The sequence below is a fragment of the Urtica dioica genome, chromosome 2 (assembly GCF_054948205.1).
Source record: "Urtica dioica subsp. dioica isolate 48M chromosome 2, U.dioica_male_clone48M_v1_H2, whole genome shotgun sequence".
Lineage (NCBI taxonomy): Eukaryota > Viridiplantae > Streptophyta > Magnoliopsida > Rosales > Urticaceae > Urtica > Urtica dioica.
In genome coordinates, this window is record NC_142757.1 from 38,077,883 (window position 1) to 38,149,971 (window position 72,089).

At 40.2% G+C, this 72,089-nt stretch overlaps 3 protein-coding genes across 3 annotated transcripts; 2 read left to right on the plus strand and 1 right to left on the minus strand.

Annotated features, from left to right (window-relative positions):
- Positions 1–27,855: 27,855 nt before the first annotated feature.
- Positions 27,856–29,067, plus strand: LOC149404623 (uncharacterized). Its single transcript, XM_089607610.1, has 4 exons — positions 27,856–28,139; positions 28,424–28,524; positions 28,622–28,789; positions 28,928–29,067. The coding sequence occupies exons 1-4, from the start codon at positions 27,856–27,858 to the stop codon at positions 29,065–29,067; spliced, it is 693 nt and encodes a 230-aa protein (XP_089463736.1).
- A 5,983-nt stretch (positions 29,068–35,050) lies between these two features.
- On the plus strand, positions 35,051–37,929 carry LOC149404624 (Tetratricopeptide repeat (TPR)-like superfamily protein). The gene is made up of 2 exons (XM_089606445.1): positions 35,051–36,270; positions 36,782–37,929. The coding sequence occupies exons 1-2, from the start codon at positions 35,111–35,113 to the stop codon at positions 37,335–37,337; spliced, it is 1,716 nt and encodes a 571-aa protein (XP_089462571.1). The 5' UTR covers positions 35,051–35,110; the 3' UTR covers positions 37,338–37,929.
- Positions 37,930–56,887: 18,958 nt separating this feature from the next.
- RAB1C (RAB GTPase homolog 1C) lies at positions 56,888–59,441 on the minus strand. Its single transcript, XM_089604486.1, has 8 exons — positions 59,223–59,441; positions 58,465–58,537; positions 58,149–58,196; positions 58,008–58,055; positions 57,826–57,897; positions 57,574–57,729; positions 57,393–57,496; positions 56,888–57,286 (listed from the first exon to the last, which is right to left on the minus strand). Exons 1-8 carry the CDS (start codon positions 59,234–59,236, stop codon positions 57,193–57,195), a joined length of 609 nt encoding a protein of 202 aa, XP_089460612.1. The 5' UTR covers positions 59,237–59,441; the 3' UTR covers positions 56,888–57,192.
- Between the last annotated feature and the right edge of the window lie 12,648 nt (positions 59,442–72,089).

A 72,089-nucleotide genomic window follows, 5' to 3' on the forward strand; every position in this document is an offset into this window, starting at 1 on the left:
CCTAAAATGGTTTTTATGAGAAAAGGAACAAATGAAAGACACAATATCATCTGGTAGGTATAGCGTAGCCTTAACCTCGGATATATGGACTGGTCAATCTAAGATGGATTTCATGAGCGTTGTAGTGCACAATATAGACGACGATTGGAACCTGAACAAACGTATCATAGCCTTTAGGAGGATAGAAGGTTCTCACACTGGTGAAAACATCTTAGAAATCATAGTTAGTGTTATAGCTGAGTGGGGTTTGACCGATAGGATTATATCTGTAATCTTAGATAATGCCACAAGCAACAACGCCATGATTAGGGAGTTAAAGGAGAAACTTAACGTTGACGATACCCTTTTGCATCAACGTTGTGCTACCCATATCATAAACCTCATAGTTCAAACCGGAGCCACTAGTTATGACCCTTCGATCAACAAGATTAGGAATTACATTAGTTGGATAAATAGTTCAACCTCTAGAGTAGATGAGCTTAAGAGACGCCTTAGACTAAACGGTCTCCAAGAACGCACCTTTCACCTAGATAACAAAATTAGGTGGAATTCTACCTTTCTCATGTTGACCAACTTCTTATCCGAGCATTACGTCAATGTTATTGTTTCTTACATTAACAGCGAACATGGCGAAAATGCTATATCCGAATATGATATTAGGATGGCTGAATCATTTGTTTCTTTTCTCGACATTTTTTACAAAGAAACTTGTTATCTCTCTGCTGTTTACACTCCTACTTCTTTTCTCGGTCTTCATACTATGACCGCAATTGCTGTGCATCTTGATAAATATAAAAACGAAACAATTTTTCAAGATTCTATTCAAGCAATGACAGCCAAGTTTTTAAAATATTGGAGGGCTGGAAAGGTTCCATTATTATACGGTTTTGTAGCCATTCTAGACGTCCGATGTAAAATTGGTGGTTTAAAAAAATTTCTGAAGTACATTAGAAACCATTCCGTGGACCAAGATTACGTTGCACTTGATCTCGCGAGGATCGTGCAAGCTTTTTTTTCTTTTTTTTTTTATATTTTCAAGGTATACGAGGCGAAACTCCTACCGCAATATCGAGCACAACCATCTCAATCACAGACGCAGTATCCGAGAAGACACCAATACACGAATGTCTTCGTCAACGCGCCCGCTTACAGCCCATCGCCTCAACAACAAGAAACTGGGACAAGTCAGACGAGGTCGAGCGCAACCGACGCACGGTCCCATCCGGAGTTCCAAGAGTACGATCGGAACGATTGGGTCAGGTCAGATGACGAAGCCATCGACCTCTTGGTTTGGTGGAGACAGAATGCGAGGAGGTTCCCGATCTTGTCATCTATGGCACAAGACATCCTCACTATCCCTGTTTCAACCGTGTCATCTGAGGCGGCTTTTAGTAGCGCGGGCCGCATCATCGACGATAGAAGATGTAGCTTGAAACCGGAGATGGTCGAAGCATTGACGTGTGGTAAGGATTGGATTCAACATAGAAATCGAGCACAAGAAACATTCATGTGCTTCGATATTCTTGATGATTTTGAAGTTGATTTCGCAAATGTGAACATCAATGGTTAGACTACCTTGTATACCTAAGGGATATCCCGGCCCTTGTCACTACTACAAAATTGATTTTCTGATGCGCAAGACTATCAGATGCGACTAGTCGCATCTAAAAGTCGCATCTAAATAACTTTCAGGTGCGACTAGTCGCATCTGATAGTCAATCAGAAGCCGAAAAAATTCGCTCAAATTGTCTTTTGATTTTGACAATCCGATGCGACTAGTCGCACCTGAAAATATGTTGAAACTTTCAGGTGCGACTATGTCGCATCAGATAGTTTGAAATTTTTGAGCGGGCCTCATCTCCCCCTCTTTTATTTCATTAATTTGACGTGGCGAATGAAATTTTTATTTTTTATTTTTATAATCAGGTGCGACTAGTCGCACCTGAAGAATAATCAGGTGCGATTCTGTCGCACCTGATTATTAGGGTTTTGTTTAAAAACCCAGGTCGCGATCCTTTCTTCTCCAGCCGCTCAAACTCTCTGCACTTAAAAAAAAAAGCCCTGCACTTAAAAAAAAAACCCTCTCTCTCTCTCTGACCTCCGCCGCGCTCCGCCCTTTCCACCACCTCCGCCGCGTCTCTCTCTCTCTGCCTCATCTGCGACACCAGCCACGCTCCGCCGGCAGCAGCTCCTCCGTCAAGTCGAGCTTCGATCGGCGGCCAGCAGCTCCTCCGCCAAGCCGCGCGCGCCACCACTCTCCGGCTCTCTCTCTGCCTCATTCTCTCCGGCTCTCTCTCTGCCTCACTCTCTCCGGCTCCCACACTCCGGCTCTCTCTCTGCCTCACTCTCTCTCTCCGGCTCTCTCTCTCTGCCTCACTCTCTCCGGCTCTCTCTCTGCCTCAGTCTCACTCTCTCCGACCTCTCACTCCCCGGCTCTCTCTCTGCCTCACCTCTCACTCTCCGGCTCACTCTCTCCGACCTCGACAGCCTCGGCGTCTCTGCCCCGACAGCCCCGCTGCCTCGACGCGTGCTCAGCCTCGGTGTCACTGCAATCCCGGTAAGCTATCTCTCACTGCCTCTCTCTCTCTCTCTCTCTCTCTCTCTTATTTTCCCTTTGACTGAACTGATGCGTTGTCCCGTGCTCAGCCTCGTCAAGCTGCTGTCCCGAGCTGCCTCGCGCGTCCCTGCTGTTTCGACGAGTCCCTGTCCTCGACGAGTCTCTCTCCCCGCTGCACCGAACCGTCGCTGCCTCGATCCCTCCTCCGCCGTTTCACCGAGCCGTCCCCTGTTGTCCCGAGCTGTCCAAGTAAGTCTAGCCTTTTTTAAAAAAAAAAATTGTTTGTGTTGTTCGTTTAGTTAATTAGGTTAGTTGATATAAAATGTTAGTTAGTTAGTTAATTAGTATGTAAATGTTAGTTAATTAAATAGATATGTTAGTAAGTAATTATTTAGAATGTTAAGTGTTAGTATGTAAATGTAAATGTTAGTTAATATAATTGTAGTTAATCATTGTAAATTTTAATTACATAGTTAGTAATATGTTTAGGTTCTTTAATTTAATTTTGATTAGTATGTTAATTGTAATTGTAAAGAAATTGTAATTAATTACAATGTTTTGTGACATGTTTTGATGTTTTGTGACATGTTTAATATAAAATGAAGTTTAGGTTAAAATTAAGTTAATGAATTTGTGATTAGTTTTAGTTTATTTAACATGAAATGAAATTGTAAGTTTAAATAAGAAATTAGTATGTAAATGTTAGTTAATTAAATAGATATGTTAGTAAGTAATTATTTAGAATGTTAAGTGTTAGTATGTAAATGTAAATGTTAGTTAATATAATTGTAGTTAATCATTGTAAATTTTAATTACATATATAGTTAGTAATATGTTTAGGTTCTTTAATTTAATTTTGATTAGTATGTTAATTGTAATTGTAAAGAAATTGTAATTAATTACAATGTTTTGTGACATGTTTTGATGTTTTGTGACATGTTTAATATAAAATGAAGTTTAGGTTAAAATTAAGTTAATGAATTTGTGATTAGTTTTAGTTTGTTTAACATGAAATGAAATTGTAAGTTTAAATAAGAAAAATAGTTTGTGACATGTTTTGCTAGTTTGTGATATTTTGTTTATTTCGATTTTTCATTTATAAATGTTGTGATCGAACCACGGAGGTTCGGTTTAGGGCTGAGCTAATTTATAGGATAGTTCTGGATGGTTATGTATGTTTTTAAATAATTTTGCTGGTTTTTGGTTTGTCAGTATAATAGGGGAAACTCTGCCGAAATTTCGGTAGAGTTTCGAATTAAGTAGTTTAAAAACTCCCAACTTATTCAATCTGAGCTCAAAATAACATAGAATTCATAATCTCTCTTTCATTGTGTTCTCCGTCGTCCTTTATCAATAACTCTTCCAAACTTTCATTTCTCGCTCTCATTCAGCGAAATGTCCAATCCAAGTAGAGATTGGATCACGGAGAATAATCGGGTGACATTGCAGTACAAAACCAGTGTTAACGAGTTTATTCGCGCTGCAAGAAGATTCCCTAACGAAATTGGCAAATATCGGTGTCCTTGCAAACCTTGCAACAACGTGAGATGGCACGACATTGGGGTTGTCAGGAATCATTTGCTGAACAAGGGGTTTACCCCAGGCTACACAAAATGGTATCATCACGGCGAGCTCGAGCGTGTCGTCCTTCCTCATGAAGAAGATTCCATCGGAGGAACAGATCAGAGAGGAATAGGAGGATTGCACGGTGCTGTGGAGGATATCAGGGATCACGAGGATTTTGACGATGCTACGGAGCCGACCCAGAGCGAGGTGCGTGCAGAGGAGCAAGTGGAAGACCTCTTCGCCGAGTTGGAAGCAGAATTGTACCCTGGATGCAAAGAGTTTTCTTCTTTGTCGTTCTTGGTTTCGTTGATGCACCTCAAAGTCACGAACCATTGGACGAACAAGTCTTTTACAGAACTCTTGCAGCTCTTGAAGAAGTCTCATCCAGCTGGTAATCGAATTCCGGAGAAGCATTACGAGGCAAAGGCGAAGTTGAAGCGTTTTGGCATGGGATACGAGATGATCGATGCGTGTATTAACGATTGTGTCCTATTTCGAAAAGATCTCGCGGAAGTCGACGTGTGCCCAGTATGCAACGAGAGCAGATGGAAGCCAACTGGGAAAATGATACCGCAAAAGATTTTGCGATATTTTCCCCTGAAAGATCGATTGAAGCGGTTGTACGCGTCTCGACACACGTCGCTTTTGATGCAGTGGCACGAAAGAGATCGCGTCAGGGAAGTTGGTGTTCTACGACATCCTGCGGATGGTACGACGTGGAAAAACCTGGACGAGAGATACCCAGACTTTGCTGCAGAGCCTCGAAACGTGCGGCTTGGACTAGCTGCGGATGGATTCAATCCGTTCGGAGAAATGAGTTTATCGTACAGCATGTGGCCTGTGGTACTAACTGCGTACAACTTGTCGCCTTGGTTATGCATGAAGAAAGAGTACTTGATGCTGACGCTTTTGATCCCGGGGTCTCACTCACCAGGAAAGGACATGGACGTGTTTTTGCAGCCAATTGTCGAAGAGCTGAAAGAACTGTGGGAGATCGGATTCCGCGTTCGAGATGGCGCCAACGATGAAGTGTTTCGATTGCGTGTCACGCTACTTTGGACGATTAACGATTTTCCAGCTCGATCCTATTTATCGGGATGGAGTGGCCAAGGGTATCTCGCTTGCTCGACGTGCAACCTTGACACGCCGTCTTTGAAAGTCAGAAACAGGATCGTCTACTACGACCATCGTCGATTCTTGCGTATGCGTCACCGATTGAGAAAAAGCACCGATCACTACAAGGATCGCCACGAGAAACGCAGTAAACCCGAGAAGTTGACTCCGCAAGACATACTCGCTCAGTTGGCTAGTGTCTCTTGCACGACAACTGGCAAACATGCTGGCTCCGTGGGCAGAAAACGAAAGCGAGCCGAGTGCGAACTAAATTGGGCCAAGAAAAGCATCTTTTACGAGTTGCCGTACTGGTCAGATTTGGAGTTGAAGCATAACATGGACTTCATGCACATAGAGAAGAACGTGTGCGAGAATCTTCTCGGAACCTTGCTCAGCTTAGAAAAGAAGAACTACGACACAGATAAGGCGAGGTTTGATTTGATGGACTTGGGCATCAAGACCGCTCTCCACTTGAAAAAACAAGGGGATTCGTGGTACAAACCGCGAGCATCGTACACCTTAACCCTTGTTCAGAGGCAGCGATTTACCGAGTTCCTCCAATCTGTCAAATTTCCAGATGGGGTCGCTGGGAATTTGAAGAAAAATGTGACTGCTGATGGAAAACTCACAGGTTTGAAGTCGCATGATTGCCACGTGATCTTGCAGAGGTTGTTGGTTGTTGGTATTCGTCCTTTTGTGCCAAAAGAAATACATCAGACGATCTCCGAGCTTTGCAACTTTTTCAAGTTGATAAGTTCGAGAACCTTGAGAGTAGAAGATCTTGAAAATGCGCAAGAGTCTATCATCGAGATCTTGTGTAAGCTTGAGATGATATTTCCACCAGCTTTTTTCACGATCATGATTCACGTGGCGATTCATCTACCAGAGGAAGCGTTGTATGGCGGCCCGGTGCATATGCGGTGGATGTACCCATTTGAGAGATATCTTGGGACGTTAAAACATTTTGTCAAAAATAGAGCTAGACCAGAAGGCTCTATTGCGGAAGCTTATGTTGTAGAAGAAGCTCTAACGTTCGTTGCAAGGTATCTTGAAGATAAAAAAAGTGTAGATGAAGTTCAAGTGCGAGAGCTCTCTTTTTTTCGATCCGAGATGTGTGTACCTTATGGGATGATGAAATCGATAGTATTAGACGATGAACAGAAAGAGAACGCGGAGTGGTACATCTATACCAATTGTCCTGAAGTGGATCCATATTTGACGTAAGTTATCGTTGGGAATGTGTTTCAATTCATTCTTTTTTATATATTGCTACGGAAGTAATGTTTTTAATAACAGCGAGCATTTGGATCTCTTGAGCGAATCTGGAGTTCGCGATATTGAAGCGGAGCATAGAAAGAGGTTCAAAATTTGGTTTGAGAAGAAGGTAATAACACAATATCAATGCAATTTTTTGATAAACGCACAAGTGCTAATCAATGCTTTCTTTCGTAATCAGATTTTTGATATGAAAGCTAGTGGTTCTGACGTGTCTGACGAGCTCTATTCGCTTTCTATCGGTTCCCTTCAAGTCGCCTATCAATATCCGAGCTGCTTTGTAAATGGCGTGAAGTTCATCACTCGTCGTCGCGATAATCAACGAGTCACTCAAAATAGCGGTGTATGTGTACTTGTGGATGATTTCACTTACTATGGTCGAATGGAAGACGTTATCGTCGTGAACTATAGGCATAACTGTAGTGTTGTATTGTTCAAATGCATTTGGTACGGTGACAAGTATCATGCAAACCGACTAGTGCACACCGATAAGACTACTGGAGAAACGAGTGCTTATACTGCGAAACAGTGGTTTAAAGAGGAGCCGTACGTACTCGCGACTCAAGTGAAACAAGTTTTTTACATCGAAGATCTTATTAAAGGCGGCGACTGGGAAATCGTCCAGGAATGCAATCATCGAGGGAGTTGGGACATTCCTGAAGTTGACCCCTCCAACTCAGCCTCGATCCCATTGACTATAGAGTTGTCAAACATCGAGCGTTTGAATCATCGACACGAAATCGATGAAGCTGAGTTAGTGACTGTCGTTGACGATGATGAAGAAGACGATGATGAAAATGAGAGACATGTCGTTTTTGAGGGAGAAGATGTTGATGTCGATATAGAAGATGATATTAACATTATAGGCATAGATGATGATGAATGATTAATATCTTTTTTGTATGTTTATTTACTATATAATGTAACCACGGTTTTCCTCCGCCATATGTGAGGTTTGTTAATAATAAAATCCGTGGTGCCGTCCACGTTTTTTTAAACAGAAAACTAATATTTATTTACTAATATTGTTCACATCTTACAGGATGTCAGATGCAGGTGGAGCAGGTGGTGATGAGTCTCCGCTAGAGACACCGGGTTCCCAAGGTCCTAAGAAAACAAGGGGACCAACAACCGGGTCTACTTCGGCAAAAGCAGCGCATGGGGTACCCGGTGCGAAAGTTGTTAGGTACGACCCAATCAACCAAACTTTCTACCAGGACGTAAGAAAAACAATAAAAAAGGTAGGAGTATTCAACAACCGCGTCGGCGCTTTGGTGAAAGTTCATATCCCGGTCACACTTCGTGATTGGAACGAAGTGACGCCCCAGATGTTGGGCAATATTCTGAGCGCACTTCATTCCGAGTACACTTTCGTGTACAAGGATGATGAGACCGAGGAGCTGCTTCCGACGGATTGCTATCGTCATCAGATTGACCAGACTATCATTCGCGATGCAAAGCGTATGAGGCGCAACCAAAAGTCTAGATTATCAGGGACTTTCTTAGGAAAATGTTGTGGGCAAATGAATGTCGCCAAGAAAGAAATCCCAAAAGGATATCAAAAAGACGATTGGGAGAAAGTGATAGAGGAGTTCGCAACTGGCGATTGGAAGGTAATGTATAATTCAAAAAATTATGTTATCTTCTATGAAATCGAATTATGACGCAATTTAATATGTGCAGAAAAAGTCTACTCGCAACAGAGACAATTCAAAGAACAAGAAAACGAAGTCCACACAAGGGTCGATTTCTTTTTTGGCTCATCGACATTTGAACGTAAGTTTATTCTAATTTTGTAATATGTTTTTTGCAATAAATACATTACTCATATTTTCATAAGAACTGCAGAGTAGGGAAGATGGGACTTTGGCCTCGGCGTTAAACACGTGGGAGAAAAAACATCAAGATGATCAAGGCAATTGGACGACAGCTTGGGCGCAACAAGCATTTGTAAGTTACTTGTGTTAATTACTTAATAATCAAGTTTCGATAATCTTAATAATTTTTTTAACATATGTTTGAAGGCGCGAATTATGACTCAAGTCGAGGATATGCAGCGACAAGCAGCGGAGTCAGGCCAAATGTTTGACATAGACCAGGCGGAGCAGTACGCGATGGATACTGTTCTCGGGCAACGTCGAGATTTGTATGTCGGGATAGGTCCCTCGATCCCGAGATCCTCGTATCTCTTGGCTCAGGCTCAGGACGACAGCTCGTCCTCAGGTTCTTCATCGACGCGCGTTCCAGATCCAGTGATTAGCGAGCTACAAGCAGCGTTGGCCGCACAACAAGCTCAGATGGAGGCGTTTCAGCGACAATTCTTTGCCTACACACAGCAGCATCCGTCTCCCATGCAGACATCCCCCGCGATGATGCACCCTGGGACGACGCCGCCATCAGCTTCAATGCCGAATGTTCAGACGCCGGCATCCGCTTCAATGCCGAATGTTCAGACGCCGCCATCCGCTTCAATGCCAAATGCTGATCAGACGCCAGGTTCGGTAGAATTTCAGCGACATCGTTCGAGCGGCAGCGCATCAGGCCGCCAAGGCGCACGAGCAAGATCTGGCGGAAGAGGAGGCCGTGCATTCCAGAATTGGCAGACTTCGAATGAAAAAGGGAAACAAAAAGAATAAATTGTAATTTTTTTAATTTATTGAATGTAAATTATCAAATTTTATGAATTTAATATTAGAATTTCTATTAAATTATTTATATAATTATTCTAATTAATATTATTCAAATTATTTATTTAATTTAACAAAAAAATTCTTTAATTAATTTTTTAAATTATAATTTTTATATATTTAATAGGCTGATTCTATTAGAATCAGCATTTTTAAAAAAATAACTACAGACAATCAGATGCGACTAGTCGCATCTAATACTTTCGCGGGAAGAGTATCAGATGCGACTAGTCGCATCTGATTGTACTAACACCCGCCAAATATTTCGCGGGGAATTACTATCAGATGCGACTAGTCGCATCTGATACTCTTCCCGCGAAAGTATCAGATGCGACTAGTCGCATCTGATACTATAATTCACGCTTTAATTTCTTATTTTGAGGGATATTTAGGTGCGACGTTTGGTGCGACTTGTCGCACTTAAAATGTCGCACCTGATAGTGATGACTTTCAGGTGCGACAAGTCGCACCTAAAATCATCAGGTGCGCACTTTCAGATGCGACTTTGTCGCATCTAAAGTCGCACCTGATGATACTTTCAGGTGCGACATTGATGCTTTCAGGTGCGACTTTTGTCGCACCTGATGCTATTAATTGTACTAGTGTGTCCGGGATAAATTTTCAAATAATTAACGAGGAAATGGGTGCTCTTTTTCCTCGCCGTCGCACCTTTTTAGGGGTCGGTGAGGTTTTTTAGGAGGCATATTTTTAATTTCACATTCTTCTTTATTATTTTTTCTACCCATTTACTTTAAAATCTTTTCAATTAAGTCCTTTTATATAATTATATAAATTCATTTAAATTATTTTTTTATTATTTTTTTTTTTTACGCCTAACGGGGTCCGAATCCCGTTAGGCGGTAGTCCCGCTACCGTCCCGTTCATTAACGGGACGGGACTCCCGTTTGCCCAAGTAACGGGAGTCCGGGCTTGGCGGGAGCGGGAGTCGCGGTAACTCCCGCCAAGCCAGGTTTAAGCAGAAGAAAAGAAATGAAGAGGGAAATGAGAGGACTTTGGGGGTTTTTAATCTGACTCCCATGTTCACAAGAGAGGGGGAAGACAAAAGAAAAGTCATGACTCTCTCCTCTCTAGAGGTCTCACGGCAACACAAAGAGGGAAAGGAGGTCATTTTCTCCATATTCACAAAAAACTCCAAAAAAGGAAAAAGAGAAGCTACTCTTCAACACCACACGCACACACATAAAAATCATCTCATATTTCCTTCTTCACAATAGATGACAACCAAGAAAAACAAATTACACACCATGACACAACCAAGAAAAAAAAGGTGGAGAAGAAGATGACGCGATGACAACGACGATATGAAATCAAGACGTGGTCGGCGAGCACCGCGAAGACGTGGTCGAAGACCACCGTGAAAGTGTGGTCAGAGAGCACCGTGAAGACTTGGTCGGAGGCCACCGGTCGACGAGTACCGCGAGCATGTGACCAACAAGGACCGCGTGTTCAAGGCCGGCGAGTCACCGACGAGTCGGAGAATGACGAGCCCCGCGAAGCATGTGGCCGGCGAGCCACCGCGAGTCCGTGGCCAGCAAACCGGCGCGAGTCCGAGATCGGCGAGCCTCTGCGAAGACGTGGCCGAAGAGCCGGGTGAAGATCCGTGTCGACAAGCACCCCGGAAACCACCGCGAAGACGTGGTCGGCGAGCACCTCGAAGACGTGGTCGGCGAGCACCGCGAAGGCATGTACGGAGACCACCGCGATTCCGTGGCCGGCGAACCGGCGCGAGTCCGAGATCGACGAGCCCCCGCGAAGGTGTGGTCGGCGAGCCACCGCGAGTCCGTGGCCAGCAAACCGGCGCGAGTCCGAGATCGGCGAGCCTCCGCCAAGACGTGGCCGAAGAGCCGGGTGAAGATCCGTGTCGACAAGCACCCCGGAAACCACCGCGAAGACGTGGTCGGCGAGCACCTCGAAGACGTGGTCGGCGAGCACCGCGAAGGCGTGTACGGAGACCACCGCGATTCCGTGGCCGGCGAACCGGCGCGAGTCCGAGATCGACGAGCCCCCGCGAAGGTGTGGTCGGAGACCACCGCGATACCATGGCCGACGAACCGGCGCGAGTCCGAGATCGACGAGCCCCCGTGAAGGCGTGGTCGGAGACCACTGCGATACCATGGCCGACGAACCGGCGCGAGTTCGAGATCGGCGAGCACCACGAAGATGTGGTCGGAGACCACCGCGAAGACGTGGTCGGCGAGCACCCCGAAGACCGGTCCGGAGAGCCGAGCGAAGACCCGTGGCGGCGAGCATCGCGAAGATACGGTTGGCGAGTACCGCAAAGACGTGGTCGGCGAGCACTCGAAACACCGATCCGAAGAGCCACGAGATAGCGTCACCGACAGACCACTCGACGAGGCGACGAGCCATGAGATAGCGTCCCCGACGGACCACTCGGCGAGGCGACGAGCCACGAGATAGCGTCTCCGACGGACCACTCGGCGAGGCGAAGAGCCACGAGATGGCGCCCCCGACGGACCACTCGGTGAGGCGAAGAGCCACGAGATGGCGTCCCCGATGAACCACTCGGCGAGGCAAAGAGCAACGAGATAGCGTCCCCGACGGACCACTCGGCGAAGAACCACGAGATGGCGCCCCCGACGGATCACTCGGCGAGGCGACAAGCCACGAGATAGCATCCCCGACGGACCACTCGACGAGGCGACAAGCCATGAGATAGCCTCCCCGACGGACCACTCGACGAGGCGACGAGCCACGAGATAGCGTCCCCGAGGACCACTCGGCGAGACGACGAGCCACGAGATAGCGTCCCGACGGACCACTCGACGAGGCGACGAGCCACGAGATAGCGTCCCCGACGAGGCGACGAGCCACGAGACCGAGTCTCTGACGGACTCGTCATCGAGACAAAGAGAACTATAATAAGGCTACCACATACAATATCACCCAAAAGAAGAGAAAATGATAAAGCAAAACACAAAAGAAGAATAATCTACTTTCATTCTCTGTAAAATGGGAGAATAAATATTTATTCTCCCAAACACATTATCTCAAAAACCAAGGTTAATCAAGCCAAATTAAATATACCTCTCTAAAAGTGTCAAGAGCTTGAGTAATCGATTCTCATGCTCTTCACTTAATATGAGGAATATTCCAGCACCACACTCAAATTTTACTCGAATCCTCATCCCGAATCACGACTCAAAGATTCCTATGAAGCTCCGGGACGCTTTGGGCTTTGTCCTAAACTTCCTTGAGCCCCTTGGGATCTCGAAGAGTGATTTTGGACCTATCCAATACTAGGCACGTGACTATTCCAGGCACATCACGTGTTCTTAAATGTTAAATCCAAAAAACGGCTTAACAATTAGTAATCAAGCGAATAATTTTATAAAGGAGCTAGGTGGATGAGCTAATTAGAATTCAATTGTTTTCGATATCTTCTCCAAAATTCCGCAATATGGATTGAGAAATTTAAGCACAAAAGCATGTAAAATCTCAGAAAACACACAAACGGCGTGTTTATTTTTTACGACGCGAGAGAAGCAAAAATGAGCGAAAACAGAAACTATGAGAGTATTATTGAGTGGGTTATTTTCATCTTAGTGAGTAAATATGTATATAATTTTCTTATTTTAAAGATGGTATATATATATTTTGACAGCTGTAGTTGTTTTTTTTTTTTTTTTTTTTTTTTTAAGTTGGTAAACGTAAATTCTGACAAAAAGCAGAAAAGTTTACTATACATGAATTTGCTAAGTTAAAATCCAACGGATTTCCTATCTTATCTTATTTTCAAGGTGGTAGTGAAGCGAGCCCTAATTATTTTTCTTCTGCATTATTTTCCCGTCATAATGCTTTTCAAGGGTCGGTACAATCATTTAATAGGTAGGGTAACAAGTGTTTTCATTCACCTCAATCCAGCACTATAAATAGAGCTGCCATATGCTAGTCATATAGCACTACAACACGAACTAATAAAGACATCAATATTCCATATATTTCTATCAATACAAAGCGATGAAGATGAGCAGGGGTACAGTGGTCATTTTGGCGGTGCTGATGATGGCGTTGGTGGGTTCATCGGCGGCGGGGAACGATGAGAAGACGATCGATGACGGTCTCGTCTTCAGTGGAAACAGGAAGCTGGTGATCATGATGCTGCCACGTCAGCAGCCAAACTGCGGGTCTAAGTACGATAATTGCGGGCCTTGGTATCCTCGCTGCTGCGCTGGCCTCGACTGCATAGGAGCTGGAAGATCCGGAGTTTGCTATTAATAAATTGATCATTATGTCATTATGATATCACCTAAATAACATGCTTGGTTACTATGTATGTTGGCGCTATAGCCATATGATATCAATATTATGTACTTGTATGCTTCGATATTTCATCATGGTATGTGTTCGATATATTCCTCAAAAATGCAGTGAGGGAAAATATTAGAGAATGAATTAAAAAATAATACTAGTAACTATGGCCTCTTTATGTTTGTACACGTTAACCTGCTGAAGAAGATCGACCGTGTAAGTTTTGGGAAAGAAAAAACAAATACAAAAAAGAAAAATAAAAGGGATATTAACATGAAATTCTCTCCGTACAAGTGATTCTCTGAAATCCACTTCCTTTCTTTCCGGTCACCGGAAATTCTGTTCCTAGGAGTGGCTACCCCCCTTGCTAGGAACTCTCCTCTGCGTTCCTTTTTAAAGGATAGTTGGAGCTTTCGCCTCATCCCCGTTCTCCGGCGAACGATGGATGACTTGTGCGAACGGTGGTCAGAACTGGGAGTGGACGACGAAGATGACGAAAACGTGGTGGTCTTCGACGATGATGACCTCTCGGCTGCGAACCCAGACCTCTCTACCTGTCTTTATGGTAAGCTGTTGCGATCAAAATCTTTCAACAGAGGAGCCTTCCGGGCTGTCTTGACCAAAGTTTGGAAACCAAAGGGTTCTCTCTCGATATCGGAGGATAGCAACGGAACCTTTACCTTCAGATTTGGCAAGGCTTCGGATAAGAAAAGAGTGCTTGACGCAAGTCCCTGGAACTTCGACCGATCCCTGCTGGCTTTGCGTGACCCGGTGACTGAGACCAACCCGGTAGACTTCTTCCGATTCGTCCATTTTTGGGTCCAACTTCATGGTCTTCCTGAAAGTAATAGGTCAGTCAAAATGGGTGAGGTCCTGGGAAATAAAATAGGAAGAGTGACCTCCGTCGAGAAAGATAAAGACGGGTTCATCAACGGCGATTTTATCAGAGTTCGTGTCATCTTCGACCTCAGCAAACCATTGAAGACTGGCATTTTGGTCCAGCTCGGTTCTGGCGCCCCAAAAACTTGGGTGGGTTTTAAGTACGAAAAGCTTCAGGACTTTTGCTATGTCTGTGGCAAGATCGGTCATGGCGAGCCTGAATGCTCGGGAGAACGCCCAAAGGAAGGAGAGAAGCAAAGGTTCGGGGCTTGGCTCAGGGGTGTGCCTCCTAACAGACTGGTTGACTCTGTATGGACGTTCAAAGGCTTCGATGCCTCATTGCCAAAAGGTTGGAGAGGGCCAGACCCTCAGAAAAATAAGGTTCGTGACAAAGCTCCCGGGCACCCAGCACAACCTGATCCTCAAGCTACGCATCCGGCGAGTACCCCGACTGCTACCCACGCTCAGCCTCACGACCAACCTGCGGTGAATACTCCGACAGCCACGAGACACCCGACCGCTTCGAGACCTCCGGCGTCGGAATCTGCATCGGAGCCGACCCACATGGCGGTGGAAACCCATGCGATTGTAAAGACCCATAAGAGATGCGTTACCTCGGAATTGGGGACGTCATCCCATTCTTCGGCGAAGTCTGACCCGCCAGCGAGATCTCCAGATCTGTCGGCGGTTTCTTCTCCGGCGATCCCGATAGCCCCCCTCCCCACCGTCAACAAAGGCGCTCCTGGTGCTTCGAGCCCGCGTCGCTCCTCTCCTCCGTCCCCGGCTACCCAGGCGCCGAGCCCGCGTCGCTCCTCTCCTCCGTCCCCGGCTACCCAGGCGCCGGCTGTCATCTCCTCGCCGGAGAGGAAGGTTCCTAAGGACGCGAGGCCCGACGTTAACCCAACGGCTCCTGACACTGCGTCTGGCCGACGTCCTGCCCGAAAACCGAAAACCAGGAGCCAGAAGGTTAGTCGCGTCAGAGCCGCGCGCCGAACTAGCGTCGATCCAACCTACCTTTCACCTGCTCCTGGTTCTGCCTCCCCTATTTCGGGAAATGCTGTCTCTGTCCCTTCGGCCGCTACCCACTTTAAGGGTTTGGGGGCACCTCATGCTCTTAACCCTAATATCGGCCCAAGCCCATCTCCTGCTTCACATATCTCTAGCGATCTGGGCCAGGCCATCCAATTGGCTCCTCCTCCTCAATCCCTCTCGGCTGGGCTTCAGGAAAACTGCCTGGTGGGCCTGGACTCTGTGGGCCTTGGACCTTGCACTCAGATCATTCCCGCTGGGCCTCATAAAACCCAGGAAGGGAAACCTCTTGATGATCTCCCCTCTCTCGGGCCGGTTAGGCAATTGGGCAAGAGAAAGCTCCCCACTCTTGATAAGGGGACAGCGATGAGTTTGCTTTTAGCGGGCCCAGGTGGAGAGGATCACGTCGGATTGGTAGAGTGCGATCGTGGCAGAACGGGAAACCTGAAGAAAATGGCGCGCCTCTCTGGGAGTCTACCTCCTAAGAGCCTCACCCTCGACGCCTCGACGGACTCTCAGGTATGTCCATCTATCACCTCTCATACCCTTTCTCAGTCTGTTCTAGGACATAGAGACTTATTTCCAGCTACACTAGCCTTAGAGGACAGAGATTCCTTCTCGGACACACATGATCTAGGGGATAGAGATTTACTTTCTGCCACACATGACCTAGGTAGGAGAGATTTTACTCGTACTTTGGAAGTTTCTAGTCCTCTAGATTCGACCTTAGTAGTTACTGTTGAGAGAGCGGCGCCCCTCGAGAGTGAGGGCCGCCGAACGCGATGATAGGTGTTATTTGGAACGTCCAGGGGTTGGGTAACCCCGGGACGAGGTCAGCCCTCCTTACTCATGTCCGTGATCATAGCCCCGATTTTATTTTTCTTTCGGAGACCAGATTACGGCGAGAGGGGGCTGAAAGAGTGAGAGTGTTGTTAGGTTTCGATGGTTGTATGACGGTGGACAGTCTTGGTAGGAGTGGAGGCTTGATGTTACTTTGGAGAGAGCCTGTGAGATTCCTACTTGGGACGTTTTCGAGATATCACATTGAGGGAGATCTGGTTAGTGAGCTAGGTGAGAGATGGAGATTTGTGGGGATCTACGGAGACCCAATGAGCACCCAGAGGAGGCATACTTGGGAGCTTCTTCGACGCCTCCGGAGCTCTTCCTCGGGTCCTTGGTTAGTTGGAGGCGATATGAACGAAGTTGCCTCTAACTCAGGGATTAGAGGAGGTAGTGACAGAAGCCCCGGCCAGCTCTTAGCTTTCAGAGACATGATTTTAGATTGCGACATCCATGACTTAGGTTTCGAGGGTGACCCTTTCACCTGGCGCAGAGGAGGTATTGAGGAACGTCTGGACAGATGCCTTGCGAGTCACGAGTGGTGCGACCTCTTCCCTTCGGCAAAAGTTCGACACTTGAGGTTTTGGAGATCGGATCATAGACCTCTACTTCTGCTTACAGCTGGTTTCAGAGACCGCAGGCGGAATAGAAGGCCGAGGAGATTCTTCTTTGAGGAGTCTTGGATAGGTGAGCCAGAGTGTGACGAGCGGATCCGTAGAGCTTGGGGGATGGGTCAAAGTGGTGATCCGAGCCAGAGTCCGAGCTTAGCTGATGCGCTCAGACAGTGTAGCCAGAGCCTCTCCCGCTGGGGCGGGGAGAGGAACAGAGATATCAGAATTAGGATTGAGATGCAGAAGAAGATGGTGGAGATTGCGGGACGATCGGGCCCGAATTTCTGTATGGAGACTTTCAGACGGGAGGAGAGACAGCTTGACGCCTTAGTAGAGAGGGAGGAGCAATACTGGAGACAGAGGAGCAGAGTGTCCTGGATGCGGTGCGGGGATAAGAATACGAAACTTTTTCACCGCAAGGCTTCTGCTAGGAGGAAGAAGAACGCCATCAAAGGTTTGGAGGACGAGCACGGGGATTGGCACAGCGGAGACTCTGAGATAGAGAGGATCGTCTCTGGCTACTTTGGTGATATTTTCTCTTCAGCGAGGCCTTCTCCACAGTGTATTGAGCTTGTTTCTGCGGGCGTACAGCCTAGGATCTCGGAGGCAATGAACGCCGAGTTGGAACGCCCTTTTGAGCCAGGGGAGGTGAGAAATGCGCTTTTCTCGATGGATGCGATCAAGGCCCCGGGAAGTGACGGTTTTCCCGCGATTTTCTACCAGAAATATTGGGACATTGTTGGCTCGTCGGTCCTGAAGACCTGCCTTGGGATTCTTAACGACGGGGATGAGGTGGCCACCATTAATGATACTGTGATTACCCTTATCCCCAAAGTAGAGGACCCGAGACGAGTCAGTGACTTCAGACCGATAAGCCTGTGCAATGTGATCTATAAGATAGTGGCCAAGTGTTTGGTCAACCGTCTTAAGAGCACTATGCACGATGCTATTTCTGAGTCCCAAAGCGCTTTTGTTGGTGGTAGGCTGATCTTCGACAATGTCATGGTCGGTTTCGAGGCTCTCCATACGATGAAGCGGAAACGCTTCGGAAATGGAAGATGCGCGTCTCTCAAGCTTGACATGGCTAAGGCTTTTGACAGGGTCGAGTGGGTCTACCTAGAGTCGATGATGTTGAGACTGGGTTACAGCACGCAGTGGGTGCACCTCATCATGAGATGCGTTACCTCAGTCAGGTTTGCTTTCAACATCAACGGCTCCACCCGAGGCAGTGTGACTCCCTTCAGAGGCCTCCGCCAGGGGGACCCTCTCTCCCCTTTCTTATTCCTCTTCTACTCTGAGGGTCTCTCGAGCCTCCTTCGAGCGAGCGAGGATGCTGGGGCGATATCAGGAGTCCGTTTCCGGGACCTTCACGTGTCTCACCTCCTCTTCGCGGATGATAGCATGGTTTTCTGTCGAGCGATACCTGATGAGTGCGAGAGGGTCACAGACATTTTACGGACTTATTCAGAGGCCTCGGGCCAGATGGTGAACTTTCAAAAGTCCGATGTTTGTTTCGGTACGGAGGTTAGCGATGAGGAGGGCGAGGTTCTGGCTCAGATCCTAGGTGTTAGGAAGACGGACTGCCATAAGCGGTACCTGGGTCTTCCCGCGTTCAGTGGCCGGAGGAAGGCGGAGCTTTTTTGGTTTGTGAGAGACCGTGTCTGGGCTAAGATTAAGAGCTGGAACGGTCTCTCCCTCTCGCAGGCTGGAAGAGAGGTCCTCATCAAATCCGTCCTTCAGTCGATCCCTAGCTACGTGGCCTCGTGCCATAAGATCCCTCTGCGCCTGATTAGAGACATCCATTAGGCGATCGCCAGATTCTGGTGGGGGGGTGGAATGGCAACGAAGAAGATCCACTGGTGCAAGTGGGAGGACCTCACGCGTCACAAGTCAGAAGGCGGGATGGGCTTCAGAGATCTGGAGAAGTCCAACCAGGCCCTTCTGGCTAAGTGTGTCTGGAGGCTCCTCAGGAGACCGGATAGTCTGGTAGGACGAGTCTATAGACAGAGCTACTTCTCATACGGTGATATTATGACGGCCCTCCCTGGCTCGTGTAGCTCTTCTATTTGGCGCAGTCTTCTTTGAGGTCGTGAGATCATTCAGTCTGGTTCGAGATGGCGGATCGGGGACGGGGAGTCTGTGTTGGTCATAGGCGACAGTTGAGTTCCGAGGGACAGACCGGCCACCTGGATTGATCCCCCTTGGATCCCCCCCGATATGCGTGTAGCTGAGCTTATGCGTGTCGACGGTAGCTGGGACGTCGATCTTATTTCAGCGATGTTCGGGGAGGAGGACGCTGCGGCGATCCTGAGCATTCCGTGTGGTGGTGAGGGTACTCCTGATGTGCGTCGCTGGCATTTCACGGAGAACGGAGAGTACTCCGTCAAGAGCGGCTACCGCGTCGCGATGGGGATGGCCAGTACTCCGGTCGCCAGCTCTTCAGATCCGACGGCAATGGAGAAGTGGTGGACGAAGTTCTGGCAGCTGAGAGTCCCTCCTAAGGTGAAACTCTTCTGCTGGCGAGTCTGTTTAGGCCAGATCCCGGCCAGAGCAGTCTTAGCCAAGAAGAGGATCACCTCTGACGACAACTGTCCTGTCTGTCAAGAGGCGAGAGAGACTATTTTCCACGCGTTTTGGGGTTGCAGGTGGAGTAGGAGAGTCTGGAAAGAGGTGGGCTTCAGCCACATTCTTCCGCCTTTCAGGGACGGCGATGCTTTCGACGCTATCCTCAGAGCGACGGAGACCCTTGAGGTTCGTTTTCATGAGCTTTTCATTACCATTATTTGGGAACTTTGGATCCACAGGAACAATGTCTTGGCCGGGAGATCAGCTTGGAGCCAGCCACAGCTAGTCCAGTGGACGGTGAGCTTCCTCGAAGAGTACAGAGCGGCTACGGTTGTGGAGACTCCGACGAGTACGAGGGTGACTACGACCCCCAGATGGACCCCTCCTAGCGACGGGACCCTCTCGATTAATGTCGACGCGGCACTCGCTCGCGACCGTGGAGGCTTCGGTGTCGGTTGTATTGTCCGAAACCACACCGGAGAGGTGATCGCCTCGCATACGCTTTTCCTGGCTAGGGGGTTCTCCCCCCAGCTTGCGGAAGCGTATGCTGTCCTCCAGGGCATAGAGCTAGTTCGCAGCGTCGGTGGCAGGAGAGCGGAGATCCAGTCTGACTGCTTGGGGGTGGTGAGCTTGATCGACGAGGGCGTGACACCGGCGACAGAGCTTGGGACGATCCTGCACCGCATCTACAGAGAGGTGAGGGAGCTTGAGGTTTTTCGCATTATGCATATTTCTCGTCTTTGTAATGTTGCTGCGCATAATCTAGCGCGCTATGCGGTTAACCATCACTCGTCCTCGACCTGACTGGGTTTAGTCCCGCCTTGTTCGGAAGAGGCCATTAGAGCCGATGATCGCGAGTTGAGGTCCCGCGCGGCCTCCTAGGGCCTTGTTTGTTTGAGTTTATTTATGTCTTTTCCGTTGGTTCTGTTTCACTCTTATCTTTGTAACCACGGTTTTCCTCCGCCATACGTGAGGGCTTTTATGATATTTCGTGGCACCGACCACGTTTCCTCAAAAAAAAAAAAAGTTTTGGGAAAGAAAAAAAAAATACAAATAGAGTATTGAACCATGAATTGGCTTAAGTAGGTGTGTGTCTAAATCATTTGTATCATCTATTACAAGTGCTAATGGGAACAAACATGAACACAATACCTTAAATAAAAACGAATAAAGTGCACCGGCCTGAATTTTGACCTAAGTTCTATTACAGGGTTTCTAAGCCCACGTGTCTAGTTACTGCGAACCTATGTTTTCCCCAACATTTTATGGGAATTTTCATATGAAACTTCATGTCATATTTTATGCCTGTACGTATCTTTTTATTTTTTATTTTTTATTTTTTTATGGCAATGCCTTCGGTGTCTTGACACGTTATTGTTCACATACATCTATTTGAAAAATACTAGAAAATTTACCCTAAAAATATCGCTTAAGTCGTACACTTGGTATTTCGTTCGCTAAAAAAAAGACTCTAAAAGTGTCATGGAGACCACCTCCAAAATCCTTTAACATTCAAATAAAAAAAATAGTGGACAGTCTTCCTTGGTTGGGGTCTTGATATCTTCTTGCTGGCTATATATCATAAATAGAGAAACAAAAACAAATAACGAGTCGCTGCTATATATCATAAATAGAAAGGAAAAGAAATGAAAATAATAGTATAGAAATATTGTTTTTAGTCTAGATTATAAGGAAAAGCGCCAAAATGTACTGAAGCTGGGACAAGGGGGTTCCTGTGTATATCGTTCATATATACTAGTTAATTTGGCCATGCCCCAGCATGACCAATTATTTTATTTAACATAAAAATAAATAAATATTTTATACCTTAAATTATATGAATTTTGTTGGATTAAAATTCTTAATTAATTATCTTTTTTACGATCACATTTAAAAAAATACTTTAAATGGTACTTACATTCTCAATTTAAAAAATATATATAGTTGAGCTATAATATATTACTATGGGAAAATCTTCAAATGGTGTTGAAGAGAAATATATATATATATATATATATATATATATATATATATATATAAATCAAAGAGTTTATCTTTAGATTCACATATATAATTGTAACTATTATTCATTGAAAACCTGTTAAAAGAACTATAAACATGTATAAAACCAATATTTATAAATCATCATAAAGCCAAATCATGAATTGATAAAACTAGGAAGTGGAATTAATACAATGGATTCAAAAGCAAGAAAAAAAGAAGGTAGAAGACTCAACTTGTTTTTATTTTGTATACAAATATTCTTATGGTTGGAATTTATAGTTGTGTTTCCATATTTGAATTATTGAATTTTGAATATTTGTGTTTCCATATAGTTGTATTTATAAAAATGAAGAGAAAATTGAATTATTGAATTTTATTCTAAAAGAACGAATCTATAATTTTGTTTCCATATTTGAATAGAGAGAAAATTGAAATGAAATTATTGTTATGTTTTTTTGTATTAATTAATCAGGATAGATCTAACGTAGCTAATTAATAAATTTTATTCTAAAAGAATGAATCTATAGTTGTATTTCCAGATGATGTATATACTTCCAAGTGCCATGGTATATTTTTCGTATAATATATTACTACAAAACATATAATATATGTATGTGTATATATATATATATATATATATATATGTTTTTTTTCTATCGAATGTGTGTGTATATATATATATATATATAATATATGTATGTGATGATAATTATGTTTCTGTTTGCGTGTGAGAGAAGAATTGGGGAGAGAAGGAATCGAGATCAACTAATACCTCTTTATGTAGTCTCTTTCTCCCAAATGAATAAAACAAGATAAATGAGAAGAAAGCAAAAAAAATAAAGCATGCACTGCCTCAACTGTTTCTCTTTTAGGGAAGTGCCTCTTCCATTCTATTTCGTAATAGTGTGACACTTGTTAAGCATGTTTCCTACGCAAGAAAGAGAAATACTGAAAGGAAAAAAAAAAAAAAAAAAAAAAAAAAGGAATCATATTGTGTCACGTGGGGTTTCCTTACCTCTTGTGAGTTGTGACACGCTCTTTTAATTAGACGACATATCTATCTGAAATATTTGAACAAAATTGTGATCAAATTATCATTTAGAACAAAATTTATAAAATAACATTAAAATTATATAATACGAATTATCTATATGAAAATGGGAGGCTGCTTGGATGGAAGGCAAAGACACTGTCGTTTTTTTTTTGGTATAGATATGAAAAAATAATGGGCCCCCGGTTAAACAACAGATGACTGATGACCTACTGAGTAAAAAGCTTCAAATGATATCCATCAATTTAATAAGTTGTTGGCAATAGTAAATGTGTGAAACACATGTAATATGTGTAAACTGTAAAGTAATCTGAAAGTTATAACTTATAACTATTTTTTTTTATTATAATTATTTTATCAAAGTTAAAGTGAGTTGTCCCTTTCGTACCCGTTCTATCATTTCATGTATGTACAGCTCTTTCGTCCAGATCCAATTTTTTTATGAAATGAAAAACTATGGTACTTTTAAGTTTTAACTCGTTGCAATAAAGCAAAATGACGCCAAGTCCAACCACGTATTTTGGCCAGAATATTAAAAGTCAAGCCTCGGACTCGTTATGGCTTGGCCTTAATTTAGCTAGGGAAGTCCAGTTTGAGACGTCTAACTCGTGGTATTCGAAACGTCTTTTGGCGTTTTTATTTTTAATTGTCGACGTGCTTCACTGTGTCCCTCATTTCATTCGATGATGTTCTTCAATTAAAATATCCAAATTAAGAAATTAATAATTTATAATTTAATTAGATCCCTATATATTAGAAATAGCCAAATATTTACTTTTACTCTTCAAATAATAAAATAGTTAAATCCGTCTCTATAAAAAAGGCGGATTCGTCTTGTTTTGGATTAAACTATTTTCTTAATATTTTTCATAATAGTTCGGCAATAATATTAATTTAGGAGCTTAAATGAGCCACATGTCTACCTCCTGTATATTAATATGTATTTTTGTGTAGCTGATTGCATAAAATCTACTATTAATTTTAAGAGTGAATCAATTTCAAACATACTGGATGTCAGCCATTAGGAGATAATAAGATACACTCTTAACAGTGTTCTTTTTCAAACTTTACAAACGGCAAAATTTTAGTAATAATTATGGACTGGGAAATTGGCTGTCAAATTGGGACTGGACAATACTGACTACTGAGATATAGCAATTGCACCATTAAAAGCATGAGGACAAATAGAAGAAGAAGAAGAAGAAGAAGAAGAAGAAGAAGAAAAAAGCGTTCATGAGAGCAAATAAATAATAATTTTGGTAGGGAAACTCATAATGTCAATTCCTTGTTTAGTTCCTTCCTCGACAGTCATAAAAGGCTGAAAGTACCACTATAATAAAAATTAAACCCGAATAATCTACACAAAATTTATTATTTAGAAAAAAAATATATAATCTTCGGTGTGTTAGATTTATAAAGTATTGGCAGATTCAAGAACACTACATTGACAGTGTTATTGATAAACACGTTTTCTGCGAACTAATCACCTATGTAGGAACACGAATTGTTGCAAGTTTTTTATTTTTTTTTTAAGGTATACGTAGTCATATTTACACTTTTACATTGTTATATAGCTAACTTTTCATAAATATTAGATAAATGATCACGTCCATGTATTTACAAGCGTAAATTGACGTAAATATCACTATTTTATTTCAATGAAATGACGAACCAGGAATGTCACATCATGTTTGTGACCATTTACTTAGTATTTACGAAATGATGGCTATATAACAATATGAAAATATAAATATGGCTAGTTACCTAATTATTTGTTTTTAATAGTTTTTTGTGTGCTTATGGTGATTTACAAGTTTGAGAGAGTATTTTAATGCCGTTATTGAGTCACTTGATACTTCTGAGCAACGGGAGGTCAAAACAAGTCAGAAGGGAGTGCTAAGGCCATTTTCAGCATAGAGACGAGAATTTCAAGGCAACCAACCGCCCACAGCTCGGATCAACCTCGTGCGCGCGCTCAGATATATAAATTAATGGTGGATTCAAGAATATTATACTGTAATGTAGTAAAATTTTGGTGTGTATGAATTATTGATTATAATATTATGACATTGCTTTCACATGGTACAAAGATCCTCTAAAATAGCCTACAAGAACATTGCGCAATTCTCGGATATATTGGGCCCTACATCGACCCTCACGTAATCTGAGCACCATGGCAAGAGTCTTTGGTAGCTCAGGTCCACGGCGATGAGAGTCTTCCATTTAAACTCAAATTAACACTAGCACGAGTCTTCGGCCACCAAGAGTATCAAAGAGAGTCTTCGGCCTTATTAGCTTCGGTTTGCGGCAAAGAGCTTCCCGACCATTTAGGTCTGCCGCAAGATGAAGCTCCAAGTCCTCGGCAAGATTCTTCGACCTAGCTTGGGTTCATGTCGAGAAGAGTCTTCGTCATTTGTTAAGGCCTAGTTTGATGTGGCATTTTCTTTCTTTATTATTTGCTTATCTTTAATTGATTTAATGTATAGTCCTACGTGACTTAGTCACTTTACCTTTTAATGTTTCATTGCTCAGAGTGTAAGATCTATACTCTATACTCATATTCATTCACTTCCGTCAATATACCAAACACTATTGAGCTCACTTTCTCTCTAGATCTCAATATGTATCAGAGCCCTCCGACATCGGAAAAGGAAAGTCTGATCATGGCCTACGGCATCGATTAGCTCAATTGAAGACATAACAAGATCTTCACCTGCGAGATTTAATCCAATCGTTTTCAACAATTCAATTGGAATGAAGCTGAATCTCAACAACTTTCTCGTTTGGAGAAATCAAGTTCTCTCTACTACAAGAGGACATGATCTACAAGACTTTCTTCTCAACACAAGTGCGTCACCGGCGAAATACGAAGAACTTGGATATGAAGAACTTGAGAAGATCAATCTAGTGTATCGATTGTAGGAGAGACAAGACCAAATGTTTTTGTCTTGGCTACTATCATAAATGACAGAAGGATGTTCTATCGCGAATGGTGAACTTTGACACAGCTGCACAGACCTGAAAAACGCTTGAAGTTTACTACGCACAACAAATTCGTGCTAAGATCTCTCAATTCAAAACTCAACTTTCTAGGACCAAGAAAGTTGATATCTCGATGAATGAATATATTTTAATGATCATGAACCTAGTAGAGTTGCTAACCTAAGTCGAAAATAAGTCTGAAGTCAAAGAGCATGTCGAAGCGATATGTGAAGGATTACCTGATGAATACGAGACTTTCATTCTAGCTACTATTGCACGAAATGATGTGTTCACTGTCGAGGAAATAGAAGCTCTCGTTCTGTCTATGGAAGCAAGGATTGAAAAGAAAAATTCAGAGCTAGATCTATCTCAACAGAAGAACAAATCATTGATGAATGCAAATTACTCCTCTATACACGATCTTACAATGATCGTAGATGAGGAGGATCAACATTTCATGGCCAGAGACAGAAATTCAATGGAGGTGCACATCAACACTCAGATGGTTAGCAAAAGTATGGCAACAACAATTTCAGAGTACGTGGCCATGGTTTTGTCTATCGCGGCTTCCAATCAATAGACCTCAGTGCCAAGTCTGTGGCAAGATTTGTCATCTTGCTCTTGTCTACTTCTACAAATTCGATGAGTCATTCAAAGGTCACTCTCAGCTTCAAAACACAAGATCGCAAGCTCAGTCATCTGGTGCTGCTCAAGTCTATGTTGCTCAGACAACTGTTTCACCTCTAAGACATTCAGAGCCAAAACTGGTACACACAAGAGCAATCCTAGTATTCACCTGATTCAGACTGGTATCTAGACTCGGGAGCAACCAACCACGTGACATCGGAGCTGTAAAATTTGGATCTCAAGTCTGAGTACCATGGCTCATAATAACTTCATGTTGGTGATGGTAAGGGTTTACTAATTAAGCATATTGGTCAAACATGATTTCAGTCACCTTTTTCCAGTCACAAATCAGACCTCAAAACACTCCTACATGTGCCATAAATAACCAAAAGTATACTCAGTGTCTATAAATTCTGCTATGATAACGTGTATTTTGAATTTCATTCTTCTTCTTGTTGTGGTAAAGATCAAAATACCACGATTATACTTTTGGAGGGCATGCTTACGGATGGATTGTAAGTGTCTGACAAGACTTGAGTTTCTTTCAACTTTGTGTCCAAGTCTAGAGTCACTCAATTAAAGTCTTCTTGTTCTAAGTCTATCTCAAATTGTAAAGCCTATATCTCTACTAGTGTTTCAAACTCGGAATTGTTTAGACTTTTTCTATCCCTCTTGTAAGGTTGTTCAAAGTGTTATGCCCAAGTGTAATATTCTTTTTAGATTAAATAAAATCACTACATATATTTGTTCAGCTTGTTGCTATGGAAAAATACATAAATTTCCATATTTTCCTTCTAAAACTATTATACGAAACCCCTTGAACTTGTGGTCACTGATCTTTGGGTCCATCACGTGTTCAATCTAGAAATGGCTTTAAATACTACATCACTTTTGCAGATGCTTTCACAAGATATAGCTGAATTTACATCTTAAAAGAAAAATATGAAGCGTTCACAATATTCCAAAATTTCAAAGCTCAAGTTGAGTTACAGTTTTCATACAAAATCAAATGTGTCCAATCTGATTGGGGTGGTGAGTTTAGACCATTCAAAAAAAATTTATAGTCTTTAGGACAGTCCATCAAAAATCATGCCCTCATGCTCATGAAGAAAATGGTCTAGTTGAGAGAAAACACAAGCAGATTGTTGAAAATGGTTTGGCTCTCCTTTCTCAAGATCAACTTCCTTTCAAATACTAGGATGAGTCTTTTAGATATGCAATGTGTCTTTTTAACAGATTTTCCACTACAGTTCTCAATGGAAACACTCATTTCCAAGCTCTCTTCAAGCAAACTTCTAAATATGGTCATCTAAGAGTTTTTGGGTGTGCTTGTTATCCAAATATCATACCATATAACTCTCATAAACTAGCCTTCAGATCCACTCTCTCTGACTTTCTTGGGGTGAGTAAAAATCACAAAATTTATAAGCGCTTGGATGGCAATGGTCGTGTCTATATTTCATGTGATGTTATTTTCAATGAGACCTTGTTTCCTTATCCTACCTTATTCCAACACTCCACCTCTTCCTATGTACCTTGTCCTAGCTTTTCTTCAAATCCTTCTTAGTCAATCCCCTCGGTCCCACCAGTTACCCACATCTCTTCAGATGTTGACAATATGTGCATTCTAGTACTCCTATGCTATCGTCGTCTGTTGTTACACGGTGCATCTTCTTCTGAAGTTACTCTATCTGTTGAGTCTCTTATTTTGCATGGACTTGGCACTATTGTCATTGATCTACCTGTTGAGCTATGTATATAGCTCATAATACTCATCACATGGTGACTCACGCTAAAAATGGTGTCTACAAGTCTCGTGTCTGTAGTGCTATTGTAGAAACAAATTTTGCGGCGTTAGCTCTTGCTTCTCATGAGTGGAATGGTGCGATGACAGATGAATATCTGGCTTTGATGAAGAATGATACTTGGTATCTCATAAACCTCCCTCCTGATCGAAAATCTGTCGGTTGTAAGTGGATTTTCAAGCTCAAACAAAATGCTGATGGCTATTTGAATACGCACAATGCCAGACTTGTGGCACAGGAATATGGTCAAATAGCTAGGTTCGACTATAATGAGACCTTTTCTCAAGTTGCTAAGCCTACTATAATCCACATTACTCTAATTGTTGCTTTATCTCAATCTTGGCATGTTAGACAGCTAGATGTTAAAAAAAAACATTTTTAAATGGGGACTTGGACGAGGAGGTTTACATGGCTCAACCACAAGGATTTGGTGATTCTACCTATCATAATCATGTGTGATGTTTGAAGAAGTCATTATATGGCTTGAAGCAAGCTCCTAAAGCCTAGTTTGGTAAACTAAATCAAGCTATGTCCTCTTTTAGTTTTACTGCTTCTCAGACTGTTGAGTCCTTCTTTATCAACTCTTCTTCAGGCACTCAGATATTTGTGGTGGTCTATGATGATGAAATTTTGGTCAGTGGAAGTGATTCAAACCAAGTTGAGCTCATGATATCTAAACTCAGTGATATGTTCTCAATTAAAGATCTTGGTTTTTTGGATTTTTTTCTTGGGAATTCAAGTGCTCAAGACAGATTATGGTCTTCTTCTGTGCCAAAACAAGTACATTAAGGACCTCCTAGGCAAGGCTACAATGCAATTTGCTAGGTCTAGCAATACTCCTATGATTAGTGGTCTTAAACTCATAGCATATGGGAATGATTGTGTGATTGATGCTCAAATGTACAAGAGTATTGTGGGAGGGCTTTAGTGTGTCACTATCACTCGTTCTGAGTTTTCCTTTTCAGTGAACAAAGTGTGTCAATTCATGCATAGTCCTCTGCACGCTCATTGGGTGGCAGTGAAACGTATATTGAGATATCTTGCAGGGACACTATATTTTGGTTATCATGTCTCAGAGGCTTCTCGTTTCAACATCTCAGCCTTTAGTGATGGTGACTGGGGGCTGACCCTGATGATCAGAAGACTACTTCAGGTTGCTGTGTTTTTCTTGGTGGCAATTCAGTAGCTTGGAGCTCGAAGAAGCAGCACACGATCTCTTGCTCTTCTACTGAAGCAGAGTTCCGAAGTATAGCAGCTGTGGTGTCTGAGGCCCCGTGTATTTGTTCATTTTTTCATTAGTCTCAGCTAATCCAATTTTGCACGGTCGAACTAAGCATGTGGAGATGGATCTTTATTTTGTTCGAGACAAAATGGCACAAGGTCTGATTCAAGTAAAACATGTACCTGCATGTGATTAGGTTGTTGATGTTATTACCAAGGTGATATCCAGCTCAAGCTTCCCTATACTCAAGTCCAAACTCAAAGTTGAAAGCCTTGCAACCTTGAGTTTTAGGGGGACTGTTAAGGCCTCAGCCTGATGTGGCATTTCCTTTCTTTATTATTCGCTTATCTTTAGTTGCTTTAATGTAAAGGCATGTCCTATGTGGCTTAGTCACTTTCCCTTTTACTGTTTCATTGCTCTGAGTATAAGATCTATACTATCTACTCAGATTCATTCACTTTCGTCAATATACCAAACACTCTTGAGCTCACTTTCTCTCTAAATCTCAATATCATTAACTCGGGTCCATGATAATGAGAATCTTTGCCCACCAACCCCAGGTGCGCGAAAAGGAGGCCTTTTAGCCTTAGTCAGGCCCATGACACATAGCTTCCCAGCCATCATCTCATGTTTTCCACATGAGTCTTTGGCCTTAGCTCAGGTCCATAGCGATGAGGGTTTCAGCCACCAACACCAAGTCCGCAACAAAGAGAGTCTTCGGCGACTAAATATGGTCCAGTAAGAGGTCATCGGCCAAAGTTCTAGATCAACGACACGACAGGTAGTCTTCGACTTCAACTTCACGTCCAAGGCAGTGAGCAAGTAGTTTCAACCAAAGTCCATGACCATAATTCTTGTCCACGTCGTCCATCCCAACTAAGCCACTCAAGCTCATTGGATGTTTTATAAATACCTCATCTGTCTGAAGCTTCATGGAAGTTTCTCTGATCTTAACAAAACTTTTCATCTCTTTAACCACACTTTCTCTCTCTAAAAAATATAGAGACGAGCTTAGACTTGTCATCTCACACTAATTGTCGGATTAATGTTGTGCGTAGGAGAGCATGTTGGGGAAAATTCGTCCTTGATTTTGTAGTTCATGATCTTTATTTTCTTAGGTGAATGACAATATAAAGGACTTCTGACAAAGCAAAGACGACGAGTTTGTAAACCCCACCATAATTTTTCTCACTTGCAATCATTGAGTTGGACCTAAATTAACTCATGTGCGCTTTGTTGATCCGACATTAACATTACATAAATTCTCACAGAAACTCTAGTAACGGTAGCAACTTGTCTCTTGATTATTCAACTCACAAATGTTTTTGTTGTGAAAAGTCTTAACATCAATTTGAATATCCATCAAATAATATTATTATTGAAGAAGAAAATTTAACATCAATTTTAAGATCCATCAAATAACAGAGATATTATTGTGATGTAATTTTTTAGGAAAAGATATATCGTTTCATTATCTCACGTGGGTGACTACATCAGACAAAATAAACATTTAAACACATGTGTCAAACCAAGTCTGCAATGTAATGTATGACCCAACTTGTGTAAGGTGATGAGCAACAAAATTGCCATCGTTTTGTTGGAAATGGTACTTAAGATTTATAAAAAGATTTGACATAACTCAGTAGAATCAAATTTTTTACTTATTTCACGAAATCAGTGTGATGAAACCTAAACAATGCGCATGACAATCTATAAATCGATAAACAAAAAAAAAGGTACCAACCTCTTATAACGCGCTTGAACATTGAGAGGCGTTCGAATTTTTTAGACGCAACCACACTTGGGTCAATCTTCCCGGGAAATATTCTAAGGGGGACGGGTGTTAGGAGATATTACCTACAAGTTACCTCTTGAATAATATAATTAAGCTCCTCAAGCTTGTTCTAGGCCCATTGAATCTCATGTCTCTGAGCGTGTCTCAACGGGAGCATACCCTCAACAAAAAAACTTTTTCATATCCTTCCCGTTGGTAAGGGTCGTTGATGTGTTCTGTTGAAATTCATATTTTTTTGGGGAAAGGGGAGTGTTGGGAAATATTACAAGCACATTATTGAGATCATTTATAGACTTTTTCATAAACCATTTACATGGTTAGTGATAGGAGGCTAATTTTGTATATATATAATGTGTACTGTTGGAAATGATACTTATTTAAAGTTCAGAAAAAGATTGACATAGCAAGTATGAGAGCGTTGCTGAATCTGCAATTTCTCCGACCATCCACAATGGAAGCACAAATCGGCAAGACGCTCATGTTTCACTTCGTGTTCTTAGAGTTTGTATTTTTTTTTATTTTTGTGTCATCGTTCTACAAAAGTGTTAAAAGGGTCGTGCGCTATATCAAGCTGGCTTGGCGGACGGCAGAAGACGGAAGGAAGCTCTTCCGTCAGTTTCATGTTCCTCACGGTACTACCGTGAGCCTCGGTAACGGCAGAAGGATTTCCGCCACGTGTCGGAAGCGGGACAGGGGCGTCGGAAGTGGGCCAGGCGCGTGTCAGTCATTTTATTTCCGTTACTTAGTTTGCTTTCTCCCTCTGTGTGTGTAACGTTAATATTTTGTCCAGATATGTGACAGTGAGCTTTTTATTTTTGTTTAATTAAATCTCAACCATTAGATTCACAATTGTTTTTATCTGGACGGCTGGAAAAATTTGACCGTTATTTGACCAATTTCTTAAATTTTAACCCACTTTTTATTTCACTTATAAATACATCCGAATTCTAACTATTTTAATCACAACTCAATCTCTCAAACTCTCAAAATCTCTCAAATTCTCTCATATTCTCCACATACAAAATTTATAAGTTTGTATTCTAAATTTATTTTTATAGTTAAGTTTAAAATAATTAGTATATCCTTAAGTTTTTTTTCTACTTAATTTTATATACTTAAGTTACTAATTAAATTTTTTTTAGATAATTAAGTTTATAAAATATTTATTATATACTTAAGTTAGTGTTCTAATTTTTTTTAAATAGTTACGTTTATATAATTTTTATATCATCTACTTAAGTTTGTTTTTTAAATTTTTTTATATAGTTACGTTTTAATTATAGTTTATAAAAAGTTTATAATATCTGGAGAGTCATCATCTCTCCGAGGTTCTCGTCGAGGTTCACGTGAATCGCGCCGAAGTTCTAGTCGCACTCTCACGTCGTCACAATCACAACAACAAGACGAGCAACACGACGAAGTTCAACAACCCTCTCCACCTCACCAGTTTCCACAAAATTGGTTAAACCTTTATGAAAATCTCAATTACATCAAGTTCCAACGACCACAATGGCATCCACCAAATGTCCTTCTAGAATTAGCCCGATTCGCCCCGATCTCCCCTAATCAACCTGAATATCTACCACAATTTCTTTGAGAACAACCTCCACCTCATCCCCGTCCAATTCACGAACAATATCATACACAACATCATCCTCCTCAAAACCAACCTTCTAACTCCCACCAAAATCCACACGAAGACCTTTACATTGTGTATTGAGAACAACTCCGTAGATTTGAAGAACAACAACAAGAGGCACCTCCACCACCTCAACACGAGTCACCTCATCCATCACCTCAACACGAGTCACCTCATCCACCACCTCAAGACGAAGCTCCCGAAAGCACAACAACCTCTACAAGAGAAGAAGAAAAGAAAATTATGTTATGAAATGTGGAAATACTTCATCGAGTTCAACGACGACGAAGGAAAGAAGAGAATATGCAACAAATGCGGGAATCAAGTCTAAGCCGACTCTACCTCTCATGGTACTTCTTCGTTGCGCCACCACTACATGGCTTGCGTCTTGAAGGGATCTACATCCATGGTAAGTATCCACGATCCCGTAGAATTTAGAAAAGAACTAGTTAAGTACATAGTTTCTACCAACCAATCATTTTTTCACGTAGAAAGCGAAGACTTTGGTAGATTTGTGCATTACTTAGTTCCTGGTATAAACATTATTTCAAGAAAAACTCTTCGAAGTGATATTATGAGAACTTTTTTGGAAGATAAAGACACACTTAGAGCATGCTTAATGTCTGCTAGGTTTAACGTGGCCCTCACTTCTGACATATGGTCCGGAAATGCCAAAATAGACTACATGTCTGTTGTAGTTCATAACATAGACGAGGCTTGGAATCTCAACAAGAATATCGTAGCCTTTAAGAGAATAGAGGGTAGTCATACCGCTGATGCCATACTAGCAATCCTTCTAGACGTTATAGAAGAGTGGAATTTTCAGGAAAGAATAATCTCAATAACCCTAGATAATGCCATAAACAATGACGCCATGATGAAAGCCTTACGTCTTAAGATCCCCAATCAAGAGTGTCTTTTACACCAAAGATGTGCAACCCACATCATAAACCTCATAGTGAAAGCCGGATTTAGGCATTTTGACGAGTGTATCCGTAAGATTAGGGACGTCATATCTTGGTTAAACAATTTTAACCAAAGCGTAGACGACCTTAAGAGGCGCTTTTTAATCAACGGTCTTGAGGAGAGGCAATTCCACACCGATAACAGGATTAGGTGGAACTCAACATTTTTAATGTTGCATTCTTTCTTGTCCGAAAGACATGTAGAGATTACACGAGAATTCGTGAACAAAAACGGAGGCCATGACATAACTGAAACATACATCGCAAGAGCTAAGGTCTTTACTCATTATCTTCACGTTTTTTACGATGAAATATGTGCATTGTCTGCTGTTTACACACCCACATCTTATTTAGCCATACATAGTGTTACAAAAATTACCAAACATCTTCATGATTGCAATCATTTCAAAAAATTTCAACCATGCGTAGAATCTATGAGAGAAATTTTTTAAAAAAATTGGAGAACTACACAAATTCCTTACTTATATGATTTTGCATGCATTCTATACACAAATTCCTTACTTATATGGTTTAAAACTTCATAGTGTACAAGATTACGTTACACATATTCATGCTAGGGTTGTGGAAGAGTTTTACTCATTTTTCAGGTTCTACCAGCGCCAAGCTCCTGCGTGTCCCGAGCCGAGTCCACCCCGACACTCATCGACAAGCAAATGAATTTTCCGAGACATAGCTCGTTTTGCTAGAGGTGGAACTTCATCTCCGAGATCGTCACCGCATCCTCAACCCACTGAAGATACGGCTTCCAACAATGAGATCGTGTTATACACCTCTCAACAATTTGCCTCCATGAACCAAGACGACCTCTGGCGTCAGCACGAGAACATGTTTCCGATCTTGTCGAAGATGGCCCGAGATGTTCATTCGATCCCGGTGTCAACGGTGTCGCCGGAGTCCGCATTTAGTAGCTCGGATCGCATCCTTGACGATAGAATGCAAAGTTTGAAACCCGAAATGGTCGAGGCTCTCACCATATACAAAGATTGGTGTCAACACGAACAACGTTCTCAAGAAACATTTATGAACATTGATCTTGTTGATAACTTTGATATGAACTTTCAAAACATGACTATTAATGAAATGTAGTCTTGTTGTAATGTTTTTTTTCATAATATTGTTGTAATGTTTTAACTTTATTTAAAAAAAAAAGTTATTAATAAAGATGAAATTCAGTTTACATATTAGTACATTCTTTTAAAATTTTAACAGTTTAGTCCCTTTTATTTACCATTTAAATTTGATTTTTTAATTTTTTTTAATTACTTATCGGAAGTTAATGGAAATCCTTATTTCCATTAAGCTTAATAAAAATTCAATTTCTAATAAACAATGGAAGATACCAATTTAACTAATAAAAATGTCATTTTTCAATAAGCAATGGAAGGTAGTTTATTGAAAATGGAATTTCCATTTCGAGAGCTATATACTCAACGGTCAATTGAGTTTTTTCTTAAAAAAAAAAAGTAGCTTTTTATATTCTTCACTACTATATATAATAATTTTGAGTTTATGGATGCGGTCACAGGTTAAAAAAAAATGGTTTAGCGAATTTAAAAGCATACAAGTGTAACTATGATAAAATTATAAATGAACTATCTTACCAAAATTAAGAAGACTAAACCTACTTCGGCTTTGCTGAAACTTCTCCTACGAAGCCTACACCAAAACTCTTTAACCCCTCAAAACACAGATGTCAATCCCGAAAAACGACACATTTCCGAGAGCAACACGATCAAATCTCCGCCTTTTGATCGACGTGCATTCGACGACGTAGTGTCGTCAAACAGGTTAATCACGAGCTATGTCCGAGCCGGGAATTTGCATTCGGCTCTCAAGGTCTTTAACACGATGGAAATCAAGACGACCGTTACTTGGAACTCAATTTTGGCGGGGTACGCTAAGAACCCTGGGAAAATGAAAGACGCCCGAGACCTGTTCGACGAAATTCCCGAACCAGACACAGTTTCGTACAACACAATGCTGACCTGCTATCTTAAAAACTGCAGAGCCGAGGCCGTGATGGAATTCTTCAAATCGATTCCCGCCAAGGACACGGTGTCTTGGAACACGATGATATCAGGTTTTGCTCAAGAGCATAAAATGGAGAGAGCCCGAGAACTGTTCCTCAAAACGCCGGTCAAGAACGGAGTCACGTGGAGCGCGATGATCTCCGGCTACGCGGATTGCGGCGAAATGGCCTCCGCAGAGAAGCTTTTCGACTCCGCTCCGTTGAAGACTGCGGTGGCGTGGACCGCGATGATCACCGGCCACATGAAAGCCGGGAACATCGAGTCCGCCGAGAAGCTGTTCCATTCTCCGGCGGCCGAGAGAAACGCGGTGACGTGGAACGCGATGATCGCGGGGTACGTGGAGAATCGCGCGCCCGAGGAAGCGCTGAAGCTCTTCGTCGCGATGGTCGCGTCCGCAGCGAAGCCGAACCCGTCAACGCTCACGAGCGTCCTCAACGGATGCAGCGAGCTCTCGGCGCTCCAGACCGGGCGGACGGTCCATCAGATGGTCCAGAAATCGCCGATCCGGAACGACGTCGCAACGGGGACGGCGATCGTGACCATGTACTGCAAGTGCGGTGACGTGGACGAGGGCAGGCGATTCTTCCTCCTCGAGATGCCGAGTAAAGACACGGTGACGTGGAACGCGATGATCACGGGCCTCGCCCATCACGGGGCAGGATTCGAGGCTCTAAATCTCTTCCGCCAGATGAGGAGCAGGGGATCCGAGCCCGACAGGTAAATATGGGATTTTAGAGTTTCCGGTTAACAAATTATTATTTAGAAAAATTATACAAAATAGTAATTTGAAAACAATTGATTAGCAAAATAGTCAAAAATTCAAATTTTTTAGCCAAAGTTACCTTGTAAAAAAAAATTGACATCATAATTAAAAATCAATTAATTGAGTAACTAAACCTCCAAAATTTGGAGATTTGCTAAATAACCAATATTTTGTAAATTTTTAGTAAATAGTCATAATAGTGATGCAGTATTATTTGGACGTTTTTAGCATTCTATTTATACCCTTGGAATCTGATGGTTATTTACAATTATTAAGGTTGACTAAAATGCAGAAGTCGAATTTTTATACGGTTATATATCTAGAGAGCTCGTTAAAAATTTTCACAACTATTAGAAGCAATTTATCACTTTTAAAAAACTAATCCTATGGTCAACTTTATATATATATATATATATATATATATATGCACATTTTAGCTATTTCACCTTCTTTTTAAAACGACAGGGTGACTCTCTGGGCAGTCTTGCTGGCGTGTAGCCACGCGGGATTGGTCGAGACCGGCCTCGAAATCTTCGGCTCGATGGCGAGGGACCACGGGATCGAGCCTGGGGTGGAGCACTGCTCGTCCGTGGTGGACCTCCTCGGCCGGGCCGGGAGGCTGGCAGAGGCGAAGCGTCTGATCGAGAAGATCCCGCTCGAGACGAAGCATCATCATCCGGCGGCCTTCGGGGCCCTGCTGAGCGCGTGCGGGACCCACGGGGACCGCCAGGTGGCAGAGTACGCGGCGGAGAGGCTGCTGAGGGTGGACCCGTCGAGCGCGGCGGCGTACGTCCAGCTGGCGAAGGTGTACGGGGCCGCGGGGGAGTGGGACCGCGTCTCGGGGGTCAGGCGGGCGATGAGGCGCAACGGCGGCGCGGTGAAGGCGCCAGGTGTGAGTTGGATCGAGGTGAAGGGGACGGTCCACGAGTTTCGATCGGACGACAGAGATCATCCGGAGATAGAGTCAATACAGGCTAAATTGTCGGAGCTCGACGACGAGATGAGGTCTGAGGGACTTTGACCTCGATTTTAAGTTAACTGATTCCTTGTTTTAAAAAGCTCAATTGCTTTTGTTTTGAAAAAAAAAAAAAAAAAAATTAAAAATCATAACAGCCAATCTTTTAAATGGTCGGTTAAAAAACCAGGTTTTTGACCATCTGTTAAACAACAAAATTGGTTAAAAAAAAAAAAAAAAAAAAAAAAAAAAAAAACACATCTCTACCTTCAGCAAGAATCAGGAGATCCTAATCGGGATAAGCAATATTCGAGAGCTGAGTGACTACTGAAGAATGAAAAATAGAGAGGAAGATAGAGCTGTGAGATTTAAAATGAGAGGGAAAATACTAATTCAATTTTGTGTGTGTGTGTGTATGCTTTCACTTATTTCTGAATTTCACAAGTCAAAGGAAGGATTGGAATCATTGGATATCCCATTTCTTTTGAAAATACATGTTTTTATCTCATTTAATTAGTACTTTAAAATATAGTTTATATCGTAGGTACAAAAATAGTAATTTGTTTACAATCTAATATATGATTCGAATGTCTTTCTCTCCTTTTGTAACCTCTAATATATCTAATATAAGAGGCCTGCTTCAATAAAATAAAATAAAAACTACAAAATACATAAATCCCTAAACAAGAATAAAACATAACAAATTTTTGCTTGCAGAAACAAAAAGGCGATATTTTTTGCTTATATCCCAATTTAGTTTAGGGAAATTGCTCTAAATAAAAATAAAAATAAAAGTGTTTTGACTTTTTTGGACTTTTTTTTTTCAAAAGGTCACATATAGCACATCTGACACTTTTTTTCATTTATGTAATTATCATTACATCCTTTTTTTTTTAGATAAGAGGACATTTTATAAGCTCTCACGGAGCAAGTGTCAAATCGGCATTAAGAAGGTCAGTAATACATGGAGGTGGAGAATCAATCCACGTAGAAGGGAGATAAGATCTAGAGCCCATTAAAGCAAGGCGATCAGCGACACAGTTTCCGGATCTCCGAGTAAAATGAAAAGAGAAGCTACAGGAGTCATTAAGGAGGATGATATCTTCAGCAATCGACCCCTCTTCTTTGGCGTTTTTAGCCCCGTCTCGCAGCAGTAGCACAGCATTCAAAGAGTCAGTTTCGAGTTCACAGTGAGTGAAGCCAAACCTGGTTGCCACGACGAGGCCTTCCCGGATGGTGAGCAGCTCGGCCGCGAGCACCGAGGAGGTCCGAGGGAGTGGCCTGCTGAAGGCGAGGCAGAAGCCACCGTCGGCATCTCGGATACAGCCGCCAATACCACAGGTTCCCAAGTCGATGTTAAGAGCTGCATCAGTGTTGAGCTTCCAGCGTTTAGTTGTCGGGGGAGACCACGTGACCGGGTGAGGAGGGGCAGGGGCCCGGAGAGAGGGAGGGTTGAAGAGCGCGTAGTCTTCATGGAGGGCGATTGCTTTGTTGTAGGTGGTTGCCATGTCGGGTTTCCGATTCTCATGGATGAGTTTATTTCGGCAAAACAAAATTTCCCAGAACATAATGGCGAGCAACCCGAGTTTGTGGAGCGACACGGAACCCATGACTCGGTTAAGAATCTCCCACAAATCCCAGTTTTGGTTCTGTTCAAGGATATTCTCGAACGGGGAGTTGAGCCAAGCTCCCTCGACAAAAGGGCAAAAGATAAGGCTGTGGGCTGTCGTCTCATGCTCAAAACCGCAGAAGGTGCAGCGAGGATGAACTGGAATGTGGCGCTTAGCCAAGTTTCCCCTCGTGGGAATGAGGTTCTTGCATGCTCTCCATAGGAAAATCCGGATTTTGGGAGGGACCTTAACTTTCCAAAGATTCGGCCAGAGATCTCCCGAAGGTGTCCAGCTCGATGCCGAAGACTCAGACGCAATTTCCATCGCGATCCGATATCCACTTTTCACAGAGTAGAGCCCTTTATCGTCGAAATGCCAGATTAGTGAATCTTCACGTCGATGGAGAGTACGGGGAATAGCTAGAATCGTGTCAGCCTCAAAGGGGAAGAACACAACTCGGATCTTAACTTCATTCCAATTTCCGGAGTCTAGGAGGATATCTTGGACCTTAGAGTCCGGCGGGAGCCCAATGGAGGATTGGACCTTAAAGCTCGACGGGGTTGGCAGCCACCGTTCCCCGTAGACGGCGATTTTAGCACCCGTCCCGACACGCCATCTCCACCCTTTGTCAATGATTCCGCGACCCCATAAAAGACTCTTCCACACAAAAGAGGACCCTTGCTTGGGGGAAGCATGAAGAATAGAAGAGTAGGGGTGATATTTTCCTGCGATAACACGGGCCACAAGAGAGGAAGGATCACAAGCAAGGCGCCAAACTTGTTTCGCCAAGAGAGCCCGGTTGAACTCGCGGAGACTCCGAAAGCCTAGGCCGCCATCTTTTTTGGCCCGACAAAGAAGATCCCAGCGGGACCAGTGCATTTTCTTCGCGTCTTCCGTCGATCCCGACCAAAACTCCGCGCAAAGGCTTTCGATAGCCTTGCAGATCGCCGCCGGGACCATAAATGTACCCATGGTATATGTCGGGATTGATTGGATGACGGCCTTGATTAAGGTCTCTTTGCCCCCGGTCGAGAAGCATTTCGAGCCCCAGCTATTCAGCCTTTTCACGACTCTCGATCGAAGGAACCCGAATTGAATGCGTTTGGCTCGGAGAGTGAACGTGGGCAGGCCAAGATATAAATCAATTCCAGCTGATAACGGAACCCCGAGCATGCTCTGAATCGTAGCCTGCGTCGCCTGGTCGGTATTCGGCGAAAAAGACATAGCGGATTTTTCAAAATTGACGAGTTGGCCAGAGGCTTTCGAGTATTTCTCAATACATCCCAATAAACTCCTACAATCAGACGTCTTAGCCTGAAAAAACATCAGGCTGTCGTCGGCGAAGAAGAGATGAGATATGGGCGAGCTCGCCCGCGCGATGCTGATTCCGTGAATGGTTCCTTCCCTAACCTGGTGGTGGATCATAGAAGAGAAGCCTTGCGCGCAGAGGATGAAGAGGTATGGGGAGATCGGATCACCTTGACGGATCCCCCGGGATGGGGTGAATTGTGCCGAGATGTTACCGTTGATGAGCACTGAGAAGCTGACGGTAGAGATACAATTCATGACCCGGTTGATCCAGCGGGCCCCGAAACTCATATTCTCCATAATAAGCCGAACATAGGACCACTCTATGCGATCATACGCCTTGCTCATATCGAGCTTAAGCGCACAATATCCCGTCTGGCCTTTACTTAGGGCGCGAAGCCAGTGGTTGCACTCAAAACCGAGGAGAATGTTGTCATTGATCTGTCTCCCCGTGACAAAAGCGCTTTGGTTCTCATCTATCACCTCTGAGAGAAAAGGCTTAAGGCGGTTAGCAAGTGCCTTGGACACTATTTTATACAGCACGTTGCACAGAGCTATCGGACGGAAATCTTTCATTTTGTCGGCCCCTTCAATCTTAGGGATGAGCGTGATGAGGGTCTTGTTCCAATTAGCAACGCTAGCACCACCATTCAGTACCTGCAAGCAAGTATCGGAGACACTGCCGCCAATAGAGTCCAAATACTTCTGAAAAAAACAAAGCCGGCACGCCATCTGGGCCTGGCGACTTAGTAGGATGCATCAAGAACAAGGCCTCTTCAACTTCCTTCCTCGAGAAATCAGCTTCAAGGAGCAAGGCCGAAGATGCCGCGAGCTGCGGAAGGCAGTCTGGAACACCCTTATCGCTGTCCTCCGGGGAAGGAGCGGAGCTAGTAAAAAGGCCACTGAAAAACTCTGAGAAAGCGTTGGAGATTTCTGAGATGGAGGTGAGTTTTCCTCCCGATGCATCGATAATCGAATGGATCGTGTTATTACGTCTCATACTATTCGCTTGAGAGTGGAAGAATTTTGTGTTCTTGTCGCCGTGTGCGAGCCAATTCGCCCGTGAGCGTTGCTTCCAATGAATCTCTTCGGCGGACCGGAGCTTCTCCAGCTTGGCTGAAAGCAACCTGATCAGTGGAATATTAGACATGTGCAACTCGTCCCGTCTAGCTCTTTCAATCTCAGCTTGGAGATATTTAATTTTCTTTGGAATGTCTCCATACTTGCCGCTGCCCCAAGAGATAAGAGAGTGACTGACCTTCCGGATACCTTCCGTTATATATGCTGTAGAGGAGCCATAAATCGGCCTCCATTTGGCGGTGATGATGTTGCCGCATTCCTCGTCGTGTGTCCATTTTTCCTCGAAAAAGAAGCGCCGCTTTGCCGGTCTCGCATCTACGTCGGAGACTGAATTCCCACGATCCATGTGAACCAGAATCGGCATGTGGTCGGAGCGCCGATAAGGGAGGTTCGTCACCCTAGCGTTGGGGAAGTATGTAAGCCACGAATCATTTCCACAAAAACGGTCAAGACGCTGTTGTATGAAGTAGAGAGCCTGTTGCTTATTCGTCCATGTATAACACTGTCCCTCATAGCCAAGGTCCGTCAGATTAGAGTCCACGAGGGCGAGGTTGAAGTCGGCAAGCGCCGTCAAGCTCTTAGGACAGCCCCCCTCTTTCTCTTCATCTAACAGAATCTCATTCCAATCCCCCCCCCCCCCAATCCACGGGGACGAGCTAAAATCCATCACAGCAAGCCGGCGAAGCAATTCCCACGAAAACCTTCGCTTCTCGGGTCGAGGATTTCCATAAAATCCTGTAAATCGGCAAGACACACCATTTATTTTGAATAGGGAGTCGATATGACCCGGCGAATATGATTTGATCCAAACATCACAAGTTTGATTCCAAAACAGCAAAAGACCTCTTTTCCGTCCATTACAATTTACAACAAACTGTCCCTCAAAGCCGAGGATGAATTTCCAGTGCACACATTGGTAGGAGAGAAGACGGGATTCAGAAACATAAAGAATGTCTGGTTGTACATTTTTAACAAGGCTTCTAAGATCGTCGAATGCATCAGGGCTGCCCAGGCCCTGAGCATTCCAAACTACGATTTTCATTGCTCCCGGCGGGGCTGGCTCGACCTGCCAGATTCCGCCGATCCCGGGGAGGAGTCCTCCGCCGCATCATTCTCATCTCCACCTATCTTCACACCAGACTTGTTACCCTCAACGGTCTCGCATACCATAGCCTCGTTACCAAATGAGATTAAGGCCATCTTTGGTTCTCCAGAATTGCCTTCAGCGAACTTCAATCCACTCGATGGAGCTTCAATTTGAGGAGGGACCTGTTTAGCTCGCGCTGCCTTCTATAAGGAGAGCCTTCCACCACCACGAGTCTCTGGCAGAATGACGAGCTGGAGGTCTTCTCCCTCAACACCAGAGTCAGCCTTCCTCTTCTTAACCATGGCTGTAGGACCACAGTCATTTTCAGTCGTCGCAAAGGCTTCTTCTCGCCGCATAGTACCCAGCGTTCCCACTTGTTGCCCCACCTCACGTTCAGTCTGGGTATTTTGGGCCCGACTTAGAAGTTTGGGCCTCGTCAGGGATTGGGCTTATCACACCTCTTCTACATGCATCAGAAGAAAGTGTTGGGTTTAATGAAGTCACATGTTTCTCACGTGCAGAGCTCGAAGAGGCGGGAAAATTTTGGGTCCTTTCCGACACAAGGGTAGGTCTGGATAGACTCCCCGAAATTTCGCCTGCCAAAGTATGTTTTGGAGCCCCGTAACATTCGTCTTTCGACTGTTGCTTCAGAGTTGGTGATGGGTTTTTTGGGGACGATGCACTCTGGGATGGGCTCGCCGCTGGACCTCCCTTAAAGCAGGAAATTTTCCGAACATCCGCCCTCAACCATGGTCCTAGAACCTGAAATGATTTCCCAGCGGCATCAATAATAACTTGAACCTTCTCCTTGCACCCCTTTTGGTCATGCCCAATGTGGCCACACCCATAGCACATGGCCGGTAGTCTTTCGTACTTAAAAGCAATCCACCATTGTTTTCCGGCTACTGGAATAAAGCGTCCTGGGAATACCGGTGCGTTGAGGTTGATGGAAATTTTACACCTGAAGAACTCCTTGAGAACAGAACAGAAGGAGCCATCCCATTTGGCTTCCACGATCTCGCCGCCAGAGGCCGCAAGACGGGTAACATTCTTCTCCGTTCTAGCTTGCAGAGGAACTCCGAATAGACGAACCCACAACTCAACCGTATCAAAACAACAATCTCTCCACACCTCGGAATCTGGCCAAGGCTTTAGGAAAAGAACACCCCCATTGAAACACCATGGGCCCTTTTCAAGCACCCTGTTGCAAGCATCTAGAGATGAGAACTCGAGTCCGACAAACATCACTCCATTCTCTCTGGTCAACAACTTCATCTTCCAGCCCTTCACATCCCACCAGAGCCTTTGAAAAATAGAGTTGAGCAGCTTCACAGATCCAATCTTTGGTACCAGCGCTTTTTCGACCAGCGCCGCGAGCTTCGGCCTCGCCGACAATCCATCTTCCTCCACTGCAAAGGCGTATTCCCAGTCGTTGTCGTCGTCGTCCATGTTGAGAGCCTCTGTGAGGTCCGCCAGGGATTCAGCGTCATCATCTTTAGGATATTCAGAATCCATGCTTCACTTCGTAGAGGAGGTATGAAGAATCGTCCACTGTGTGGAAGGCTCACCTAGTTAGACGGGAGCATTTTCAGAGAGAGCTTTTTTTGGTGGTGCTACTGTTTTCACCTTTTGAGGTATTCATTATTATCATTACATCCTTATTTATTTACTTTTTGTAAATGTCAATATCTCATGGACCCTACTCTCACCTACCTCTCTCTCTCTCTCTCTATTTTTTGTCCTTATATATTATAATAAAATACACATAAATAATTAATAAAATATACACATTTTTTTTATGAAATTAGTTTGATTTAACTTCCATGAAAATAATAAAGTACACACATAAATAATTAATAAATTAGACACATTTTTTATTTTTATGAAATTAGTTTGATTTAATTTCATGAAAATATTAAAGTACACACATAAATAATTAATAAATTAGACACATTTTTTTTAATTATTTTATGAAATTAGACACATAAATATGAACCTCACGTCGTACAAGTACATCATGTGCAGGCAAGGGATCTCCGACTCGGACGCCGGTTCCGAGCTGAATGGTGCAAAGAAGAGCATGATGGTTGTGTCGGAGTTCATCGGGTGTTCCCCGTCGCTGTTTCATTAAAAATATTATATCATTCTAACAAATATAATGTTAGATGTATTGTATTTTATTCTGACCCCTTTTCTATCTTAAATTATTTGCGTGTAAATAAAATAAAAAAGTGATGTTATGTGATGGCATATGGACGTTGATTGAAGCTTTGGAATTTTAACTCTTAATTGTGTAGATTAGAGGATCATAAACCACTACAATTTGGTGACAAAGTTTTTTTTTTATGAAATTTTCAGTTTCGTGACAATATAGTCATAAAAGTAAGCACTTTCGTGACTATATACTCACGAAATTTAGCACGTTCGTGATAAAATTGTCACTAAATTTTGAATTTTTTTTTTAAATTCATCCAAAATTAATGGATACTTTGATGTATTATTCTATTGAAAGTTTATCCAACCTTCAGTGGACTATTAGTCCGTAAGCAAATATATGTAAAGGAACAAATTATTTCAAACGAAAGTGTATAAGAAAGACCCTATTTCGTGACCATGTTGTCACCAAATCTTCCAATTTCGTGACAAAACGATCATGAAATCCATTATATTTGTGACCAAGTGGTCACGAAATACATTATTTTCGTGATCAAGTGGTCACGAAAGTTACATCTTTGGTGACCAAAAATTCACCGAAGTCCAATTTTTGTGACCTGCTTCACACGAAACAAATGTATTCTGTGACCTTTTTGTCAAATTTTTATTACTTGTTTGTACTTTAAATATTTAAATACAAATTTACCCGAAAATAGTTGTTTTCAAAGTGGTAGAAGAGTGATGTTGGGAATTAAAATAATAAAATAACAAAAAAACTTAAGAACTAATAATCCATGAATACACATGGATAATGAGATAATGTTTTCATTTTAAAATTTAAAGAATATCATATAGTGTAAACACATGTATTTACGTCACAAATGAAATAAAAGCAGCGAAAGTAAGCTTGTTTCTCAAAATTGGGGTCGTTATCGTGACTTATGTGTCACAAAATTTTGGACTTTCACGACTGTTGTGTCACGGAATTCTAGACATTCGTGACCTCTATGTCACGAAATTTGGGACTTTCGTGACCTCTGTGTCATGAAATTTGAGACTTTCGTGGCAACTTTGGTCACGAAATGCGAGAACTCTGTCACGAAACAAGTCTATTACAGTCACGAAATAGAATTGTTTCGTGACTTCAGAGTCACGAAATGGGGCTCTTTTTGGGAATTTAGGAAAAAAAATCACTTGTTTATTCGTTAAGTACTTTATAGGAGACCAATGGTTGTTATTAAAAAAAAACAAAAACATTGTAAGTCAGCCTCTACATAGAAGATCATGATGTTATGACTTGCACAGTTTTGTTCAAACATTTATTCGTCTAATGTTATCATTTTAAAATTTACATAATAAGATATAGTCTAAACTCAGAAACTTTGTAATTTAGGTATTTAAAACGTTGTAAAAATTACTCCATGTCCTTGTCTCGTGATCCAAGCGAATCCTTTAAATGCATCAAATTTTTCTTTAATCTTAAGTTTGATTAATATCATATATTATAGGGTTGTTATTCTAAAATTCACTCATTGAACAGTCTGGAAGCATGTATTTACGTCACAAATTAAATAAAAACAGCGAAAGAAAGCTTGTTTCACAAAATTGGGGTCGTTTTCGTGACTTATGTACGGTAGCAATAGCACTGAAATGTAATGAAAACGTACTGTTTCGTGACTTGAAGAGTTTTTTTCGTGACAGCTACGTCACGAAATCCCCATTTTTCGTGACAAATAAGTCACGACATATTTCATGATATAGATCACGAAATTCTAATTTTTCGTGACATAGAAGTCACGAATTTCCATTTTTTCGTGACAAAGACGTCACGAATTCCCAGTCAATTACGTGAAACGTGCTCTCTTTTGCTCCTTTGAACTCGTTCGGTCCTCATAAACTTTCTTCTACATTGTTAAATGAGTTGATTTGGAGGACTAACAACGCTATAACATGAATTATCAATAAATTCTCACATTAAAGATAAGTTAGAGGAGAAAACGACATGTCGGACGACATGACGTTAAACCTCATTAACTTATAATCATATGTTTAGACTACGTGACGTTCTTTTCCCATTTGAAATGATGAAATTGTACAAGTTAATGTATGTCAACAACACTTCACAATGTACAAGATACATTCTTTCCTCAAGATCTTATAGGTAAGTAGAGCTTGGCTTACAATGTATTTTTTTCAATTTTTTAATTTTTATATTTATAAGAACCATTGGTCCCCGAAGACGTATTTAATAAATAAAAGAGAGATTTCACTTTAAATTCTATAAAAGTATCCAATTTCGTTACTGAAATGTCACGACAACGTATTGTTTCGTGACTTGAAGTGTTTTTTTGTGACAGCTACGTCACGAAATCCCAATGTTTCGTGGCAGAAAAGTCATGAAATCCCCGTTTTTCGTGACAAAAAATCACGAATCCATTTGTTTAGTGGTAAGAAAGTCACAAAATTTTATTGTTTCATGTTATTATTTATTAAAAACTAATTTCATAAAAAATAAAAAATGTGTCTATTTTATTAATTATTTATGTGTGTACTTTATTATTTTCATGGAAATTAACACAAAATTATTTCAAAAAATAAAAAAATGTGTCTATTTTATTAATTATTTATTAAAAATTAATATCATAAAAATAAAAAAAATGTATCTATTTTATTAATTATTTATGTGTACTTTATTATTTTCAAATTTTTATTTTTATATTTATAATAACCATTGGTCCTCTACGACGTATTTAATGAAATAAACAAGAGTTTTATCATTAAATTCCATCAAAGTGTCCCATTTCGTGACTGATATGTCATGAAAACGTATTGTTTCGTGACTTTAAGAGTTTTGTTTCGTGATAGATAAGTCACATTATCCCCATTTTTCGTGACAGAAAAGTCACGAAATCCCCATTTTTCGTAATTGGAAAGTCACGAAATTCCAATGTTTTGTGACATAAAAGTCACAAAATCCCATTTTTTCTTGACAAAGACGTCAAAATCTCTGAATTTTGTGACAGAGAAGTCACGAAATTTCGAACCAATTACGTGAAACATGCTCTCTTTCGATCCTTTGATCTCGTTTGGCCCTCATAAACTTGCTTCTAAACTGTTAAATGAGTAGATTTGGAGGGACTAACATTCCTAATACATGCTTTATCACTAAATTCTCACATTAAGGACAAGTTAGAAAGGAAAACGACATGCCGTTAAACCTCATTCACATATGTTCATATGTTTAGACTACTTGACATTCTTTTCCCATTTGAAATGATGAAATGGTACAAATTAATGTATGTCAACAACACTTCATAATACAAGACATATTCTTTCCTCAAGATCTTCTAGGTAACTAGAGCTTGTCTTACCGTGTTTTTTTCAATTTTTTATTTTTATATTTATAACAACCATTGGTCCCCTAAGACGTATTTAATGAAATAAAAGAGAGATTTCTCATTAAATTCCATCAAAGTATCCAATTTTGTGACTGAAATGTCACAAAAAACGTACTGTTTCGTAACTTGAAGAGTTTGTTTCGTGACACATACGTCACAAAATTCCAAATTCTCGTCATATAGAAGTCACGAAATCCTCATTTTTCGTGACATAGAAGTCACGAAGTCCCGTTTTTCATGATAGATTAGTCACTATTCAATCCCCATTTTTCGTGATAGATAAGTCACGCAATCCCCATTTTTCGTGATAGATAAGTCACGAAATCTCCATTTTTCGTGACATAGAAGTAACGAAATTCTAATTTTTCGTGACATAAAGGTCACGAATTCCCATTTTTCGTGATAAATACGTCACGAATTCTCAGAATTTCGTGGAAGAGAAGTCACGAAATCCGAGCCAATTACGTGAAACATGCTCTCTTTCGATCCTTTGATCTCGTTTGGTCCTCATAAACTTGCTTCTAAATTGTTAAATGAGTGGATTTGGGAGGACTGACAATCCTAATACATGCCTTATCAATAAAATCCACACATTAAAGAGAAGTTAGACGGGAATTCGACATAATGGACAACATGACGTTAAACATCAACACCTATGTTCATATGTTTAGACTATTATCATTCTTTTCCCATTTGAAATGATGAAATAGTACAAATTAATGTATGTCAACGACACTTCACAATACATGACACATTCTTTCATCATGATCTTCTAAGTAAGTAGAGTTTGACTTACCATGTATTTTTTCAAAAATTTTTTATTTTTAAATTTATAACAACCATTGGTCCCTTAAGACGTATTTAATGAAATAAAAGAGAGATTTCTCATTAAATTTCATCAAAGTATCCAATTTCGTGACTGAAATTTCATGAAAACGCTATTTCGTGACTTGAAGAGTTTGTTTCGTGATAGATACGTCACGAAATGCCAATTTTTCGTGACAGGATAGTCACAAAATCCCCATTTTTCGTGACAAGAAAGTCACGAAATCCTCATTTTTCGTGACAAGAAAGTCACGAAATTCCCATTGAATTCCCATATATACGTGTCAATTACATGAAACATGCTCTCTTTCCTTCATTTGATGTCGTTTGGTCCTCATAAACTTGCTTCTAGACTGTTAAATGAGTTGATTTGGAGGACTAACAACGCTAATACATGAGTTATCAATCAATTTCCACATTAATGATAAGTTAGAGGGGAAAACGACATGTCGGACGACATGACGTTAAACCTCATTAACCTATGTTCATATGTTTAGACTACTTGACATTCTTTTTCCATTTGAAATGATGAAATTGTACAAATTAATGTGTGTCAACAACACTTCACAATACAGGACACATTATTTCCTCATAATCTTCTAGGTAAGTAAACCTCATTCACCTATGTTCATATGTTTAGAATATTAACATTCTTTTCCCATTCGAAATGATGAAACTGTAAAAATTAATGTGTGTAAACAATATTTCACAATACATGACACATTATTTACACATTATATTTTTATATTTTTATTTTCCACATTATATTTATGTGTGTACTTTATTATTTTCATAGAATTAAATCAAACTAATTTCATAAAAATAAAAATAAAAACGTGTCTAATTTATTAATTATTTATGTGTGTACTTTAATATTTTCGTGGAATTAAATCAAACTAATTTCATAAAAAAAAATGTGTCTAATTTATTAATTATTTATGTGTGTACTTTAATATTTTCGTGGAATTAAATCAAACTAATTTCATAAAAATAAAAAATGTGTCTAATTTAATAATTATTTATGTGTGTACTTTATTATTTTCATGGAAGTTAAATCAAACTAATTTCATAAAAATAAAAAAAATGTCTATTTTATTAATTATTTATATGTACTTTATTATAACATATAAGGACAAAGAATAGAGAGAGAGAGAGAGAGAGAGAAATGGGTAGGTGAGAGTGGGGTCCATGAAATATTGACATTTACAAAAAGTAAATAAATAAGGATATAATGATAATTACGTAAATGAAAAAAGTGTCAGAAGTCCTACTTGTTACCTTTTGAAAAGAAAAAAAAAAAAAGTCCAAAAATGTCAAAACACTTTTTTTTCACTCCTAGTTTTGAAAAACTCTCTTTAATTTATTGTTGCTTTAGGCCTATTGGTAGATTATCTTCCTGATGTTACTTTTTTTTTTAAGCATGAAAAATAAATTAGAGTATATTCCTAATGTTATTTAAAAATAGATGGTTAACTAGCTAAAAAATATAGTTATTCTGAGATCTAAAACTTGAATTAGTGGGAAACAACATGAATATATATATATATATATATATATATATATATATATATATATATATATTCATTATTCCTGATGCTGTTTAAAAATAGATGGGTTAACTAATTTTTCTAAAAAATAGTTATTTTGAAATGCTAACACTTGAATTAGTGTAAACATACCTGGTGTTTATATGCTCAATTTAATGTTTATGATCTTCCGGCTGAATTAGAGTATATGTTAACACTTGAAGTTCTATTATTTTGAGCAGAATCTTTAAGTGAGTTTGATGCTTTATATGGGGTATTTTTTTCATGTACCATCGTTATATATATACACAACATGCATATCAAAAGATACAGGCAATTGTACCGTCATTTCCCACAAATATCTGAATTTTTCGTATCTGATTAATTAGTGTCAGTTTTGTAATTTTGTGAGGTTTAACGGGTTTATATGATTTAGTGGCATAAATGCAATTTTAAAAATTTTGAAGAACATATATATAACTATAACGAGTTTGTTTACCCGCGCGTTGCCGCGGGTTGTAATTTGTCTCATATTACAATGAATAATATTAGACGATGTTATAGAGTGCAAATAATAATTTCAAATTCATAAAAAATAAAAGTGAATTATCTACTCTTTAATATATATAACATAGTATATAATTGATAACACTCTTTTTTTATATGAATGTAATGTTTAGATGTATGTATAATATCGAACAATAGATATATTTGTACAATTTTTTTAGTTTGTATTTAAATTTTAATTAATGATTTTTTTATAATTTTATTAATTTTATTGATCTTAAGTACAATGAAGCCATAACTTAACGTATATACAGAGAAAACAAAATTGAAGAGACTATATTTCATTAAGACCCCTCCTCATTTTTTTTTTTTGTCTTTATGGTTTATTTATTTTGCTCCTTTGTGAATGTAGAATTTATAGATATATTATTCTAATGAATTTTATTTTTATTAATAACACTTAGTGGTTTATGTTTATAAGTAGTGAAATTAAGAATTAACTCTTCTTATTTTTTTTTCATTTAAATATTATGCCTTAATTTCTCACAAATTAACGATAAATTCTAGTAATTTCTATATAATTCAATAATATGTTAAGCAAACATAAAATTAAACCCTTAAATCAATTACGAAAACGACACACACACACCCACACCCACTTATATATTAGTGGATTATTTCAATAAAACGGTCATTTCAATATTGTGGGATTGTGTTATTATTATTAGTATTTTTAATTTCGTGGGCAATGCCTTAGGATGCCATTTATTTTTACATTGGTGCAGAGGTGAGTTATTTCACACCTACGATGCGTGCGTTGACGTTGGAGGGCGATCACCACCACACAGGTCGTGAGTTTTGTGGTCATAGAATAAATAACTTTTATTATAGTAATTATGAATATTTATTTAAAAATTAACAAATTCTTTCAATAATATTTATAAATTTTGATTTGACTTATTCATTAGAGCTTTTCTTACTCATTAGCACATTTATTACAAAATTTCATTGCTTTATTATTATCATTATTATTAATATTATTATTTATTGTTAGAGTTATTATGATTATAATTGTAGAGAAAAAATTAATACTATATGGATTCATTTTATCTGTGTTTGTGTTGTGTTCGGTGTGTATGTATTATGGTAATTAGTTAATATATCATTTTTTAAATTTATAATGATTAGCTTGGTGTATTTGGTTTGTATGTACTTTGGTAATAGGTATTATATTATTTATATCAAGTGGTTTGAAGTGTTATATTTAAAAACGTAGTGTTGGTGTTAATTGACAGTATTCTCTATATCATTGCTAACAGGTGAATTGTTGATTATTTGATTATATGGTTTTTGTTAAAAAATAAAAAACGTTGATATTATAGCATTGTTAACCGACATAAGCACTTTAATATAATAAAAGTTAATGCCAATGTGGCATCTAAAGCGTTGATATTATAGCAACCGACATAAACACTTCAGTATAATAAAAGTTAGGCGTGGCACACACAGATAGGAGAAATGTTTCTACTGTGATATTGTACAAAGCTTTAGTATATATAGAATGTTAATGAGCTATCTATCTATAACTAAACCATTAGATCGATAAACTCAATCAAAAGTTCAGATATATAATTTTCTGAATGGATGACATTCTAACGTTTTTATGGTGGGTGTTATGTTATTTTAGATCTAAATATATGATAATGAAAACGGGTAATAGTGTATTTGGTCTTTGTTGACATTTAAATATAGTTGAATTCAACATAAGACATCTGTTTCAGCAAGCTACATATTGTAGATAAGACTTCTTATATGTGTTCACAGATCTATTGATTAAGATGTCTAAAAACGTCACGTAATAAACCAGGAAAAGACGTCTCCATAAGACTTTATTCAAGCAACCTCCATCGTTGTCAATTACCAAGGAAAGTTGTAACATCTTAATGTTATCGTTGATGTTGCAGATAATATTTCAAACAGACAATATAGTATAATTATGAAAAAATAACACATTTATACCATGTGTTTTAGTGAAATGTCGAGTTTAACCCTCAGTTTTCAAAAATGTCGAGTTCATACCCTCTGCTTAACTAAAATGACGAAATTATACCCTGAAATGAATAACAGCGTCACAAATCTCCCTTTCATTGATATTAACTCTTATATAAGAAAAACCGAATCAAATCAAAATCAGTACCCTAATTTCCAAATTCTCAATTTTGAAATAAAAATAGCCTTAAATTGAAATTAAATAATAAAACTCATACCGCCTAAAAAATGACTTCATTCCGTATTCGAATTGTAACTCTAAATCTTGGATTCTCTGTTCGAATATGCGATTTTGATGACTATCAACTATCGATGTTTACCCATTTGCCTCTTTCTGTGTTCTTCACGATTAAGAGACTGTCGTTTATTTTTTAGTTTTTAAATAAATTACATATATGGCACGAATGAATAAAGATAATTGGTGTTTATATTATAAATATTATAGTCAACGTCAAGGTTTAAAATATCGATACCGATATCCATACCGAAGTTCTGATTTTACGGATATATCGAATATCGACGGATATATCAACGGATATTTTATAACAATTTCAATATCGATTACCGAGTATATCGGTAATATATCGATGATATATCGATTACCGACGGATATATCGACAAAAATCTTATAACAAAATATAATTTAAAAAAATCTAAAATATATATATTCAAATTTAAAGATAAAATAGTTCTTAAATGCTACATATTAACATATATATATATATATATATATATATATTCAAAAGCTTGATTTTTATTTTATTTTACAAATATATATAGTTAAATTGTAATAAATATATACATATATAAATAAGTATTTTCCATATATATGATTATATATACACTTACATGTATTATAAAATATTTACACGAATCTATTAAAAATAAAAACTGTACATTGTCATATACAGTATTTATAATCTTGAAGGTAATGTAATAAAAAGGCATGCCAAATAAGTCAAATAAAGTGGGTATATTCATTAAAAAGAAATAAAAAGTTGATGTGCGAACATAGACAGACAAGTTTACAAGTTACAACCAAGGATTTAAAAACCGGGGGAACCGGACGGGAACCGGTCCGGTTCCCCCTTTTTGGAGCTCCCCGGCACCGGAACCACCAAAACCGGAACTTTCCGGTGGTTCCGGGAAAACCGTCGCGACCCAGACCATTTTTGCCAGCTTTCCGACCGGATCCCGCCGTCCCGCCCATTTCCCGACGCGACGAAGGCCAAATCTTCCCAGATCCCGCCGGTAACCCGTTTCCCGGTCCACTTCCCGGCCAAATTTTATTTTTTGATGATTTTGAGTTTAAAACTTGAAATTTCTTGATAATTTTTGAAGATTAAGTATAAATTGATTGTTGTGAACTTAAATGTAGTGTTGATTTAAGGTTTGTGTTCATGATTCTAATTTTTTGTAATTAATCCGAATTATTTGGTAATTTTTTGATTATTTAGTGATGATTAAGGTTATGATGAAGTGGTTTATTGATTTATGAAGATATTTTGTGACTTGTTTTTAATTTTAGAAATTTTGTGTTGATGTTTGTAATTTTTTTGGATTTAATCCGAATTATTTGATAATTTTGTGATTAGTTAGTGATGATTAAGGTTATGATGAACTTGTTTATTGATTTATGAATAAATTTGTGACTTGTTTTTAATTTTAGAAATTTTGTGTTGATGTTTGTAATTTTTTTGGATTTAATCCGAATTATTTGATAATTTTGTGATTAGTTAGTGATGATTAAGGTTATGATGAACTTGTTTATTGATTTATGAAGAAATTTTGTGACTTGTTTTATCCTACGTACTTTGTATGTTTTTTTTGTATATTTCTTTTCTGAATTCCCCTCGGTAAATACCGGTATTTGACGGTATTCCTCTACGGTAACGGTAAGTTCAACGGTACCGGTTTCCTTTTTTTTTCTCGCTTCCCCCGGTATTCCTTTACGGTACGGGCGGTTACCAGTAAATTCGAAGGCTCGGAACGGTAACGGCAACGGTATTTCGATCCTTGGTTACAACAAGTGATAACATAGGCAATTGCTTATTTTCAAATGTCCCACATCGATTTATAATAAGAAAATGTGTTAGTTAAAACCCCTATAAATCATGAAAAAGATCTCCGGCCTCAACAAATAAAAACGCCTTGTGAATTGGGCTTTATTGTGATTTGGGCCCGCTCAAAACTGGGATTATTTAAAGTTATAAATTTTTTTTATTCCTGATTTCGGACGATATTTTCCCGAAATTGGACGATATTTTGCGTTTTATAACGTTTAAAATATCGCGATATTTTGACATTTTTGTCGATATATCCCGATTTTTAAGCGATATTTTATAAAACGAAACGATATATTGAAGTTTTTTTACCGAGGGAGATATCGACGATATTTTAAACCTTGGTCAACGTCAATGAAAAGTCAATAAAAAGAATATTTGTGACACTGTTGTCTATTTCAGGGTATAATTTCGTCATTTTAGTTAAACATAGGGTATAATTTCGTCATTTTAGTTAAACAGAGGGTATGAACTTGATATTTTTGAAAACCGAGGGTTAAACTCGACATTTCACTAAAACACAGGGTATAAATGTGTTATTTTCTCTATAATTATTCGGCAAAGCCATATGAATTTATGCAAAAGCCTTTGTCAACAACTTTAAAATGGAGAAATTAAAAGGAGTATTATAAGAAGAAAAATAAATCCGAGTTCCAGTAGAACTCTTCACTTTTTCTATTGTTCTCTTTCTGATGAAAAAAATTCCTTCGCTCCATGTTTGCTTAGCGAGTATAAATGGTAATGGAATTGGAATGACAATGGTAATATGAATAGAATGGAATAGAAAAAGTCTTCTACTGTTTGCTTGAATTTTTTTGACGATATTTACATAGAATGGAATAAGATATAATATGACTAAAATAACCTCGTCTTCTTATTCCCCATTTTCGCTGTCTGATAAAATTTTTCACATGAAAAAAAAAAATCAATTTTTCTTAACCTTTTCACATCATCGATAAAAATAATTTTAGAACTTGTTCTTTGAATCTATGAATAAGAATACGACGATTTAAAAAAAATGAAATAAAAAAGTGGCCAATTTTATGGGTTTCGACGGATCCGATCACCATCGTCGGCTTCAGTGAACGTAGAAGGCGAACCACTTGCAGATCGGGTATCTCCGACAACAAACAAGGAAGCGACCAACACTTCATTCTCAGAAAGCTAGCACGGTGACGTTTTGGGGAAATTTGTGTTTTATGGGTAAAGATATTTTAAGGGTAGTTTTGGAAAAAATGTTAATTAAACTATGGAATGGTCCATTCCTCGGGTCTGTGATGTAATGTTGATTCCACTAAAATGGGATAATAGTTATTCCATAGAATGATTATTCCTTTATAAATAATTAAACCAAACAAAGTAATGGTATGTTTATGAATCGATTCCATTCCATTCCATTCTAGAACCAAACATAGGTTCGCAACTTTAGGGATTATCAAAAAGTATACTAATACATTTTTCCATTTTTCAATAAAAATAGTTACTAAATTCAATTTTTTTCATGACATTTATTGTGGTATATATAATTAAGTAATGAAAACAAATAATTAACAAACTAGTTATATTTACATTTTCACATTGCTATATAGTCAACTTTTAATAAATATTTGGTAAATAAGCACAAATGATTACGTGACAACATGTGAATGATTTACAATTCTCAAAGTTTCCTTTCTTATTTGCTAAATAAACTACAATAAATATTATCTTATGACTATTTACCAAATATTAACTAAAAATTGACTAAATGATAAATCATATATGTAAATATGATTATATATCTATTGGACCCTAAATGTTAAAGCTCTCGCTCTTCATCGAATACATCCTCTTATTACACCTTTATATTTAATATGCGATCATATATTTTACTTCTTTTCAAATGTTTTTATCAAGCATTCGTATTACTGAGGCCAGACATAGACATCGATGTTTTCACCATTTTACATATAAATAATTAATTTGATCGAATCTAAAGAGGCAATTTTACCCAAACGAACTGTAACAAATAACAAAAAGCCAAAAAATACTGCGATCAACCAATAATCCTAATTTGTACAATGTTTTTTTTTCTTTTTCAGAATCAAATACATTGAAAAGAATGAAGCTTTTCATTTTTACGTTTTTAAACAAAGTCCTGACAGCTGATAAGAAAGACAAGGGAATAAGAAGAGCAATTATCTTTTTATATCAAAACATTAAAAGATAAGAAAAGAGAAAACTAGTTTTACATTCCACTGAAACCAAGAGAGAGATTTGAACATGATGATATATATCCCATTTCCCCACCCAAACACACCACTTTCCTTTTTATCTAAGAAGAGCAGCAACCAGATTTCTGGTTCACCGGCTGTCCTCGGATTTGCACCGTCGGAGGCCGAGCGTTGTTCATCGGTTGGCTCGCCATCCTGCAAATACGAAAACATCAATCAAACCGACCGACTATCACACTTGCTCGGGGACAAAAATAATCATAGGTAAAACAATTCAATTTTCCCTGGTTGACTACATTACCTGTTTTTAATTTCAGCAGCCATGGCCATGAAAGCTTGCTCGACGTTTGTGGCATTCTTGGCACTGGTTTCCATGAAGGGGATTCCGATTTCATCAGCAAATGCCTGTAGCGCAAAGAGATCAACATTTACCACGAAATAATAATTGATCATAACTACTAAAAATTTATTCATATTTTTACCTTTGCTGTTTCGTATGAAACTACTTTGTTTGCGGTGAGATCACACTTGTTTCCAACGAGTAGCTTGTTCACGTTCTCACTCGCGTAACGGTCAATTTCGCTCAACCATTGCTTGACGTTGTTGAAACTCTCTTGGTCCGTAACATCGTACACAACCTGAGTGAAAAATCCAATAAATGAGTTAGCATCGTTCAAGAGCAGAGAACAAGAATAGTAAAAAAGAAAAACGAAGCCGCAGAAATGAATATTTACAATGATGCCATGAGCTCCACGGTAGTAACTGCTTGTAATAGTCCTGAAACGCTCTTGACCAGCAGTGTCCCACTGCACATCCAAACAATATATTACAAAAAAAAAAAAAGAATCATCCAGGCAAGTACAAAACTGTTGATGATTTAAAAACTAAAAAAAAAAAAAAATGTCATAGTACTTACGATCTGAAGTTTGATGGTTTTTCCATCTTGCTCCACAGTGCGGATTTTCTGAAAAAAGGACAAAAAACGTCGCTTTGAATCTCCAAACGTAAACAAAAATCCCATTAAACTATTCCAAAAGTAAGAGAATTAACAACTTACGAAGTCAACTCCGATTGTGCTAATGTAGCTGTCCAGGTACGAATCATCCTATGCGCATCAAAAAACATTAAAGATAATCAGGACGGACATTGATAAACATTCATGCAAAATATTTAGCTGCTTTCTTGCACCAATAGTGGGAAGTTCAACTCAACACCCAAACTTTACTGTCACAATTATGGTGCACAAAGGTGCAATTTAGTGTTTGTGGCAAAATGACGAACTCCCAAAGTGTATTTAATCCATTGAAAAAGGCATCCAAATCTCTAGATTTTTTATTGATATTCCCTCCAGAGCAGGTTCAAAGGTAACTTACAGCAAACCTCAGAAGCAAGCAAGATTTTCCGACGCCAGAGTCACCGATGAGCAAAAGCTTGAACAGATAGTCACTGAATGTATAAACAATATACCCTGTTAAGCATATCTCTAAATTCTCCGATACAATAAAGAACATACTTTGTTCTAATAGCAAAATCTCTCAATACAACACAATCATACATCACAATCAACACAGTCGTCACGACGATTTTGCATCAAGAGCATGTGATAAATAGGCAAAATCCATATATCACAAAACTCCAAAAAGCGAACTTCTTGGCGTATGTTAATGTCATACGACCGTCGATTATTTTATAGCACGTCGACGAATACATCACAAAGCCTATCCAATTTCCCTTTCGCATCGAAGCATTAACTACCCTAATTTGGACTCGCCTCTCAGTCAACGGATCTAATTCGGAGACGCGCAGATCTTAATCAATGTCCCAAATTCCAATCATTAAATTGAGTAAAAATGTTCGATAGCAAGAGCACCCATAAAACGAAGAATATCCTACCGAAAATTAATAAATAAATAAAAAATAAGAAAACCCGTGAACAAACTTCGGAAACGCTCCAGAATTAATACACGCAAAGCATCAGATCCATGGAAAAACCCGATCAAAGAACAGGTAAAATCATCAAGACCCCGACATAGATCACAAATTTGAGATTAAAAAAAAAAGAAAAAAAAAAGACGGAAAAGCGAAAACATAAAAATTAAAAATTAAAAAAAGCACAAAAAAAGAAGCTTACTATTCGGGATTCATGGCTGCGTGAAGAGGAAATCAGAAAAATCAGTCGCCGCGAAACCCAGACGAGAATCTGAAACTCAGGTGAGAATCGGAAGCACAAATTGGATCGAGAGATTGAAAGAGAGAGAAACTGAAGAAGAATAAGAAGAAGGAGAGAATTAAAACGTGAAGTTGAGAAATTGGGTGGTGACTCTATTTAAAGCCCTCCCTCAAAAACGACGGCAATTTTCATTATTTAATTTTATTCATCAGGGGTGCCTTGCTAATGGGGTCGAAACTTTGCCACGTGTCTCATTACGTCGAATTTACGAAATTGACCAAATTCGTCTTTCTCTCCCCCTTCCTCTCTTTTGTTACTCCACGTTTTTATTCGACATTTTGCTTGGTAATTTTTATTTTTTGTCTTCTTTTTGTTTTCCATTTTTATTTTCCTTAATTCAAAATATATGTCGGACAAGAGACATAAAGGAGGTGAATTTCGAGGATCATATCTTATCGGTACTGATGATGTGTGTTATTGTACAGTTATGCCCATCAGATTTTTTATGGTATCGTTTTAGGTCGTAAAGAATGTGCGTCAAAAAATTATGTTGGTCTTAAAAAGGTATATTATCCGGTAGATATAAAAGATAAATGGGAAGGTTATTTTATTAACTGCGGATTGTTCATAACTTTTACTAGGATTTGAAGGTTTAATTATTATGTAGGACCTGCTGAACAATAGTTACGAATTATCTAATATTTACTTGTGTATAATATGTTCCAACAAAAATAAAGTATGTGATAATATGATGCCATGCGGTTTCAACCATATAACTTCAAATTCTACTTTCAATTATATAGGAATATATCATTTATTTATCAATTTTTTATTGTAAAAAGTAGCTAATTCAAATTAAGTGTTTAGCAAAATAGCAAAGAGTTCATAAGTTTGTGCATCGTTGTCCGCTCTACGTCATTGATGCCCACCTCCTCACTTTGATCTGCCCCTTGTCGCTGGATGTGAGCCACTTGTCTCTTGATTTGTTCCTTTACGCATGTGATAAAAAAACGATGAGATAATAATATAATCAATAATAAGTAATTAACATAATTAAATTAATGCAAACATTAATTACAACTTACATAGAAGGATTTCACAGCCGACGTCGTCCACTCTCCAGTTACGGTTTGGCGAAGATGTTGCCACGCCTCAAGTGCGAATCCCAATGTCTCATCTGACCTCATCTGCAACTATTAATCAAAATTTACGCAGCATGTTAATATACCAAGAAAGATATTGATCCTTGTCGGTTGAACGTCTCCTTCTTCTTTTGATTTCCCTTGTTGCGAGCAAACATTTTCTACAAAACGTAAAGCAAGTTAATTCGAGCTCATAGAAGCTAACAAATTATTTTAAAAAATGCTACCTTAAAGTCTTCTTATTCAACCTAGCTATCATTTTTTTCCCAATCAATCTGATTGATGCCCTTTGGCGTTTCCTGTATTGGGATAACTCATTGCCCTTATATTTTATTTTGAACGCCCTTGCTAGTTTCGATTTGCATTACCACCGACCTCATGCTGTATGTTAAACTCATGTCCCAAAATAGGTAGAACCCATCTTAAGCTAGTCCAAGCCGAGCGTTTCGGGGCTCTGCAACAAAATCTCGGTATCTCTCGTCTAGATTCTTCCACACCGTCCCATCAGCAAATGCTGCAGAACGTCTTCTTCCCTGAAATGCTCTTTATCCTGGAATTACATTTCAAGCGACGTGTGTCAACATGCATACAACTGCTTCAATCGATCTTTCAAGGAAAAATATTGCTATACCTTTTGCGGTTTTTCAATCTACTCATGTTTGCAAATTTGGCAGACGTCAGCTTTCTCGAGATTTTTTCGAAACAAGACACAGTCTTAATGCAAATGTCGATCATCTCATACCCTATGCCAAAGCTCTTTTTTAACCTCGCATTTGCCTCGTAGTGCTTTTTTGGAATTCGAATCTGAATTAAATGAGACTTTATCAACAGCTACAAAAGTTTAGTGAACGACTTGTTCGTCCAATGGTCCGTTCATTTGATGTGCATCAATGAAACTAAGAACGAAAAAGACGAAAACTCTTTGCATCCTGGGTACAATTTTGCTTCTAACTCTGCGAATGGGTCTTCCACTTGCTCTTCTGCATGAACTTCGCTCCGGTTGGTGTTAGGATTATTGCCCACTGAAGATAACAAATAAACATGAATGATTACTGAATTGGATAAGAAGTTTACTTTATTAGCATCATATGATTAGTGGATTATTTTTTGAATCAGAATCAATAACAAATATCGTCTATAGCATACGCATTAAACTGAATCACATATTGGGCATCTGAGTTCGGGCGGTGAGCTAAAACATGGTCAATGATTGATACATGCTGGATGGCTGTATCTAAAATCATATATGTGGAACACAAGTGAAGGTTGATCACTTTGTGGACGCATTCTGCACTTGTGGTAAGTGTGCGGCCTGGACAGACTTTGGTTGTCGATGTGTCGTTTAAGTACTGTTACAACACACTAACCAGGGTCGCTATAATGGTCACAGTGAGACTTGATCTAAATCCTGAAGTGATCATGGACTTCTACGTCATATCTCCGGGTTCTTTGACTTATTCGTTAAAGGCTACTGAGACGCTAGGGTACTTATGTCTTGGGAATCTGGAATGTGATCTGAGAAGAAAGTGGTTGACATATATGGAATCCAGCCTTCATGAAAAAGGTCAATGTTCATTCGCCTAATGATTGATTCCAAAACCCATAGATTGCTAGCACTTTCGTAGTAAGTAACATAAGGAAGAATCTTTCGTTGGGGAAGCAACGGTCTTAGGGTATATATGTAACGAGAAATGTATAACGGAATAATTGTCCTTACTCGATACGGGTTGAACCTGGAGGATCTTGATCACGAACTGACTAGATCAGTGGACACTCCTCACAATGAGTAAATATAATTATATTAATAAGGAGCGTGCAATCTTGGATTATTTTATGGAGTACTGAACAAGATTGAACGAATCAATTGAAAAGGGGGAAAGGACTATTTCGTCTTTTAATCGAATTTGTAAGAGCTTCTGTTACTAGGTCCAAAGTCCATAATTCGGCTCTGACTAAGGCGGACAAGAACTCTCTAGTAATAATAAAGATAAAGATTATTTATTAGGAAAAATGACATATTTGCCCCCTATATTATGGCAGATTTTTCAAGTTAGTCCCCGAATTCTGAAAACAATCTTATTCATATTTGAACTTTGTTTTTGGACCCATTTAGTCCTTCCGTCAATATTTTCATAACTCTGTCAGTCAAATAGGCATATGTTAATCACGTGACAATGAAATAAGGGGCAATATAGTAATGAGCAAATGAACATGTTTCGGTAAATCCACAAACCCAGAAAAGGAATATAATCAAATTCAAACTCAGCAATGTTATCAGATTCTTCACAGCAATGTTATCCTCAAGCTTAAAATCAAACTCAGATCATATACAGTCCAATTGTATATGATCTCCAATTCAACGATAAACTCTGTAATTCATAAACTAAATTTCCCTAAAAAAAAAATTTAAGAAACTGGAGGCGATCCGAGGACGCCTCTGTTCAGCCTCGGATCGAAAACATCGAAGTTTGCTTTCCTCAGCCCATCCAGCGCCGCCTGCGCCGCCACCGCCGGCAACAAAACCGGGCGAGCCTCCGCCGGAACCGTCGGAGCCAAATCTCTTGCCCTCCTCAGGTGATCTCCGGCCACCGAGGCCATCTCGAACACAGCGTCGGAGACACTTTCCCGACGATCGTTCAGACTCGGACCTAACCCTAACCCTAGGCCGTGCTTCTCGGCGACCTCGAGAGGGGGATAGAATCGCTCTCGGCCCCGGCTCGCGTGGTAAGGAATAGATCGGAGGAGAAGGAGGAGCGAGCTCGCTTTTCCGATGTACGACGCGGCGTGGTAAGGATCTGCTCCCTCGTGAAGACCCGGCACGAGCGACGGGGAAGAACCCCCTGATGCTTCAGCTCCGACTGGCACGCGGTGAGCGCTTGAAGTCAGTATAAGAGGAAGGCGAGTTTCGTCTTCATGGACCAGATCTGAAACAAATAAGGCCGAGCTCAGGCCATATCTGCGCGAGGACCGGGCTGAAGCACCATGGATGCCGGTGAGAAATTCTTCTCGAGTTGGAGCAGTGACGTGAGGCACAGATCTGGGCGGGCTCGTAGATGGGAGGCGCTGAGACGGCGGCCACGGCGCCGATCGCCCCCACTCCCCAGCTCCGCCCTCGAGCTCGGCGTCGGCGGCAACGGCTTCGGAGCGAGATTGGGTTAGAGATGGAGAGAGAGTGGGAATGTGACGAAGAAGAAGAAGAGATTTTTTTTGTTTTTATTATTTTTAACAATTTATGTTTATTTTTAATTCATTCTTTATAAATATTAATTGCTTTTTTTATATGATTACAAATTTACCCTCATTTAACAGAATTTTTGACGGAAATTTTGACGGAAGGACTAAAACAGTTAAAAAACAAAGTTACAGCATTAAAAAAATCGTTTTGAGAGTTCGAAGATTAACTTGAAAAATGTGGCAAACTACAGGGGGCAAAAGTGATATTTATTCTATTTATTATTATTACAATCTCACAACTGTAAAAGGTATTAGCATCATTAATTCAGAAATCTCGGTATATGCTGAATAAAAAGTTATTTAGTTGAATTAAATCTTTATTGTGGAATTAATTATTTATTGTTAGATCAAGTAAATAATTAATTGAATTTTAAGTTGGGCCTTGGGCACAGTGTAAAATTCAAAATTCCTAGGCTCAATAGTAGCTAAGTACGGCGCCTACTATGGATATTAATTACTCAATATTCTCTCTTTAATTAGTTGCTAGATTTGTAGAAAAGAAATCCGGTAACTAATTAAATAAGAGAAAAGAATAATAATGTTGAGCTATTCTCTCTCCATTAAATAAGGAAATAAGATATTGTCATTTATTATATCTCATAATTAATTTCCTAATATCTAGGAGAATAATAATAGTAGAGATATACTCTCCATTAAATAAGGAAATAAGATATTGTCCTCATAATTCTCAAATATCCAGATTCCTTAAATATAAGAGAAAAATAAGGAAATATAATATCTTAGATTCTGATATGATTGATGAGAGAAAAAGTATGATTTGTAGTCAAGATCCAACGGGTCATGCTTATCCTACAAAATAGGAAAGAATAAAGAGAAATAAATATCTCTAGGAGCTTCCTAGAATATTTCATTTATACCACTATAAATATGGGTCAATGAGAACACAATAGACACACAACATAAGCAAAAAATCGCCCAACATCATAGAGGTGGACGGACTATCTTCTCTCTCCATCTCCCTCTCCCTCGGAATTTTGTGATTCCACTCTTAGAAAAATAAGAGTAGATCTGAAACTCCATAATCAGATCTTGTGAGATTAATAGAGTGTGCCCACATTGTATTCTTGTTCGTCGGGAGATTACGTTTTGGAAGACTACGGTGTCATCCAATGAGATCCCAGAGATTCAGAGATATCCCAGAGATCAGATCGGAGCTCAAAGATTGGAGAGAAAGATGAGAAGAAGAAGGAGGACCCGATTCAAAAGCTTGAGGAGAAACTCGTAAGTTTCTGATAACTCGTCTATTTAATTCAGTTGCTTGATAATTGCTCTCATAGTTTGATATTAATTAAATAAATTTAGATCTTGTTAAATAACCTTAATTAATTAGCAAAGCAGCATAATTAATTTATTCTGAATGGTTATGATGAGGTGAATAATCACCAACAGTTGGGTCAGCAAAATCGTCGAAATCTTCGTGAGCCATGATGTCATGCAGAGCATCGTGCAATCCTCCTACTCCTCTCTGATCACTTTCGATGGCATCTTCTTCTTCTGTACTGATATGACGCTCGTCATGATGATACCATTCAGTGTAGTTCAGGGTAAACCCCTTGATCATGAGGTGCAACTTTACGACCTCGATTTCTTGCCATCTCACATTGTTGCAAGACTTGCAAGGACACCTATATTGGCCATCTTTGTTTGCTTTTTTTCTTGCAAGGTGAATAAACTCGGTTACCCCTGTTTTATACCGGAAGCTCAATAGATAATCCTTCGTAATCCAATCTCTACTCAGATTTGGCATTTCACTGAACGAGGGGGGAAAACGAGTAGGACAACGAGAGATAGAGAAGACTTACATATAGTAAAACGAGAGAGAGAAATGACGTTATATTTGAAGTCTGATCATGAATATTGAGAACAAAGACTGGAATACTGTATTATTTGAAAACTAAACTATTGAAAACTAATATTCAAACAAATTTCGATAGAGTTTCTCCTATAATATTCATAAACCAAAACATGCAATTTAATACCAAAACCGAGCATCTATGATTCGGCCACATTAATTCAACAATCAAAATCAATAAACAAATAAATTAATTATAGAGATGAACTACAATTTCAATCACATAATCCTTTTTAATCTAAGTATCAATTTCAATACAATTTCACATTAAACTATTTTGTGAGATGGTTGGAGAAGATGAGAGAGAGAGAGAGAGATAGAGTCTTACAATGAGAGTGAGAGAGGCAGAGAGCCGCTGAAAGGAGCACGGAGATGAGGATCGGCGAGCTTGGTCGGAGAGAGCAGCAACGAGCTTGGTCGGGGGAGCTTGGCCCAGATCTGGTTGTCGAGTACGTGGTTGTGGTTTCGCACAAAGGAGAAGTTGAAGGCGGAGAAGCAGCTGTGATCAGCGCCGGTGGTGGTCGGAGAGAGAAATGATGTGGTGATAGAGAGAGAGAGAGAGAAGTGTGGTGGTGGTCGGATTGACTGCAGAGAAAGAGAGAGAGAGAGAGAGAGAGAGAGAGAGAGAGAGAGAGAGAGAGAGAGAGAGAGAGAGAGAGAAGTGAGATGGTGGGTCTGGTTATAAGTAGAGACGAAGAAGAAGGGTTTTAAATAGACGAAACGTAATATTTGGATGCGATAAAGTCGAATCCAAAAGGAGAAAGCTGCATCCGAAAGGCGGATGAAAACGACTAGTCGCATTCGAAAGTAATTAAAATAAATAGGGGAAAATAATTCCACGCTATCAAATAATAAAAGGGGAAATTATATCCCACTTTTAATTTGGACTTTCGAATGCGACTGTGTCACATCCAAAAGTTTTTATAGTCACATCCAAAATTCTGGATAACCATTGGATGCGACTTGGTTGCATCCATTTATCAATATTCTCACTTAAATAAGTGAGAATTTGGTAATTTTGGGTTACTCCTTTGGATGCGAGAAGAGTTAGTGCATGGTTAGCTGGAAAGCAAAGTTTATATGAAGCTTGGTCTAAATTCTCGAAAAATTGGTTTTTTATGATTGCATCAGCAATAATCCTGCAAAAGGCTGGGACAAAGGGTCGCGATCCCGCGAGGGTGAGCTAACTCCAAAAACCCATCCTCGGTTGTTTTTTAATACCATTACTTAGTCTCTGTTTCCTTAACGGCGTTGGTATTTAGTTATGGTAGTTAATTATGAGCTGTTAAGTCTCTCTATTTCATTTTTCACTTATTTCTTTTATTAATTTTTTTTCCAGAGCGGAACGATGAGTTCTAGAAAAGTGAAGTTAGAAATTCGTATGATAGGTGGTAACTATCTTGTACGGTTGGGGGGTGGGGGGTAATATCATACTTACTTGCATTGTGCATTAGCTCTATCGAACTTTGAATGCGACTAATCGCATCCAAAAGTCATCTGACACCAATGACTCATTATGTCCTAATAAAGGTCTTGACAGCCACAGGCGAGACCTCCCCCAAGCGAGCCCTCTCCGAGGTCCCGCCAGCCAAGGCCGAGACCTTCCTCAGGCTCGCCAAGGTCCCGCCAAGCGATCCCACGAGTGCCCTCGCCGAGTCCACGTCTACCCTAGGCGAGATCTCTATTGCCTGAGGTGACCCCTCTCTAACCAAATGCGACCCATCGCGGTCCGAGGGCCAGACCTTGCCCAAAAACTCTCTATTCATCTCTCCAAATACTAACGTTCGGAGATGAGATGCGACCCATCTACCTTGATATTACACCAATACTAATGTTGAGCGTTGGAGTACGCGTTGGGGGCAAACCATCCACGCCATCTAGTTCATTGTTTTCTTCCTTCTCCGGGGACGAACCGATGAACTCCCAACTCCCCAAACGTCGGTGATGCAAGGGAGAACAACACCCAACCTACGTATAACCTCAGGGTCTGAATCGCGAATGGCTCTTCGATGTTAGTCTGAAACCAAGCATTAACATTTTGGCACTAGAAGAAGGGGGTCACAAGACATCCACATGCTCCCACCAGCTCTCAAACATAAAGTCATATCCGAGACCCTAAAGGGGAGAAGGTTTCACCCATGGCGGGACCTCAAGACGTCTCCATGTCTGCGATACAACCTCTGGGCTCCCGTGCGCCACCTTAGGACGTCCGACCGCCCACGATGTAGTCTTCGGGCTCCCTTGCGGCACCTCTAGGGATCACCCACCCACGGCGTAGCCTATAAGCTCTCGTGCGGCGCCTCTGGGGGTCGCTCGCCCGCAACATAGCCTTCGGTCTCTCTTGTGGCACCTTTGGACGTGTAGCACCTCGACGCATCTTACCGCACAAGGAAAGGCATATAGGGTCCTGTGCGACACCTATTTCAATCAGCATGCCTACAGAGAGGCCTCCAAGCCCCTACATGGCGAATCACGGCGTCGAACTCTCCACGACGAGCCCTTCGGGCTTCTACGCGGTGCCAAATTCAATGACACCCCTGAGACGAGGCCTTGGGCTCCCGCGCGACACCTTAAGACGTCTGCACGCCCAAGCGGGACCTCTGGGCTCCCGTGCAGCGCCTCAAGCCGTCAGAACAACCACGACAGGGCTTCCGTGTTGGAATAGATCTAGGATTAAGAAAAGTTTAACGCTTCTTCAAGTGGCGGAATTTAAAAATTTCTTTAAACAAGTAAAAACGATTTTTACTAACCTAGAAAAAGAGCAAGCACATGTTATTTTAAATTAAAACTATTGAAGAGCAATTACTCGTTTACTAACATTTACGTAGCTTGATCGTTGAGAAGCTTATGGAAGTTGAATCGCTCGTCTCCCCACGTAGCTTGCCTTTCTTCAATTTTCAGGAATTCGAGTAACCACGAAAGTTTCTATCACATGAATCACTCGAGAGAAGAAGGATTTAGTGTGTGGGCACTTTTAAACACGACGACTCAAGAACAAGTCTTAGAGTCGAAGAGCTAAAACAAAACGCTAGGTCAAATATGGACCTACGTGCCAAAATAAAACCGAGCAACTAGAGAGAAATGGAGAGGAATTTCGGCTATCTAGAGAGAGAGCTCGGAAATTTGGGATGAGAAACAATGAGAATGAGGGCTCTATTTATATAGGAGAAGGATTATTTTCAAAAGGTAGTTTCCTCTTTTCTATGGAATATCACATATTCATGAGCAAATCTTATTTCCTCTTTTCCTTTTGCTTCAGACGTCCAACATGCCTTCTAGAAGGCCTTGGATTTGTTTTCTCATTTGTTTTTCTCTCCATTGGCCGTGTGACTTATTTCCTTCTAGAGGAAATTTGTTTCCTCTTTTTCTTTTGGCAAGTATCTTCATACATCAATGCACAAAATAAACTCTATTTCCCTAGCTATTTTGGACGTGTAAAGGCTTTTAGAATGAGCTTTTAGATGTTTCTTCATTTGTTCATGACAACATAAGAAAAGCCCATTAAGAATTTTCAAGTAAAATTCCATGAAATGAAATTAATCCTCAAAGCCCAATTACTCTAATATGGCCGTGTGGAATAATCTATTGTCATCATATGACAATGTCAAAAAACTTATTTATTGACATTCATTTCATCCTATGTCCAAAAAGATAAAAATACCCTTTAGACAATTTTCGTAAAACTTGTCTAGTTGTTGTTTTGACTTAGCTTCTAGTTTAACTAATCCTACTCGAAATGACTTATGACAGTGACCTCATGGATCCAAATGAACAAAGCTTGAGCTAACATACTTGGACTCAAAAGTTCACAAACCTTTTCCAAGTTAGTTTAATGTTAACTGACTACACTAAAGAGTTGGCACTGAAAATCTCTCGGTTCAAATGAATTTATTTTCTACTCAAGAATTCAACTTAATTGTGCTGAGTGGATCCATTGAATATTATCTATATTTACCCTTCATGAATATCATCAACTAGATGGGATTTACAAAATTATAATTTTACCCTTCTAGCTGTTATTTCCTCAACTCTTTTGTCGCTTGTGAATAAGTTAGAAACAATGTATTGACGAGGAGCTAACAAGTCACATTGATTCATCCAAAAGAGTCATGACTCAATTTGGACACCGGCCAGTTCATTTATTCACATTCCAAGGAACAAAACATGAGGTGATATACATTGCATTTAAGCAATCTTGTACATGAATTCCATATCTATGAGATCTTCACAAAGTTACTCATGACATCTTCATAACTTAGTACTTCACTAATAGGTCCTGTCTATATCACATAGTGAATCTAGAACTCTGATTTTCTCACATGAGAATACGTAAGCTATGAAATGACATGTCTCATTTCAGGATTGAGGTAAGCACGATGCAATTCATACGTAGTGAGTTCGAGACATAAGAGGTTAAATGGTTTGTTCTTATTCTGTCTCTAGAAGTGCACTGGTCAATTCAGTACCTTCAGAAGATACCTAGAACTATAGAGTCTCCAACTCTCAATGTCTCATAACCAGACATCATAGATTCTCCTAACAATCATACTGGGATCAATAGCCCTTTGACCCTCAGATTTCAAACATATTTTTTTAAGCAAACCATGAAGAGTTTGTTCATGAAAATCTACATTTGACTCTTCATTTGTTGTTATGTTTGTTTAAGGACTAACGACTATAGTTTACCATAAAGCTTCAAACAGACAAGGAAGAATGAATGAACGTTTCAACTTTTATTAATGATTCAGCAGTTACAAGCAAGAGTCTTCGTGAGACTTTATTACATCAAATGTACATAAATAAAGAAAGACTACTACTATTCTTGTGGGCACCATTGACAACATTCCGCGCTCCCGTACAGAACCTTAGAGCATCTATGCGATCACGACGTAGCCATAGGTAGTGCACATCCCCGCCATCACGGTCAGACGACCCTTCACGAGTACAAGCAATATCCCACGATGGGTGAATCCTCGCGATCCTTCGCGATGTCGTGCGATCCCTTGAGCACCGCTCGCAACCCTATGCGGCATGAGTCTCTCACGATCTAGCCCGTGCAACTTGAGATCACGGTCTCTCGCGATAATAAGCCACAACAAGACTTCTCAGAAAATGGCCACCTCCATGGTTACATATTGCGATCCACGCTCTGGCCGACAAACAAAATAATCACACCTCTTAGAGGGCACACTTTAGAAACTCGGCCACAAGGTTTCAGAAAGCTATATGGAGATGATCCCAAGAATCTCAATGGTGAGAAGAGGTTTCCGAATATTTACCTTTACGCTCAAATGACAAGCTAGGAACCAACAATGCTAAGTAAATCCTCAAAGAGATAGCGCCTGAGATTATCACCTCTCTCACACCTCAAGTCTAATCCCGAGACTCTAAGCCACGTCATGGTACAGCCCCGTAATGCATCTAGTGGAGGTGCCTCTACGTACACCGGTATCGTAACCTTCAACACTCGAGCCCGCTCGAGACAACGTAACGAAATCATCAGCACCAACGACGAGCTTAGCAATACCACGTCAGGCAAGAAAATAGTGAGGTTGTTCCCACGATGAACGCCCCACCTTCACCAGCCTCTGACCCTTGAGACAAAAGGTTCCTCACGGGCGAAGGCCAAATTAACAGACTCATGTAGATGTTCCTACGTCTCCATAGAAACATCCCTTTCACACAAAGACCTCTTTGACGGTCAAAACAATGCTCCTCTCGAGGACATCAACCGAGAAGATAACCCCGATGTCCATGCGACACCAACAAGGCACAACTAAAGGTCAGAGTCTCTTCCTTTGTGCTTAAATGAAGATCGACAAAGCCCTCGTGTGCATGCCATAAGGTCAAGATGTGTTGGCCCCATACTCAGCCAAGTCTGACGAGGCGGAGATGCCCCAGCAACCAAACGTTCTCGAAGGTGCATCCTCAAACAACTCGGTCACAAAGCAAAAGAGATGGTCGATAGCACCAGATTTCGCCGGCCTTCCCGTCGATCATATCCATAAGTGATAGCCCTTTAGTCTCACCCTCATAGGAGAAAGACATGAATGGCTCAAAAACTAAAGATGGGAACTATAGCATCACTCAAGAAATTATAGAAACATTTCATGACCTAGTTTCCCACCTCTTGAATCCGAAAGAAAAGGAAGTCTACCTCTTCTCAATCTGACAATGGAGCCAAGAATCTCGAAGGAGATGCATTTCCCAACTCAAACAAAGTCTACAACGCCACCGCGATCATCGCCGAAAATTTCGAACCGGTGTATCCCTAAAGTCCATCATGATGGACCCCTCAACGGCTCGGGGGGTAGGATGCACATACTTTGATGACAACTACCTTAATGACAAAAAGGCCAGTGTCATGTTTTTCGAATGAATACCAAGCTCGAGCCAAATGGGCAATTCCCAGAAAAGAAGAAGTCAGAAGAAAGAAGCCCTTCCGAAGATCAGTGCTTGCGTCTTTCACACTCGCATAATTTTTTGCACACCAGCTTTTGCAAAGGAGTGGGGGTGCACGATGTACGCAAGAAAGGCTCGAAAGACGCACATAACCAAACTAAACGTCTGATGCATCGC

Excerpts from the sequence above, each read along its gene's own strand:
- LOC149404623 (XM_089607610.1), top strand. The coding sequence starts at position 27,856 with ATGGTGACTCACGCTAAAAATGGTGTCTACAAGTCTCGTGTCTGTAGT. Across the intron at positions 28,140-28,423 it reads GAATATGGTCAAATAGCTAG|TTTTACTGCTTCTCAGACTG; the intron begins GTTCGACTATAA and ends GTCCTCTTTTAG. Across the intron at positions 28,525-28,621 it reads TGAAATTTTGGTCAGTGGAA|TGCTCAAGACAGATTATGGT; the intron begins GTGATTCAAACC and ends TGGGAATTCAAG.
- LOC149404624 (XM_089606445.1), top strand. The coding sequence starts at position 35,111 with ATGAACTATCTTACCAAAATTAAGAAGACTAAACCTACTTCGGCTTTG. Across the intron at positions 36,271-36,781 it reads AGGGGATCCGAGCCCGACAG|GGTGACTCTCTGGGCAGTCT; the intron begins GTAAATATGGGA and ends TTAAAACGACAG.
- RAB1C (XM_089604486.1), bottom strand. Across the intron at positions 58,056-58,148 it reads GCACAATCGGAGTTGACTTC|AAAATCCGCACTGTGGAGCA; the intron begins GTAAGTTGTTAA and ends TCCTTTTTTCAG. Across the intron at positions 57,497-57,573 it reads TTTCATACGAAACAGCAAAG|GCATTTGCTGATGAAATCGG; the intron begins GTAAAAATATGA and ends TTTGCGCTACAG.